Here is a 67,825-nt window from a genome sequence, read left to right on the forward strand (position 1 = left end):
ATGTGGTGTATGGTCAAAGGAGAGTAATAAGTATTTTTAGTTAGAATTTCAGGTATAATATAGGTCCAAAGTAAAATTGGGTCATTTAAGGACCAAAAGTTAGAGAAAAACAAGCTAAAAAGTCTCTGTGCCATATGCTGTGGTACACAGGGCCTTCAGGTGAGAACCACCTTCTCTGTGCCATATGCCTCAGTGTTGCTTACCGCAAGTGTATGGATCGTAGCAAGTAATATAATGAAAGTAAAGTATTGTTCTCTCGAGGATTTGTTCGAAAACAATGATCAAGCAAAAGATTAAGTAAATTTGATCAAATTGAGTTACAAAAAGTTAGGTGAAAATGATTTTGCAAATGAAATTAACTCTAGAAAATAAAGAAAAGTGAGCGATTCACAAACTTCCAACACAATTTAAGACCTAGGATTAATTGTCCCCCTTGCATTTCATAACACCAAAATTACCTCTTTTCATAAATGCTTTTAATGAAAATAAGTGCTAACTTAGGGTTTTAAAAATACTTGAACAAGCTCTCTCAAGTCATGAACAAGTGTTTAGTTAAGTTGATTACACAATCTCTTGTTACAATTAATAAAACTCAATTTTAAACACCAACCCTAATGTGGCTATGCAAGGCTAGCAAGTATATCTCTATCTTACTAGCAAAACCATCCATTCAACATGCAAATATCAAGTTCTTACATAATTTTACCCAAGTTCTACACTCAACTTAGCCTTCTCAAGCTTCAATTAAGTGAACCCAACATCTAAATGGTGGCCAATCAAGTAGAAGCATTAAGGAAAGAGTAAAATAAACACATATATATTATTAATCATAAAAAGAGAGGAGAAATATAGTGTTGATCCATATAAGGGTTCCAAATAATCTTAGAATAAAGGTTTAGCTACTTATAATCATCCACAAGCTACAAATATACAAAATAAGTGGATCCATTTCAGATTATAAGAGAGGAAAGGGAAGAGGAATAGAAAAACTGAAGAAAATGAGCTCTAAATGTCTTCAAAGCTTCAATCTCTTGATCTTAACTCTTCCAATGCCTAAACCCTAGCACAACTATGCTCTAAAAGTGTCTAAAAGTCTGAAGCATGCATTCTGGGTCGAGCTCTCAGCTTATATGTATCATAGCTAACTAATTTCTGATAAATGAAATGCAGCATTTTTCTAATAGCGGTGAAAGTCGCGAATGAAAGTCACGACTTTGGCAGTTTTGCACTGTTTTTACAGCTAACGAAAATCATTCATTTTGCTCTTGATTTCTTCATCCAAAAGCCTTCCATAAAGATCCACAAAGCTCGAGAAATGCTTCTAATCAAAACTTCAATCAAAATAACATGAAATTAAGCTAAAAATATCAAATTAAAGCCAAGAACACAAGCCGAAAACAAAATGCACATTTTTCTAATTTGAGCAATAAAAACATATACAATTGAACCAAAATGGATTAGAATCTAAGAAAAATTTCATGAAATAACATGAACTTCTAGAGGTTAACACTCAGCGTGTGGGGACATGCGCCGTAGCACACTTTGCAAATTTTACAGAAATAATACCCAAATTGATGTGACAAATAGAGAAGAAAGGAAAGGAGAATGGAGGAGCTCACATTTGCTCTGCTAGGGCATGACCTAGAGGGGAATTTAAGAAGGTTTAAAAATCCAAATCATCCAAGGTAAGATCTTTAAACCATTCTTCTCCTTTTCTCTTTAATTTTCTCGAGGATTTGAGTTAGGGTTTGATTGTGGAAGATGATTTTTGGTCCATATAGGTTATGGGTCTAAATTTATTGACTCAAATAGAGTTAATTAAAGTAGATTAGAATATTTAAACTTAAGTATAATGAATGTTTGGTGTCTTAGGTTGTTGGGCACCATTAATATATGAAATTTCATTTTTATAGGTGGTTGGAAGATTGTGATGTCATTAATGAGAATTTAATGGTTTATTAATGTTATTGGAGACTAAAGGTAACTAATAAACCTAAAGAATAGGCTTAAATTCTTATAGAGTGAATATTAGGCAATTTAGAAGTGGAGATTGAGGGTTTAATGCTTGAGTTGGTAATGTTGATAAAATTCAACTTGGTTGATTATAGTTTTGGCTCTTGGTTACCTATTTGATTGGGAATTCAAGCTTGAAAGCTCTTATATTGAGGGGTAAATCTTTAACATTTTAAAGGTTTAAGGTAACTGGGGGAACCCTACTTTGGGTAGTTATATGTTAATTGTAATGTAGATATTGATTATGTGTTTAAAATGAAAATGTTGACTTGTGAATGAGTGCATCATGCAATGAACACCTCATATTTATCAAATCACTTTAATATGTGTAAGCATGCTAAAGAGATTTCAAAAGGAGCTTTAAATTGTGAAAGTAAAAATTGATATGAGTTACATGTTTATGATGTACTCTAAATGAATAGTTAATAATGAAAATAAGTATTGTGATTAAAAAGGTGCCTTAATGTGTTATAATTGAAAATGAGAATTTATACTTACTTGGGTAGTGTATGATCGTGAACCTAATATGAGAATGTGATAAACAATAAATGAAATGTGGAAATAAGTGAGTATCGTTTATGCCATGATCAGTGGGCGGGAGTTTACCTAGAGATTAGGAGTAGAAAAAAATTCATATGGTATTTAGGCTATCCTTCGGTGTACGGGGATATAGCCTTGTCTCATGATTTGTCGAGGGACTATCCTATAATTTGTCAGGAGACTAAAACCTAGTTTTCTCCACCAGTTCAATGAGAAAAATAGTTTGGGGTATGAGACACCTCAGAGATTTGAGAATGGGAAAAGTCGTGATATGAGATTGAGTCATGTGATCTTTGGCCGGGTCACATCTTACGATTGGTAAGCTTGAATAGTTCAGTCACACGGATAAAGCCCTATTTAGTGTTATAACCCACAATTTCAGTTTGAGCAAATAAGGAGGATATAGGGTTGGTTGATCATTGCCTAAATAAATATATGATATGTCACACATGTTAAGCTGTGGCAAGTCATGTGAATAAGGGGTCATGGTCACATATATGAGAATATAGTGACAATGTACCTAGTATATGCGAGACAAAGATGTATTAATGAGAAAGGATGAGTTATGATGTGTGTGTGTGAATATGTTTTAAGTATTTAGTTTTATATGCATGTGCTTGATATATAATTGTGTATGATAAGTTTTTACTTTGATTATTGAGTAGCTAGACTCACCTTTTTTATTTATTTCAGGTTCTAACTCTGGTGCTGAGAGGGAGAAGACTCAGGAGGCTAGAATTAGCATATTCCTACTGTATGCCTTTAGTTTAGATTCATTTTTTGTAATAGTATATGATGCCAATTCTAGGTTGTATGCCATCACATTTACACTATTTTGTTATTGCAAATGTCTAATTTATATTTTAAGCCCTGAGTATTTGAGTATGTTGAGATATATATGTTTATAGGGCTAAAATACTAGTGCAAGTATAGAAATAAAGATTTGAACATGTTTTGATTTATTTAGGTGCAATGCAATAGAAAATTGCCTACCCCATTGTTTTTAGTAAGAAGGGGTTGAGGAGTAAGAATTTATTTTACTATTGTTTGAATGTATGTGAGATATTGTACTAGTAATTCTAAATCTAATGTACATGGTTTAGGTGTGTTTAGAAAGGCTTTTAAAATTTGTTGAGGGTTTTGGACATTCTTTTTGTGTGAAAGTTGTGAAAAGTAGTTAAAAATATTTTTGGGTGTCTAATTTCTTGGTGTGACTTATTTTGAAAGTGAAACTCATGCTATTAGCTAGTTTATGTAAAAAACTTTCTATAGACACCTAGATTAAATCATTTAGACATTAGATGAAGAATCAAAATGCATTAGAAGTTTTTCAATTTTGCTGTCAAATGACAGCAAAAATTATTGATTTTTATGTGCAACATGCTGCGGCCCATGGTGCTTGAGCCACGGTGCATAGCATGGAGAGCAACATGTCGTAATACAGCGTGCACGAGCTGTGGCATGTTGCCTTGTCACACTTTTAAAGAGTTATTTTTTACTTGTTTTCAATTTATTTCACTCCTTTGTGGTATCCCATACTTTCGTAATTTATTTTTACTCTAACATAAGAGATCTTGATCATTTTAAACTCTTTGTGATTATGAAAAACTTGGGATTCTTTACTTTTGAATTAAACCTTAGTAATCACTCTTTAAGTTAATCCTTTGATTACCATAAATTACATTGGTTAATTGTGTTTAGTGGAATGAGATATTATAAGCTTTATGTTGGCAGAGAACTAAGCATATCGAGCTAGAGAGTTCATCGATAGTACAGAGCAGTCTGTCATCCAAATCAAGAGGCTGAGAAGTAAGCACCATGAAAGAGGAAAGGTCGGTAATCTGAGATTATGAGATGACGAACGAGACCACCATAGGTCCCTTAGCAAGATCGAGAGATTGAGATTTGAGAGGGAGGAGAGGCCAAGTCATTGAGAGGAAAAGGAGAATGAGGAGATTTGAGAGGGAGGAATGGCTAAGACTGAGTTTGAAAGCGAGGAGAGCGACGAGATGAAGAGGATGATGAGCAACTGAGACTGAGTCTGAGAGGTGAGAGAAAGGAGAGTGAGGTCCTCAAAGAGGAATGAATGAAGAGTCTATAGAGTTGTGTCTCTAGTGTGAAGCTTAGGGTTTCTTTACCAAAGCTAGATGATGCATTTTAGACATAAAGAAGGGAAAAATGAGCTTAGAGGGCCGCCCTAGCCCAAGCTCGAGCCCATTTTTTAGGGCTTAATAGGGTCGGGCTTAAACGAGCATAAATAGGTAGCCTTTAGGCTTGACCCTTATTCCCGACTCTATGTTTTCATCATCTTCCTCCTCTCTTCACCTTCATATTATATTGCTGTCATCCTCCTCTTCCTCCTTATCTCTTCTCCCTAAACTAAATACCCAAAAACCTATTCCTCAAATCCTCCTCCTCCTTTCACCAAATTTATTTTTGCATATTCACATGACAATTTCAATTTATCAATGTTTGTAAATTTGTTAACTGTTAGATTATGCTAAAATTCAATCATCTAGTTTGGAACATCCAATGTGTCATTTTTAACAGTTGGATCATTGATTTGTTTTGTTGTGAGAATTATTTTATTCACATTACAACCTTTGGTTTGGGTGCTTCCGCTGTCCCTTTCCTTCTTCTCTCTCTTATTCTACATCTCACCAGCATCAATCTTATCAGATTCTATCTCAGGCTTAAGCTCTTATTCCCCTTGACATATTTGTAAGCTTTCCTCCTCCATACTTCTTAATCTCCTAGCTGGCTGGTGCTCTTTTGATAGTACTTCTATGCTCTATTTTTATTTTTAAGTACTTTCTTTCAATTTTTTTTAAGATGAATAAGTAAGCTTCAATTTTCATGTTTTTTCCATCCCTGATTATTATTTCTTCAAGCTTTATATATATATATATATAACTTAATCAATGTTCTGTGGAGATATCCATATTCAATTAAAATACAATGTTGTTGAATTCTTGTAATACCAGTTGATGGAGCAAACTTAGCAAAGTAAGATTATTTTATACATTTTACAAAACATCCTCAAAATTTTCTATATTTTTGAGAGTTTCCACATTATTATCAGTTAAGATTTTGGAACATGTAGGGGTTTCATGGCTTCCTTGTTTTACTATATTACTTTCTCTATTAGTAATTTACAAATACTTATAATTTCTTTTTTCTTTTATGGTTTTGATGTAATTGAATCATCATTTGCAAAACTAGTTAGTGTCTCAATTCATTTTGAGAGTTGGGATGGGGAACAATCACCCTTCCTTTAATTATTTTCATTTTGATTATTGTTAAATATCTATGAATTGAGCAAAAATAGGGATTCCTAACAACAATAACACAAAGTAGATCTAACACAAGGAGTTGAGGTAATGATTTTCTTTCTAAGTCTATATCTCATTCTTAAATTTAACTTCAAGTAGGAATATAAAAATTCTTATTGGTCACTAGATTTGAAAATTATGTGAAGATAGAGGGCTAAAGAAAGGAAAGGGAATAGAGGAATTGTAGCTACTTTTCATCATAGCTAGTTTTCTTTTTGGTTTGAAGCTTTTCATCAAGATTTTCACTTAGGTACACATAGATGATTCTTGTAATGCTATTATAGATAATACCAAAAATGTCTAAACTTGTTAAATTTTATGAATTTAAGTAATCTATTGTTCTATGTTAAGGGAATCCCTAAAGCGAAAGAGGTTGCCATACTAATTCCTCATTACCTAGGTAGTTACAAACAATATGTGATATATGTGACCAACCCTTGTAAACATTAATTCATGCATTATTTATCCTCAACACTTTTTTAAATATAATTTTTGGTGATATTATCTATATCACTTTTGTCAAGTTCAATGAATAGAGTAATGTATTTTTTATGAAATACATGTATGTACCTATAATGTTTTCAGTAGTTAATATTAGTTTCATTTTCTTCTACAAGTGTATGGAATGGGAATCAAGGGACAAGTCAGAATCTAACACTTAATACCTTTGATTCATTATAGGGCACTGGAGGATGAACTAAGCAGGCGCACACTTAACAATTTAAATTGGATTAATCAACTATATAGTATAATGGCAACCTAGGTCATCTCTTAAAAAGGTATTTAAAGATTAAATTCAAAGATTTTTAATGCAATTAAATTAAAATAAAAGTCTCAAAAGTTGATTGATTTTAATTGATTAAAATTTAAAACACTAATTAACCTAATTAAAGCCTAAAGACCTAAGTTAATGAGTTTGTGAAAATAAGATGGAATAGGGTACTTGAAGTTAGATTAATGCTCAAATTCTAACCACTTATAAAATGTAAGTTAGCCACCCTTAATTCTTCTCTTCCTAACCAAATTATGAAGTCACTAAGATAATTCTCTCTAGTAATTTAACTTCACTAGGGACCCTAATTAAGCTTAGGATTCTAGAGCTCAATTCAACTCTCTAATTTAGTTTTAGGCCTAAGTTAGGTGATTATTGGCAAATTCTAGTAAGTATCTTCAACCTTTTACAACCTAAATGACCCCTAAAATTATGGTGGATCATAGCCAAGTCCAGCAAACACTCCTCAAGATTATGATGAAGCATAAACTAGGTTAAAACACTTAAGAACATTCAAAATCATGACACATTCAAGAGTGGCTGAAATATATAGCTCAACATATCAAATGAAATTTGAAAATAATCAAATCAATCTCCATAGAAAAATATCAACCAAGATTATGGTTGTAAAGCCAAGACATAGCAATCCAATATTATAGCCTTACAAGTCTACTAATGGAGAAAAATTAAGAGAAAAATAAAAGGATTACAAAAATTGAAGATCCCAATGGTTCATTGAGCTTTCATCGTCCTTTAAGCACTCAAAAAGATTTAGCCTTTAAAGTTCTTAAAGTTCTCTATGAAAAGCTCAAGTTGGCCAAACCCTCCATGGAACCAAGTAGAGAATGAAGCATGAAATGAATGATCAAGTAATAGGGATGTGTAGGGGGGAGTGAGAGGACAAGAATGGGAGTGATTTGGTGATAATTCAATAGTTAGATGAAGAAAAATGGAGGAGAGAAGGGGGCTGCCGTGGCTGAAAAAATGAGAGAAAATAAAGAACAATGAATAATAAGAGAGAGAATGTGAAATAAAAATGAAGGAGGTGGTGAAAGATTATGTGTGGAAGCTAGGCTATTTTTTTAGGTAAAAAAGCAGCTGATGGGGGTGTGCATTTCCAGCTGCAAATGAGGAGAAAAATAAAAGAAAAAGGAAAAGAAAAAGTTAGGGGGTAAGATACACACTTTTCACATACTTAAATAGGTAGTTTCTTTTCATTAGTTCAAAGGAAACATTTTAAGTAAGAATATTCTCACCAATTTTATCAAATGATCTAATTATTATCTCCCTTTTCAGCCCATAAATGATGCCACATTTTCCCTTTTTAACCCTCTTCCATGATCTTTGACTAATTACAAAATGTCCAAGTTAACATGTTCTACATAAGTTACAAAATGTATATAAAATCAAAATTAAATATTCATATGACATAATAAATAAATAAATCCTTGCTAATTCATCATGAAAGAATATTAATAAAGTAAAATTCAAGAGTTATGACAAGTGAAAGTTTAAGTGTGCACATAAAACCTTAATTTGGTCAACAAAGTCAACAACTCCTGAAATGTATTTTTATTTTATAACTTCAAAACTAAAATTGAATTTTGAAAAAATAATTTCATATTCATTCTTCTAGGCATTAAAAATATGGAACACATCATTAACCCAATTTTTCATAAAAAGTTCAATTTTGAATCAAAATACCCATAGTGTACAATTTTACCTCTTAGGTGATTTTCTTACTTTTGATACCATGAATGCACCAAAATGAGAAATAAAACATGTAAAATAGGTCCTAAATGATGGATCAAGTGTGTAAAATATGAGTCTTATCAGAAGACCAATGACTAGATTTAGAGTCAACAGGATGAAAGAAGTCATGAATTCATTAGTTAGGGATGTTCTAAATAATCAAAAGTTTTGAAGGCAAGTGAAGTTTTAGAAGACCCAAGAAAGACTTTTAACACATTAGGCCTAACCTAAGACACTCAAACCCATGAGTTCAATTAGTTTAGTTAATATTCTTTCTTAAATTTATTAAATTAGTTTATTTTATTTTAATTTCAAATTTAAATTCAAAAAATTAGTTTATTTTGTTTAAAATTCAAATAAGGATGAATATATCCATTAAGGATATGATTGATCCATTTGGAATCTTAAATTAACTAGGATTACGTTATTTATATTTTTAGAAGTTTATTTAAATAATTCAGCCTTTTGTGTTTTAAAGGAGATTTATTGAATTTATGAATTGATTTTTTTTTAATTATGAGGCTATTTCTATTAGTGTGGTTTTTTGTGAGATAACACATAGTAGGATTTCAAATTTTTATGAGCTATCATTTAGTTGCCCCGCATCAGTATGGAATCCACAAGATAAAAAAGCTAAGGCCTTACTAGATTTTAAGAATGAAGACTATTAACCCCCATTGCGTGTGCTCAACTTGCTCATGTAGGCAAAGGAGGCATTGTTATCAAGAACTTGATTCCTTGCTCTTGTCTTCTTTTGTGCAGTTCTATTTTTCTAAAGAATTTTATGTTTTTTATCATACGAAAACTTCATTTATATTATTTAATTATAATTTCAATTCTTTTGTACATAAATGAAAGTTATATATGAATTGTTATATATTTGAATAAATTAAATATTTATTTTTTATTTTATAGCTATTAAATTTTATTTCTTTTAATTATTTTATTTATTTTAGGGGTGTTTTTTTGGGTTATTGGATGTTTTTCTAGGTTATAAATCTTACAACCTAGAAAAACACCCTTATTTTTTCTAATACCACTTTCACATGGTTTGTAATTAGAATTGATGTAGAATATCCACTTTCTAAATTGGTTATAGCTACAACCACTTTAAAAAATTCATTTTCTATATGGGTTGCAATTAGAATTGATGCAGAAAGTAAGAGATTTTTTATATCGGTTGTATAATTAATGTAGAAAACACCCTTTGGAATAACATTGCTTTGTGAATTGATGTAATTTTTTTAATCATTATAAAAAACTCTTTCTATTATAGTTTGATAGGCCATACTTGTAATTTTTGTCAAGTAAAGGCAATTCTAGAAAAGCATGGCCATATTTAAGTCCACTCTCAAGCATAGCAGAAGTGGAGTTCCATCTAGTAGGAATATTTAATTGCAAGCCCATTAAAATGTTTACCCCACCAACTTGTTCAACAATTTCTTGAAAATCATACTTGCTTCTAATGCTTTCAAATGTTTAATGCCCTCCCCACTCTTATACAAAACTGATCTTGTAACTTTAGCCCTTGAACAATTAGGTTAATAATGTGGATATAACACCTCATATGAAAAATTTTTCCATTGCAAGCCAAACAATTTTGCAAAGATAGTCTTTGCATATTATCATTAGTGGATCCATTTGTCTATAGTAAAACTTCTATATGTCCAAAAACTATTTAGAAGATATGACTTAATTATATAAATGAGAGAATCATATCTAAGAATATTGTAAAAAATAATTTACAAATAAGGATCAATATTAAATTGTTTGTTATTAAAATAGTAAAAGGAGCTTGTTTTTCTTTTTCCCGAATAGTACTTTATTTTTGGTCTTTGTTTGTGTATAATTTTTTTAAGAGGTCTTTGCATCCAATTCTCCTTATATAAATTTTGAGTTATAAAAATTATGTAATTAATTATAAAGCTATATAATCTCTTAATAAAAATTTAAAAATTCTTAATTTTATTTTTTTCAAAAGAAAAAAAAATTCAAGAATTTTAATCTTTGGATATTTATAAATTTAAAGGATCAAATTATAAGAGAATGATTAAAATAAAATAAATTATATAAATCTAATTTAAAATCGAGTTTGGCCAAAAAAATTAAAATTAAAAAAATTATAAATACATGTAAATTAATTTTTCTAACAATTAAGTAGTTATGTCCAATGTTAGAAAATTTAAAAATTATGTAATTAATTATAAAGCTATATAATCTCTTAATAAAAATTTAAAAATTCTTAATTTTATTTTTTTCAAAAGAAAAAAATTCAAGAATTTTAATCTTTGGATATTTATAAATTTAAAGGATCAAATTATAGGAGACTGATTAAAATAAAATAAATTATATAAATCTAATTTAAAATCGAGTTTGGCCAAAAAAATTAAAATTAAAAAAAAATTATAAATATATGTAAATTAATTTTTCTAACAATTAAGTAGTTATGTCCAATGTTATGCAATTAAAACTGGCATATTTACATGTCTAAAATCTTGTAATGCCAAAAGCAAAAAAAAAAAAAAAAATGTGCTTGTAAATTTTTTTTGGGATAATAAAAAAAATTTAACTCGTTCTGTTAAGAAGAACTATTCTCGTAACATGAGAGAGAGAGAGAGAGAGAGAGAGGCGCTTCACCCTGAAATATCATGGCAAAGTGTGATAAGCTAAGAAACTGGATGCGACAACCGGACTCCCACATTCTTCTTCAGTTCCGCGCGCGAAGCAGGCAAAGAACTCACATCTCACTCATGCCTGCCATGATCTTCCTTTCTCTTCTTCCTCAGCTATCTGGTAATCCTAACATCGCATTTCACTCCATCTCATTCCCTTATTCTTTCTCTAATACTTCATCCTTCTCTCCCCAGAATCCTCCCAAAAATCCCATCCAAAATCACCCCTTCAATCTTTTTCCAATTGCCTCCACAACGAACCCAAACTCCCCTATCTCCTCTGAGTCTAAGTCCCATCCTGATGCTCCCGTCAAGGCCCCCACACCTCCGTGGATGAAGGGTCCTCTTCTTATCCAACCTCATGAAGTTCTTAACCTTTCTAAGCCCAATGCCAATAAGAGATTCAATAAGAGTGAGGTGGAACAATCTGATAAGGCGTTGACTGCGAAGGAAAGCGGCGTCAGAGGGAAGAAGGCTATGAAGAAAATTGTCCAAAGCATTGAGAAGCTTCGGAAGGGTCAGAATTACTCAACTGACGAGCAGATGGATTCTGCAGAAGCTGGAATTGGGGATACTTTAGAACGATTAGAAAAAGACGGGGATTCCAGAACTTGGAGTAGGATGCCATGGGAGAAGGATGAGAGGATTGAGTTTCGGAGGACGAAAAAGGAAAAGGCGGTGACTACGGCGGATTTGACGCTTGATAAGACATTGCTTCGGAGGTTAAGAAGTGAGGCTGCGAGGATGCGAACTTGGGTGAAGGTTAAGAAAGCTGGGGTTACTCAAGCTGTTGTCGATGAAATTAAGCGCATTTGGACTAGAAGTGAGCTTGCCATGGTCAAATTTTGTGTCCCTTTATGCCGGAATATGGATAGAGCTCAAGAAATTGTCGAGGTTAGGCTTGTCAGTAATTTTGCTATTGTATTTTCAAAGCGATATATTTTAAAAGTTGGTTTTTTTAAATTTTTTTTCAGTTCCATATGTGTAAGCTGCCATATTGAACTGAATTTAAGAATTTGTCTGTGCTGCGTACCTTGAATGAACTGTGGATATGGGAATCTTCCGGCAGGAAATTTACTGTTCCCTAATGCTTGTTTGGCTAGTTAAATGTTTTGTTTAGTTCAATGCAATTTCGCATGTTTAAAAGCTAACAATAGTAACCTGATTCTAACAGCGTTTCACAGATGTGAGACAAAATTTGACTAATTTGAGGTGTCTAATAGTGAGAAATATTATAATAATTATCATATCATATCTTTCTTTGACATAAAATTCATTACTTCTGTTCCTTAATAAGTTTGTTTCTAGTTAACTAATCCAATGCGTTTGTCTTTATTTCCTATGCGAATAGTTGAAGACTGGAGGCTTGGTTGTCTGGAGTAAGAAAGATATTCTTGTCATCTATCGAGGGCACAATCATCAGATCACTCCTAAACTTTCTGAAAAGATTTATACAAGATACTTTGACTGTCAAAACAACCTTCATGGAATCAATTTTTTGCAGTCAGAAACCAAGGACAAAGTATACCAGTTTCGCTTCCATCAAAGTAGTGCTCATGACATGTTGAGCTGGAAAGCTGATAGTGGAGACTCTACGGCAGTCGATATTCATAGCGAAGATGTGAATGGCCAACTTGTGACTGGATCATTGTTTGAGAGGGAAACTGACAGGTTACTGGATGGCTTAGGACCTCGTTTCATTGATTGGTGGATGCATAAGCCACTCCCTGTAGATGGTGACTTACTTCCAGAAGTGGTTCCTGGATTTGAGCCTCCATTTAGGCTTTCTCCACCTTGTGCTAATTCAAAAATGACCGATAATGAACTTACGTACTTGAGGAACCTTGCTCACCCTTTGCCAGTCCATTTTGTTCTTGGTACTCTCCTGCTTTATGTAATCCATCAGATTACTTCTATTGTCTTCTTCCTCTTCTTCTTCTTCTTTTGCATTGTATTTTTTTGTTTAAGCCGAGAAATGGTAATATGTAATTGTTTTTTCTTTCTTTCTGGATTTGATAAGTTTAGCAAGAAACATATATGGGGTGCCTTTTATACTTATCATTGCATATACAAGGTTAATTGATACATTTTCTCTCTTTTACGAAGGTAGGAACAAAGGACTACAGGGCTTGGCTTCTGCTATTTTAAAGTTGTGGGAGAAGAGCCTTGTAGCAAAAATTGCTGTGAAGTATGGAGTTCCTAATACTGACAATGAAAAAATGGCCAATGAACTGAAGGTAAGTTTCGTAGAAGCTTACATTATGGTCTAAATCTTAGACCAAGACATTGTAAGTTGTAGGAGCTTTGTCCGGTATGTAAAAGGTTGACTCATCGAGTTGGATTGAATTAAATGACTTTTACTCACCAACCTTCAAGGTAGAACTTGTCACTTTGGTTGTCCTCATTTGCAAATTTATCCTTCTCACGTGACGTTGAGCAATTTTATGAAACAGGAATGAAAACATCAATGCTAATAATGGTTGGTCATATATTGGTTTCATTTTAAATCTTATACCTGAAAGCCAAGCTAGAATTTCTTGTTGTTCTGCTGTAAAATTTTCCTTCCTAGCATGTATGCACTTTCAATGTGATGATTCTGGTTCACGCATGTTGTGACTAGTGTGCTTAACATTGTTATCTGCAATGCAGTTTCTCACAGGAGGAACTCTGTTGCTGCGTAATAAGTTTTATATAATACTCTATAGGGGCAAGGACTTCCTTCCTAGAAATGTCGCAGCTTTGGTGGAAAAGAGAGAAGAGGAGCTTAAAGGCTGTCAACTTCACGAAGAAGTTTCACGGCTGAAAGCAGTTGAAGCTTTTTCTCCAATTGATGAACCACAACAGCACATTAGTACAAGTGGGACTTTATTAGAATTCAAGAAAATCCAAAGAACGATTTGGGATGCCAAAAACATCCATGTAGACTCAAATGTTCAACTGGAAGCTGAAATAGTCAGATTGGAGAGGGAACTGAAAAAGGGAGAGCGCCAACTGTCCATTGTATGACATGATTTATCATCTTTTTCTTGTAAGTTGGAATTATACTAATATTTTGTGAATTATCTTGGCGGACTCTGCAGCTTAACAAGAAACTAGAGATCTCAACGAAGGAACTATCAAAGTTAAATGCTGCTTGGACACCTTCGGATAAGGATGCAGACCTGGAAATAATGACAGAAGAAGAGAGACAATGCTTCCAGAAGATAGGACTGCAGATGCGTAGTTGCTTAGTGCTTGGTAAAGAAATTGTACTTCTCAAATGTTGTTTCCTTTATAGGCTACTCTCACCCTTTCGGTGCTGTTTTATCTAATCTGGAATCTTGATTATATATATGTATGTATATATATGTGTGTGTGTGAGAGTTTGCTTTGAGTCAAATGGACAAATATATGGACAAATATATATTATTTCGAATTTTCAATTGCTTGTGAGCCAGATGACCCAGATTGAAACATCCGAAGAAGCATATTCTGATGTGGCTACAATTGTCAATTACAGTTACAGATGCAGTTATTATTACAACTTCTCAATGAAGTCGTTTATTGTTGGAAATACCTTTGTTTCTTTTCTGGCTCTCAGAAGTTCTATTAAATGGTGAGTGCAGGTAGGCGTGGGATCTTTGATGGTGTAGTGGAGGGCATACATCAGCACTGGAAGCACAGAGAAGTAGTAAAGATCATTACAAAGCAGAGAGTGTTCGGGCAGGTCATGAACACAGCAACATCCCTTGAGGCAGGGAGTGGTGGGGTTCTAGTTTCTGTTGATAAATTAAAGGAAGGCCATGCAATAATTATTTACCGTGGAAAAAACTATAGACGGCCTCTAGAAGGGTTGACAAAAAATCTTCTAACGAAAAGAGAAGCATTGCGTAGATCTACTGAAATGCAGAGAATAGGAGTAAGTGATTGCTTTCTTTTTGTTCTGGCATTCTCGTAGTTGTCTAGAGACAATTATAAACATTTCTGACTATAGATTTACTTTTACATGTATTCCCTTCTTCATGTGGGTCTGATTTGCTTATTATTGTCCCAGTCACTGAAGTTTTTTGCACATCAAAGACAGCGGAGAATTGCAGATTTGAAGCTCAAAATGGTAATACAAGATTTTATTTTTTGCTTGAAATTAGACCATGTTAACAAAATTAATAAATCATAAATCTGTTTGGTTCTTTCTATTTGACAAGAAAACTTAGACTTTTCAACTTGGATTTTGCAGGCAGATCTCCAGCAGAGAAAGGAAGTTGAGCAGAGGGATAGGGAAAGTTAATATATGAATGCACACGTCCCACTGGTTTCCTCATAAGTTTTCTGCAAAATGGGGGGAGACGAGATAGGAAAATTTCTACACGCATCAGTGCAGAACATATTTTTGCAAGTGATTAATCACTGTTTGAGTTGAGTCCTGCAAAAAGTAGAAAAAAATTCAGTATCTGGAATTCAACTGCCATTGATGATTTGCCCTAAAGTATGGCTAGTACATTTTTTAGCAGATTTCTTCTATAAAACATTTTTTAATACATTCATAGGTATGAGGGAATGAATGGGATTATAAAAATAAAGGGATCTGAGGGATCTCACTGCATTCATGACAACATTTTAAAAGTGAGGAAAGTGAGTGTTTATAAATGCTGCAATCCCTAATGTTTATAAATTAGTTGTGAATAGTATTTATTAGCCATCAGTGATTTAGTAATTATGAGGGAATATTTGGATAATTTTGTGAGTGATTTTAGGGATTTTTTTTCTGCCCTTGCTCTTGCATGTATGTGAGTAAAGGACATGTTTTTGAGAGATATATTAAACTAAGAACTTATTTTTTACTCAAACCAAATATTAGAATGATAAACTATTTGTTATTGATTCTACTCTTTTTAGAAACATCAAAATGAGGGCGAGCTTAACCAGCTCTTATAATCTAATTTCTTCTGTTCTCTTCTCTCCTGGCACATGCTTCTCTTTTCTTTCTTGCCCCCTTCCCCTTTCCTTTTCAGACAATCAAATATTGATGTCATTGGGAATAGAGCTTCACACTTGAGCACAATTTTGAGGAACTTTTCCCCTACTTTTTTGGCCAGTCAATTTTAAGGAACCACCATTTATATATATATATATATATTGAAATGATACGGAAGACTCCACCACACCTTGAGCATCCCATGCCTATCTTAGTTATTATCATGAAGTTTCTCGTTTTTATTGCAGTATTTGTCGATTTTATCAATAGAGGCAATTAAATCTTTCAATTTTTATTTTATTCCTTAAATTGTTTCATTTTGCCAGATTCACTATATTTGGAAACCATGCAAAATGCTTTATTTTTTAAATTATTCAGTTTTGTGATGACAAAATTTATGTTGACCAGCAGGAACTATAGGCAAATCAGCGCCTTCCTTCATCTCTAACACATTCTAAGTCAAATGTGGGATTGGAACGTGTGGAAATATCTTTGCTTTTATTACTTTGTAAATATTTTCTAAGATAGGATTATGACTGGGCATTGATTATATAGCATTTATTAGCTTTTATTTTTTATCTTTTTTTTTTTTTAACTCTCTTAAGTGATTGTTTTCTTTTCTTGTGCTTCTGGTATTCTCCTAGTTGTCTAGAGACATTTATGCACATTTCTTTCTATCTATTTTCCTTTAATTGTATTCCTTTTTCCATGTGGGTCTGATTTGCTTAACTTCAACAGCAGAGAACCACAGATTTGAAGCTCAAACTGGTAAATACAAGAAACTTTTTGCTTGAAAATAGACCCTGTTACCAAAATTAATAAATCATAAATCTGTCTAATTGTCGTTTCTATTTGACAAGAACAGGGTTTTTTAGGCAGACCTCCTGCAGAGAAAGGAAGTTGAGCAAAGGGATAAAGAAAGTTAATATTCGATACATGCATCTTAATAGAAGGATTGCTCTTAAATTGTCTGCAAATTGGAGCGAGACAAGAGATAGGAAAATTTCTACTAGCATCTTTGCAAGTAAGTATCTCAAATTTCTTAATCACTGTTTGAGCTGAGTCCTACAAAGAGTAAAAAAATTCAATATATGGAATTCAACTGTCATTGATGATTTGCCCTAACTTATGGGTAGTTCTTTTTTTAGCAGATTTCTTTTTTAGAACATCTTTTTATATACATTCATGAGAGTGAGGAAGCAAATGAGATAATAAAAATGAGACGACAGGGATATGACCAGTGACCACGTTCATGACCCCATTTCTTAATGTGTCTGTAAATCCTTTTGTAGTCCGTCAGAACCAAAGGATACACTGACCATAAAGACCTACCTTCCATTTCTAACCCCCCCCAATAAAGGACATTTTTGAGAGAGATATTAAACTAAACGCTTCTTTACTCACCAATTATTAGAATTCTATTTGTTATCGTCTCTACTCTTTTTAGAACATCAAAATGAGGGAGAGCATAACCACCTCTTGTAATCTAGTTTCCACTCTTCTCTTCTCTACCAGCACTTCCATATCTTTTCTTTTCTTCCTTGCCACAAATATTGGACTTGGTTGTCATTGGAACTACTGTATATAAGTATATATATATTTGAATGATATAGAAGTCTTCACCATACCTTGAGCTTGCAGAAGTCTTCCCTGCACCTTAGATACGGGCACTCTGTTGTATGTCCTTTAACTCCTCTGGTCAAGAAGAAGATGGTCATGAAGTTTCTCATTTTTATTTATATTTGGTGATATATCAATTGAAACTATGATATTTCGTTTTTTTTATTCCTTAAAATATATCATTTTGTCAAAGTCTCTATATTTGGAAACTATATCCAAATAACTTGACGCTTCATTTTTTAGAATGATTCACTTTTGTTGTATCAAAATTTATATTGAGCAACAAAAACTATAGGTAAATGAGAGTCCTCCTTCATCTCTATTTCTTTCTCAGTCTTATGTGAGTTTCAAATGGCATTTGAAATTTCTGTTAATGGTCTTGTGACCTAGTAGCACTAAGATCCCCTGCTTGTGGTTGATCAAGGATTCGATCTTGGTTGCATTTAAGCTGTTCCAGCTTGTCCCTGTGCGCTCAAAATTTCTTTCCACACACTCCGTCATGTCTGGGAAATTTAAGCCTGATCAAAAAAATTGAATAGGACGCAAGCTTAATTAGTTTAGTCTGCATAGTACATAAATAACATTGGGAAGTCAGATTTAGAATATTTTCTTTAATATACAGGAAATATTATCAATAGATATTGTGGTTGACTGATCCAATAATTAGGGCTCAATATGCGTAAAATTTTGACATGATTGTATATTGACCGTCATTCGTTGATCATTGGCCCTCATATTTATATGACAATTCTTAGCATCCATACTAATCCTTAACTGCATGATGGTACTTAAAAGTGTCTAGATTTTGATAGAAAATATCTAAATTCAATAAATACTTGCACGTGTAATTCTTTTTTACTGTGACTAGCTAGATACTCTAATATAATAATGTAGTATCTTTAGAAAAAAAATGATTTATATTTGAATGCATCCTAAATACGAAGGCAAATATAGGAATCATGATTGCGGAAGGACATAATTTAGAAAATACAACTGGAATGATTAATCGGCTTCATAAAGGAACACATATCAACTACTTAGCTGCAAAAGGTTTGAAAACGAAAAAATAGATCTGTTGGTTGGATAATGCTTCTTTTATTCATGAACGAACTGGAAGGGAAGCAATAGCTGGAAGTTATTCATGAATTTAGGAAAACAATTCAAAGTTGAATTGTCCTCAGCAGCAGGTAGAGTATATCAGTTAACTGCGTAATGAATTTGTCTGGATAATTTCTTCGGAAGATCCATTTGACAATCCGACAGGTGATTTTGTAGGAGATTCAAGGGATGGTTTGGGAGGAATTGATAAAGATTGCAGGGGTCCTTCTAACATTTCTACCACTTTACTCATAGCTGGTCTATCCAATGGATTTGTTTGAATGCACCATAGACTCACTAAAGTCATCTTCCTTACCACCTCATCGTCTTCCATTGTGATTACTATAGAACTAGCTGGATGATGACCGCGTTCAAGATCCTTATAAATCCAATCTGGAAAATACATTTCTTCAGTATGTGATCCTCTGCTGTCATAATTCTTCCTTCCTCCAACCATTTCAAGGACTAACATACCATAACTATAAACATCAGCTTTATGAGAAACTCCACCAAATGCTCTATTGAATATTTCTGGTGCAATGAACCCTACTGTTCCTCTAGTGCCCAAGATTGATACAATACTCTCCTTACAAATCTTAGCTAATCCAAAATCGGATATTTTTGGGCAAAATGTTTCATCCAAAAGAATGTTTTGGGGTTTGATATCAAGGTGCAAAATCCTAGTGTTACAACCTCGATGCAAGTACTCAAGACCACGAGCAATGCCAATAGCAACTTGGTACAACACATTCCACTCCAAAATACAAAAAGCATTTGGAGATCCTCTTTTATAGATGAAATTATCTAAGGAACCATTTGACATGTATTCATAGATTAGTACTCTTTTGTTCCTTTCACAACAAAATCCCAGGAGAGTGACTATGTTGACATGGGAGGTTCTGCTGATCCTTGCAACTTCATTTATAAATTCTTCTCCATTTCCTTTAGATTCCCTTACTACTTTTACTGCCACAAGACGGCCATCAGGGAGGCTTGCTTTGTACACGACGCCATAACCTCCCTCACCTAATTTGTTTGAAAATGATCTAGTCATTCTTTTCACCTCTGAATAACTGTATTTCCTTGGTGCCAAAGAGCTATAATTATTTATGAAGGATCGAAGATTGTTATCATGATATGCTCTGCTCTTTTTGAAGATTTTCCCATTTTCTATTCTGAAATGCTTCTTGCAAATATAAATAATCAAGATCAAGATTAGAGCAAGCCCACCAACTCCAGCTGAAATGGCTGCATTTACATAACATAACTTAAAATCTTTATGAAAATGCTGAAGCAAATAAAACTAAAGCTTTACTGTATTTATCACCTATGGCAAGTTGCCGACCTCGCTTCTTTGTTGACCCTGCAACTAGAACATTAATTTGGAACAGATTATGACTATTATCTTTATTTGCAGAAAAGTATACTTAATATCGTAATATATCACAATAAATTTATCCATGTTGCATGCGGGGCTTTTTTGAGAAGTTAAAAATGAAAGCCTTTGAAATAGTCAAGTTTCCTTTGAATTTTAATCAACACGCTAATTTGGTTAAATGATATAAGTTATGTGGACAGATAATATAAGTTATGTGCGTGCGCACCCAGTTTGCATGCATCATGCACATAAACAAACTGGAGTGATCTTTTCTCTAATTTCGGGGGAAAAAGAAGATGCTTGCTGTTCCACAATTTTTAAGGACTTTGGGGACGAAAATTACGCTTCAGCCATTGTTGTGACAAAAGGATTCTAAGAAGTTTCCAGTATTAGTATATGATTCGTGAAGCCATACGGGGCTAATCCCCATCGGTGACTTGGTAAGACTTGAAAGAAGGATAATTGTGAGCAGCACTGATTCCTTGATAGCATTGCAACACACAAACACACATAAAAATAAGAATTTGACGCGTACGAGGAAAAAGGCAGTATAAAACTGTTGATAGAATGAATACAAGTATAAAAATAAAAAAAAAATAGAAAATTATATCTAAAGATTTGTGAAAAAAATTATTCAAAAAATTAATAACAAGTCACAATTTTAAAAAAAAAATAAGTTTATATTTTCATTTTAATAACAATTTATTTTATATTAGTTCTTGTTGTGGAGAATTTTTTTTATAAGTCTTAAGCTGTGATTTTTTCAAAAAGAAAAAAAAAATTGATGTCGCCAACTTAACAGCTACAAATTTTAAAAGTTCGTTGACCCTGCTTAGTTGTCAAAAGAAAGGAACAGACAGCAAATAAAATACTCCCAGTCCCTCCCTTAAAATTATGAGGTTAGATATTTAAATATATGTAAAACATTTTTTTTACTTTTTAATGTATAATTAATAAATTTTTAAATATTATTAATAAATAAATCACTTAATTATACATTTGTCTGAAATTATTCATGTATTTAATAAAAATGTCAAATTGACGATAAGTATATACTCTCCTAATTCTAAATATAAGATGCACTTCTCTAATTTTATTTATAGAATATTTTATTATTTTTTACGTGAGGTTTACCTCCCACGGGCGGGATCGCCCTGTGAGTGCCACACCGGCTGACGCAGAACCCGTCGACGGAAACGTCCTTGGCGGTGAGGACGACGGTGATGGAGTCGAGGTCATGGAACTTGGACGCCAACGCTTGCAAGTGTCTGGACCTGAGGAACTTCCCGAGAGAATAGGTCTCGTGAAGATACTGCTTCCCTACGACGAGCGCAGAGGATCCGCCCTTGTACTTCCCGGTGGTGCCCCACCACGTGGCCGCCGAGGGAAGCGGCGCCTTCGGGGAGTTTAAGGATTCGATAAAGTCCACGATGATGGACCGTTGGATGGGAGTAAACGAACCGTACCAGACCAAATTAACGGTGATCCTCCCCTTCAGAAGCTCGCCGTTGTGGTACTTGAGCACCAAGGGTTGTTGCTGAACCAGAGCCCCCTCAGCCACAAGCCACAGCCAAAACACAGTGAAGCAGACGATGGCATTATGGTAAATGAGAGACATTTTTAAAGAGAAACTCAGAGGAAATAGAAATGCATGGGAAAAATTTATCTAAAGAGCACAATGGAGCCGAACGAAGAGGATGGGCTATTTATATAACGAGGAAGTGAGGACTGAGGATAGTAGCCATCCACGTGGCGGATCGTGATTGGGTGTAAAAATTCGTTAACTGTGCCAAACTGTGAGGTTCTTCGAAAGTGTCGTGACGTGGCGGTCTCAACGATAGCGACGTCGAAGTCCAGAACTATGCATCCGCAGAGGAAGTGAAATGACCGATTTGACCTCACTCTGGATATATATCATCCACAGTCCCTATGGAACCATGCATTTGAGAGCAAGTTCGAATAAAACCACGTGGGTCCCTATCAGGAACATTTCAGGAAATCATGGCCGTTGGATGAGAATGGACGGACGTGATTGGGAAGAAGTGAGTGAAAATGATGACTTCATGTTTGTATTTAATAAATTTTGTTGGTCGACATAATTTTATTTTAAAGTATCACACAAAGAAATATAAAAATCTCATTAATTTTGAATATGATTAATATATAATTTAAACTTTAAATTATAGGTATATTTAAATTTTAAATTTTTAAAAAATATATTTTAAATCTTAAATAATTAAAGTCACAGCAATTTTGTGCTCACCATTAAATTTTAACAAAAGTTCATTAAAATATGGCCTAATGTGTAATTTTTATTAAATTACTCTCCTTCTCTCTCCTATCCTCATTTGATGAAAATCGCACATTAAGCATTAGATTTTAAAAAATTGACAAACATTCATTGAAGTTTAACAATGAAGGGTAAAATTGCTCCAACTTTAATTGTTTATGATTCAAAATATACTTTTTAAAAGTTTAGTATTTAAATTGCTCTTGAATTTATAGTTCAGAATTTAAATTACATATTATTCCTTTTGAATATTTTTCAAAAGTTTTTAAAAAAATTCATTAATTAAACAATGAAAATAATTTATATTTTTAAGTATAATATCTGTAAATTTTTTATTTGGAAATCCTAACTTTTTAATCCACTCTAATTTTGCCAATGGCTTGCAAGCAGTATATCACTAGAGACATAACTCCCACTCAAAATTAATCAGTGTTGCATGTTCATGGCCCCATCCGCTAATTAAGATAAACCAACTCTTAGACAGTTAATCAAATTGTTATTAGAAAAAATATTATTTTTAAATCAGAGCGATATACACTAATAATTTGGAGTTACAAACTGGATTAACCCGCCATCTTCTAAAACTGAACTACAAAGCCATTCAGACTTGGAAAAAAATTCTTATGAAGGGAGTACCCCCCAGGCCCCCACCACCATCATGCTTCGCTATATTTTATCTTATTAAGGATAAAGGTAAAATTTTATTAATTTTTTATTAATTTTAAAAAACATATTAAAAGTGAGTTATAAATAAGATTAGAAGATTATTATATCTTAAAAAATTTGTTAATTTTATCAACTAAAAGAACATAGACATGATTATTGATTATTGTGTCATTTTACAAGAGCACTTATTAAGAGACTTAGTGAATCATTAAATAATATTACGTGATACTTTATATTACATGGATTATATAATTCTGGCAAAAAAGAGTTAAAAATAGAAAATAAAAGACACCTTATAATTAGTAGCAATGGGTCGATGAAAACAAAAATACTTCCTTCATTAAAAAATATAATGTATTTTTTTAAGAGTTGAATGTTAAAATATATAAGACATTTTTAATGTTTTAATGTGTAATTATTACCTTTTTAAAAATATTTTTATTAATAATGACTTTATATTTATTGTAAAATATTTAATAGATATAAATATAAAAAAATAAAATTAGTTTAAAAATAAGAAATTTAGTTAAAAATATTGTATATTTTTAAAAGTAAGAATTATATGTATACAAGAAAAGAAAAATTTATTAGCGACGAAAACTGCCATAATGCTATCGGCATGATGTAATAATTTAGATGTACCTGGAATCGTTGAGTCATCTCTTATGGAATTGTCTCTTATGGAGTAGCAGGTAGGCTGATTTGAACCCAAATTATAGCCACAGACTGCGCCGGTTCTCTGACACTTTTCACACTCAGCAATACCAGCTATCCATTTTACTCTAAACCCTTTGTTAAGTATCCCTTGCACTATGCTCGAAGCAAAAGAATCGATTTCTGACGGAGAAACTTCAACTGGAACAACCACGCTTGCAGAACATAACGCAGAAATTTCAGGCATATGATCCAACAGTACATAGCCAAATGGGTTATCAAACCCATTTTTACGACAAGGAAGTTGTAGAGAGCTTATTGAAGAGATTGAAGGACAACCATATAAAAAGGTAAGATATTTTGTCTCAGGCACGTTTTCAAACACCAGAGGGTCAAGGCTTGTGCTGACAAGCTGATTTGGGCACAGATTTTGCGAGTAGTAGTCGAATCTAGCAATTCTCAGAATATGTTGGTCTGGATGGGCTTCCAAAACCAGGTATCTGACCCTTTGGATTGTTATGAAGGTTGAACCTTCAGAACAATTGAGATACAAATCAGGGTAGCCGCAACCTTCTGGACGGCCCTGTCCCCAGAAAGGAAACCCAACGTTGCTAATCTTCCCACAATCGTACCGAGCACTGCAAGCTTTATGATAATCGTTGGCGATCGAATACGAAGAAATCTGGTGCAATAATGAAAGTGTTATGCATGAAAGAATAAGCCTTGGGGTGAAGAAAGAAGCCATAGTGAAAAGAGGAAGACGACACGGATGAAGAAGAAAGAAATGAATTCCCATGTGAGAAGAACTTTCATTTGGGTAAAAATATGTTGACATGATCAACGATAATGATTTTTTTTTTTGGGAAAATTAATCTCCTGATCCTTATAGTTTCATCTAAATTAAATTGGGTCCTTATAATTTATTTCCTTTTTTTTTTTTTCCTGGGGACGTGACGGAGCTTCAAATGCTGTTTGCAATATGCTGAGGTGGCTAACGGATGACTATGTGAGCGGTGAGTGAGTGTCCAACTGGATTAGTTTTGACAGATGGTTTTGTAGTAATCGTCCCTAGCAACTGTAAGTCTGTGAAGTCCAATTAAGATGAAGAACTCGATATGTAAGGGACTCTGATTATCTTTGGGATATTGGCTTCGCATGTGAGCTGGAAATAGACCACAATACTCAGCTCTGTTGCCTCACCAGAAGGGATATTTGAGATTTGAAATGCTTTCAAGTATCATCCACACCTGGAGATGTTGGAATATTGATTGAGATGAAGAAAGGGTCCTTAATAAATCAAATGATGGAGGATGGATCCAGAAAAGGTTTCATGAGAAAGAAACTAGTCCCTCTAGTCCTAGATGTAGAAGTTAGATAACTAATTTATGAATCAAGACTCTTTCCTGGTCCTCCTCTCTTGAGCTACCTCCTGCCCTCACATGGTAGCGGGTGGGGCTTAGGAGGGGAGAACCAGGAGGGAGTTTTGCCCCCTAATTCACATGGATAGAAAATTAGTTATTTGTTGCTGGAAATGGGTAGTGATCATTTGAAAAGGGAGAGATGACAAATAGGTGAAGAGTGATAGAAAAATAATACATCTTTAATTCAAAATTTCAAGTCTCAAATTTATGAATAATAATTCTCCTTTATTATATATTAATCGTTTAGATCAACTTTATTAAATGGGAGACTTATTGCATTAAGTATGCTCATACTTAAACCACCTACCAAATTTGTTGGTTTTTTCTTAAGATACCCCTGTTGATTGGACATACTAGAAGTTGTTTGGGAAAAAAATAAATGTGGGAGACGAAAGACAATTTGGAGCAAAACAAACCCTTCAATTAGTTCATGTTTTGGCTTTCACATCTTGTATGCAGAATGCAGTCATGGATAGTTCAGAAAATGAATGCCTTTGGAAAAGTCCAGGTTTTGTTGGAATCCTTCCTCATGATATTAGTTGGCTCATGTACCTTTTCAAGTGTATCCTGTTAGAACTCTTACCTAGGCCATTTTTACATGTCTGGAAGAATTTATTTCCGTGAGCTAGTTCTCTTCCTGTTATCTCTGATTAAGATGTACTTTGTCCTATAATTTAAAAAAAGAAAAGAAAAGAAAAAGTCCAGGTTGTCAAGTTTCTGTAAATTTTATCCAACTGGACAATTGCGACAGGTAATATAAATTACATAATACATATCGCATCATGCACATAAAGTCATGAACAAACTAGATTGACTTTAATTTAAACTTTTTTAAATGGAAAAAAATTCTAATTTGACTAATTAAATACACAAAAGCTGAGGGAACCGAAGATTAGCATAGGTATTCAGCATTTCCAGTTAGCGGTATACAACATTAACATTTTGGTATAAGCCAAGGCTTTCTTCTTATATTTTTGGTGTAAACTCTCTTCTGGTCTTTATTGTTAAACATGATTCGAAAGTCTCAAACATTTGATTCATGGACCAGTTCCACTGGGTTTCACTTTTGCCAGAAAGTCCAGAAATGTTGAGAAAGTAGATTAATTTAATGAAACTTCAAAGAAGGATAACTGTGAACAAGCTAGGACGTAAGCAAAGAAAACCAAAGCTTTGTTTGCACTCTATATATTCTATTGAATAGCAAAGAGGGCTACTTCACTGATAGCTGCGCATAAATAATAATATATACTCCATTCAGTCCACAATATAGTGCATTGGCGACTACTTTATCATTTTAAGAAAAATTAGTTGAAAATTTAATCTTTTAAAAATTATATATTTTTTTAATTATACTCTCATTAAATGTCCTATATAAATGTCTTTAATAATTATAATTGAAATATTTATAGATATTTTCTCAAAAGAAATAACAAATGAGGTATCGATATAGCTGAAAAATAATTATTAGAACTACCAATGTCCTATTTAACCGGTGGAAATATAAGAAATGAACGATCTGTTTGCAATTATTAATGGATTTAATGGAAAGTCAAATATGGGAAAGGAAAGATTTATGGGTAACAAAAAATGCTATTGGCATCATGTTATTAATCATAGCCACAGACTCCCCCCGTTTTCTGACACTCGTCACACTTCACAATTCCAGCAATCCATTTTTAAGTGTCCCTTGCACTACACTCAATACCTGAAGATCAACCAATGATGCAGAAGCTTCAAGTGGAACAACCATACTTGTAGAGCATGACACAGAACTGTCAGAAATATTATCTGATATTACATAGCCAAATGGATTATCAGCCCCATTTTTGGGACAAGAAAATTGTACACATTTTGCTGAAGGGATTGAAGGACAACCATATAAAAGTGTAAGATATTTTGTTTCAGGCACGATTTCAAACACTTGAGGGTCAAGACTTGTGTTGACAAGCTGATTTGGACATAGATTTTGCATGTAGTCATGTCTAGCAATTCTGAGAATATGTTGGTCTAGATTTGCAGCCAAAACCTGGTATCTGATGCTTTTGATAGTTATGAAGGCGAAACCTTCAGAACAAATGAGATACAATTCAGGGCAGCCACAACCTTCTGGATGTCCATGTCCCCAGAAAGGAAAGCTGATGTTCCTTATTTTCCCACATACATATTACTGCAAGCTGTATAATAATCGTTGGTGATCGAATATGAAGGAGTAATGAAAGTGCTATGCACCAAAGAAGAAATGGAAGGGTGAAGAAAGAAGCCAAGGTGAGAGAGGAAGATGATACTGGTGAAGAAATGAATGAATGAATTTCCATGAGAGAAGAATTTAAGTTTGGATAAACATGTGTTGACATGATCAACTATAATGCTGTCTTTTTATTTTTGTTTATAATATGGCAAGTGCATTGAAATTAAAAACTATAATTTTCATATTGACTTGGCAAAGAATAGATGCGTTTTTCAAGAGTGATCATTTGGTGTTCACTTGCCAAGACCTTTTAAGGTTGGCTTTGACTAAACATGATGATTGTCTTACAGCTATCTATGGCTTTACGAATACAGTTCAAAGTTGCATCGTCTTCAGCAGTAGATAGATTATATCGGCTGCAAGTCACACACAGATCACAAGTCTTTAAGCAAAACCAGTTCCAAGCAGTTAAACGTTGAATTGTTTTTATACAAGTTTTAATGAACTTGCATGAGTAATTTCATCAGATGATTCATTTGGGAAATGTAATGATGACCTCGTCGGAGATTGCAAGGATGTTTTTGGAGGAATTGATAATGAAAAAAGTGGTCGTTTTAACATTTCTACAACTTCATTCATAACTGGTCTATCCAATGGATTTATTTGAATGCACTATAAACTCACCAAACTCATTTTCCTTGCCACTTCATTTGCAAGCCAAAGAACTAGGTGGATGATTATCTGTGTTCAAGATCTTTGTAAATCCAATATGGAAAATACATTTCTTTAGCATGCAATCCTCCAATGTCATAGCTATAAACACAAGCTTGGTAACAAACGCTTCCAAGTTCTCTACTAAATATTTTTGGTGCAATGAACCCTACCATTCCTCCAGTGTTTATGATTGACACAATACTATCTTTCTTCTGACATAATTTAGCTAAGCTGAAGTTAGATATTTCTAGAAAAGATTGTTCATCGAAAATAATGTAGTGGGCTTTGATATTAAGATGCAAAGTTCTCGTGTCATGATATACCTATAATTTACGTTAACTTTTGAGCCATTTATACTTAAATATGCTCATTTAACTATGGTAAATTGTGGCAAAAATCATATATGTAACCTCAGTCATCATCTGTCAAAATGTAGGAAGGAAAAGAAAAAGGATCCAAACGTGTGGTTACAACAAAATATTTCATATCAAGGACCTCAAATAGGCCCAAAAGCTTTCAACCAAGGCAGATGAATTATCAAAGAACTCAAACACGAGTGGATGAATGGAAAATTAAGGAAACTCTTCTTTTCAAGTACATTTGCATGCAGACACACCACCTACAAAGATGTCCACGCACGGACGAAACAAACAATGGAAGTGCTCTCTCCTCATCCCTTGTCCACGAGCAAAAAAGAGTGCACTAAGCACAAACGCGCACGGATGCAATGTTTTGACACGTGGAGTGTTTGATTTTTTATGAAATAATACGAACTGCCTGATATAATTCAAAAGGGACACAAATCACTTGGTTTTAGGACTCTTTGAGGTGCAAAAAGCTATAAATAAGCCCTATTAACTTATAAGAAAGACACATTTTAATAGAGAAGCGATTCGGAAGGTTGAGTACGATGCAGGGGGGCTGATCTTTTTGATCTGGGAGTGATTTTTTATGCTCATCTCTTGTTCTTTTCTTAATAGTTTAATGGATTTGGGAATTATTAAGACTGAATTTATATTTCATTTCTGAATTCCCAATTAGAGTAGGGAGTAGCCGAATGTGTCTACTCTTTTCTTGTTTTGATTTTATTTCCTGTTGTTTTGGATTTATCATTTTATGACTTTTCCTTATTCAATTTTGACGGTAATTATTCAATTTTGTTTACTTTTCCTTATTCTTCAATTTTCAATTTATATCTAGCCAATATATTTTTTATTTGTGAGCTTACTTGATGAACTGAAAGGAAAAAAGCGAGCTTAAACTTAGAAAAGTAATTATAAATGACTACATTAGAAACAATTAAGAGTTTATGTCAACATTAATCGTAACTTAATGGTTTAATTAAAGGGTTAGAATTAAGAAACAACTAATTTAACTTTAATTGAATACATCTTAATCTACTAAAAGGTAATTAAGTCACTTTCATAATGATTGTTGCTTTAATTGAACATAAATAATTTCTGATAAGTAAAAGCAGAGTATCTCGATAAATGAATTAGATCCCTGGCGTTTCATTATTGAGTAAATCTCTAATTATTTATTTGTTGTTTTATTATTTCAATTCATAATTCAGTTTTCTAAATTGATTATTTTTTGTTGCATTCTAATGACAAAGATCATTGTTCTTTCTTGGATTCAACTTGAAATACTCCAGATTTATTACTCTGTCGATCTCGTGTACTTGTAAGACTGACCATGTTACAACCCTGACACAAGTACTCAAGTTCTTAAGCAATGCCAAAGGCCACTTGGCATAATACCTTCTACTCCAATGTACATAAAGCATTCGGTGGTTCTCTTTTATAGATGAAGTTGTCCCAAGAACCATTTGGCAATTCATAGATTAGTACTCTTTGTTCCTTTCATAACTGATTCCCAGGAGACGAAAAAACGCTTGTCTATCTTGACATGGGAGGTTTCACCATTTTCCACATCTTTTGTTTAGTGATTGAATAAATCAAGAGTCACTAGTATAAAAAAAAATTTTAATGACACACTTTTAATTATAGTTATAGAAGTAATTGTGATTATAACATACTCAATGACAATTTTAATAATTAAAGCTAGAAACTATGCGATTATAACCATAGTTAAAAGAAATAAAATGTCGTTATAATTATAAAAAAATTAATTAATAATTATTTCAAATTCAAGTTATATATATAATAAATTAATAAACTTTTTAAATAAATTAAATGACATTAATAGAATTAAAAAATAAAGAATATCATGACAGGCTATTTAATGGCCTGTCATAATATACCAAGCAAATTAAAAAAAATAATTTTTTAAAAAAATTATTGGATACTACGACAGATCATAAATAGCTTATCATGATATCATAGTTGATGATTTGATAATCATGACAGACATTAATGTTCCTATTGTAATATCTATAGCATATAATTAAAAAAATTAAAAATTAATTGGCATCACGACATGCTATTTATTGTTTGTCGTGATGCCCATTTACTTCGTTGAAAAATATATCTTTACATTATTATTGGAGGATGTGTATATAGTTGACAAGAAAAAAATAAAATTAAATGGGTGCTTATACAAGTAAGTATTTTAAATTCTTTTCCAAATTAAAATAAAGATTATAATATTAATTTGATTAATTGAATTGGTTTTAATTTTTTTAACAGTGTGCTCAACAATTAGGAAGCATCACTCAAGACATTACCCACTCATTTGAGAAGGTAATAATTTGTTAAAAATAATTTATATTTTACACTTTATCCTACACTTGAATTAATATGCATGCACATATTTTTATTGATATGCAGCATTTTAATAGTTTAAAGCTATTTTCCAAACAAGAGCTGAGATATATATAGAATATGTGGTCTACTTAATTTTTAAAATTGATAAGTTAGAGTAGATAATTAAATAAATATTTGTATTGAATATATAGAAATTTCAATGGATATGTTTGTAATTATCCTTGGAGTTGCTGTTTGTGTATAAATGTAAGCTTTTGTAAGTAAAAGATTGAAAGAATACCAAATATGCATTCTTTTAAAAAAAATTACACATATTGCAACAGTTGTATGTTGAACGTGGTAAAATATATCTTTTCACAACAGTTGCTACTAAAACTGTCGTGAAAAGTGATACTTTTCGCGACAATTTTGGTTATAACTATTGCAAAAAGCATCATAAAAGATTGATTTGCAGGCTATTTTCACAACAGATATTATTATAATTGTTGTGAAAAGTTATTAGTACAACGACAGTTAATAACTGTCGTGGATAAATTAATACTTTTTTCTATAGTTGTTATAAGACTGTTGTGAAAAGTGTCAATTTACAACTACAACTGTTTTCACTACACCGACTCTTATGTCGTGAAAGATGGTTTTTAATTGTTGTGAAATATGCTTTTTGCACTAGTAAGTAGCAGAAAAATTGAAGGTGATATTAAAATATACTGAAACTAAAACCAAAAAAAAAAAAAAATCAAAGGAAAGGAAGAGGGGCGCGAAAAATAACCCTTGGCTATTTAAGATATAAACACAAAGTCATGTACTGCTATTCAGGTATGTCTACAACATGATGCCAAAAACTTTACCCTTGTGTCACATTTGGGAGTTTAATTATTAAAGGTATGTTTAAAATAATAACGTAAAGTACTCACCAAATAATTTTTCACAAGTTTTATTCAGGTAAGTTGAGTATCTAACTTTTTTGTAACTTACCATTAAACCAAAAAAAACAAGGGGAAAAAATTTTGGTAGGGTACAGCTTCTCTCGTAAGACTGGGAGCGCCTGAAAACTCCATAAAAGGTAATGATTTAGAATTTCATTTTAATCTACAATCTAAAAATGAAGGCCTTTGAAAAATTCCTGGAAATTGGCTAATTCAGATGGGTAACATCAGTTTGATTTAGAGACACACTTACCTTATTCTCTAACAAGGAGGTTAATAAATAAAAAGAAAACCTTGCCAGCAGTGTTCTACTAAATTGTAAAGAACTAATTCATTAATAGATTTGTATTGGCAAAAAAAAAAAAAAAATTCATTAATAGATTTGTCAGATTTTGAAAAGTCAAATACAAGAAAAGGAAAATAGCTACTAAGGAGTGGTCTAAAGAGAGAACCATTGATGGATTGTGAACAATATTCTATTTAACTGTCAATGATATAAAATTAGTTAAGAATGTGATACAACCAATTACAAATTAAATTACTCGCAAAATCTTCATCCAAAAAAAAAAATAATAATAATTACTCACACAATTTGTTCGGTGAACATCGCATGAAAATGTAACAGGAGTTAGAATATACAAAAAAGAAGAGAAGCTAGAAATTTCAATGCATGCTAAATAGGAAAGCAGACATACTAAGCATGAATGAGATCAAGGGACAGAAACTTGCAAAATACAACTTGAATAATTAATTAATTGACTTCTCTAAGCTCTAATTAATATCAACTAGTTGACTGCAAAGGATCAAAAGGGAACAATAAAACTGATAGAAACCATTTAGGTATTGCTTCTCATATAAACAGGCAAGGAAGCAACAATTGGAAATTTTCCATGGATTAGAGATACATGCAGTTAAATTGATCTTAGCAGCAGGCTGATTATATCAGCTAAGAGCTTATACTTATAACTCTTTGTACAAGTCGCACAGAAGTCACCTGTCTTTTAAGCATAACAAGGTCAACCAATTTAGAAAATGAATTGGCCTCCCCAGCACAACATCAAGTAGATTTATGTAAGTTAAGTGCTTATTGAATTTGTCTGAATGATTTCATCGGATGAACCCTTTGATGAGAATCGTAATGGTGATCTTGTAGGGGATTGCAAGGATGGCTTAGGAGGAATGGATAATGATTCAAGGGGTCCTTCTAACATTTCTACCACTTTACTCATAACTGGTCTGTCTGAAGGATTTAATTGAATGCACCATAAACTCACCAATGTCATTTTCCTTACCAACTCATTCTCTTCGTCTGTGATTGCCAAAGAACTAGCTGGGTGCTTACCTTTTTCAAGACCCCTATAAATCCAATCTGGAAAATACATTTCTTCAGTATGTGATCCTCCGCTGTCATAATTCTTCCTTCCTCCAACCATTTCAATGACCAACATGCCATAGCTATAAACATCAGCTTTGTGAGAAACTCCACCAAATGCTCTATTGAATACTTCCGGTGCAATAAATCCTATTGTACCTCTTGGGCCCAAGATTGACACAATACTCTCCTTCTTTTGGCATAATTTAGCTAACCCAAAATCAGATATTTTTGGGCAAAACTCTTCATCTAGAAGAATGTTTTGGGGTTTGATATCAAGGTGTAAAATTCTTGTGTTACAGCCCCTATGCAAGTACTCAAGCCCTTGAGCAATGCCAATAGTAATTTGGAACAATACTTTCCACTCTAAAGAACAAAAAGCATTCAGAGATCCTCTGTTATAGATGAAGCTATCCAACGAACCATTTGACATGTACTCATAGATTAGTACTCTTTTCCTCCTTTCATAACAAAATCCAAGAAGAGTGACTATGTTGACATGAGAAGTTTTGCTAATACTTGCAACTTCATTCATGAATTCTTCTCCACTTCCTTTAGATTCCTTTATTACTTTCACTGCGACAGGACGACCATTAGGTAGGCTTGCTTTATATACAACACCATATCCTCCCTCACCTAATTTGTCTGAAAATGACTTTGTCATTCTTTTCACTTCTGAATAACTATATTGCCTTAGTGCCAAAGGGCCATAGTTTCTCACTCCCATCTCTTTCAAGATTTTATGTTTTTCAACTGTCAAGTACTTCTTGTAAATGTAAATAATCACACCAGAGATTAGAGCAGTTCCACCAATTCCAACTGATATTCCTGCATTTATTGAAACTAATGATCTAAAATCTTTGTAAAAATGCAGAAGTACATTGAAAATGCAACCAAATTTCTTACCTATTGTAGCCTTGACTCGCAAATCCTGCTTCTTAGTTGATTCTGAAATTAGGACATTTTTCAATGAAAAAAGAAAACAAAAGAAAAGAAATTAGGACATTATTTAAGAAGATCACTAATACCCGATATTAAATTTACTCTGAAAAATCTAAGCTTCAAGATGTTGAACTTAATACTGCTAATTGAAGAAGTAAGATGAAAATCTCAATGAGTGCATGGCAAGCTTCGAAATAACACCAACACAACACAAAACTATTTCATTCTCACATTTGCATCTACGTAATTGCCCTATTTATAATGTTGACGATTATATTTCTAGTTCCAAAATGCCCTTTTCTATTTCCCTGACTATTTCTGTTTTCTTTTTTGAAATTATTACTCTTAATTTCCGGGTAATCATACCATAATTTTCTAATAGAGCGTTTCCTATGAATGTGGGAATGGGAAGGAATGGGAGAAGTTTTGACTTTCCCTTTATTTAGTTTGGTTAGTGGACAGGAGGTAAATAATCATAAATTATTATTATGATATTATGCCCCCTATATGATTTAAATTTTTTATTTTTATAAAATTGAAAAGAAAATAGTCACATTGTAATTTATCATTTTCTTGTTCTAGAACTGTTAAAATTCTCATCTTATTATTTATTGACTACACAAATGTCATATATTATGCATCATACTTTTTATTAATATACTAGTCAAAATTTATTTCATTAAGATAAAGGACGAAAATAAATAATAAAAATTACTAACAAACATAGATACCAGAGAAAGGGATTATAATTATGTTTAAGTAGGAGACATCAAGTACATATTTGTATAGATAAAAAACATTCGATAATACTTAAATCTAACCAAGATATTATATATTTGTTTAAAAGAAGAAGAAGAAATAATTAAAACTCCCCAGCAAAACCTCTCGATTTTAGAGAGGATTGATGAGGAAATGTCCATTAAAATCCCCCTACCAATCTCAGTTTCCCTAAGCCAAACCAAATGATCCCTTCTCCTCCAGCCTCCTCTGCTCGGCAATTCCCAAATAAACATTGGATTTGGACTAAATAATTATACATAGTAGAGGCACTAAATACTTGTATAATCTAAATTGTTAAAATTTAGATCAATGGCTTTAAATTTATACTTCACTTGAGATTGATGAATGTGAGAGTTTATCTGAATCGTTGATTTATATTTCAACAATTTAAATAATACAAGCATTGGGTGTCATTGAATCCAAATCCAACAAACACTACCTACTACTCATAACTTTCCATATGTCCATGCATATTTATTACACTTTCTAGTCCTAAATGCAAGAGCTAATTAATTAAATTGATAAGTTTGTGAATTATTTGTAAATAATATATGTTGAATTTTTTTTAAAAAAATACTTCTTTTAATCATTTACATTAGTCTCTTATATTCATCATCCATATTATAAGACATCTCTAATCATATAATTGAAATTAAAGAGAGATGATTAAGTTATTAACTTTGTTTAAAAAATAATAAATTTATAGTTTTACTCATATTTAAATAAAAAAAGTTAAATTTGTATTATATTCTCTCTCATTATTAATGAGTTTGAATAGCAAAAATATAAGTAATATCCTCATCTAGTACTTTTATCGGAAAAGTTGTAGATAAAATTAAAAAATATGAAAAACAAAAGAAATTAAGATCTTATGTATACTACCAAAATAAACTTTGCAATTTAGAAGCGAAGTAGTAAAATAAAATAAAAAAAGAGTGAATCATGCATAAGAATATGCAACATACCAAAAACATTTGGCCCCTCCAAGCAGGAAGCAATTTGAGGTCCCTGCTTGCAGAAACAGAGGAATTGTTTATCATAGCCGCACTGTCCACCAGATTTAGAGCAAGTCTCGCACTTCTCCTTATTATTCACCATCCATTGCAACCCAAAACCCTCATGCAACGCAGCACGTATTGATTCATTCATAACAGCTCCAATTTGTGTTGCTTGTATCGGCATGATTACACTGTTGCAACCACCCACATACACGTCCAACACAACGTAGTGCACTTTTATGAACGCGCTCGCATCTGATCTATAGCAGTCTTGAACAGAAACATTTGACGGAAGTGTAGTATTAAAGCAATCATACAGAAAGGTCACGTTAGAAAGTTCACCTACGTATTTGAATGATGTTGGATCAAAGGTGTTGTTTTTGTAACGGCTTGGACAGATAGTGTCATAGTAATCGTCCCTAGCAACCCTAAGAGTCTGTGAAGTTGAGTTCAGATCAAGGATTCGATATGTGAGGGACTGTGTGATTATCTTTGGGATATTGGCTTCGCATTTGAGTTGAAAATCAGGAAGTCCACAGTACTCGGCTCTGTTTTCTCCCCAGAAGGGATATGCGAGCTTGGAAATGAATCCACAGCTAAAGGAGTTATTTGTGCAGTTTGTGAAGCGAACATCATTATCAGCACCCCGAGATGTGGGAAGATTGATAGAGATGAAGAGAGAGATCAAAAGAAAGAACATGAGGGATGCGTTAAAGGGAGGTTCCGATTCCATTGTACAGCAGCCAAGGAAGATCATGTTCGTGTAATATGGGCCTTTGAAACTGTCAAACAACGAAATTTCTGAGGGCAGATTCTATCAGGCCAAGAAAAGCTAGTATAGTTAGTCACGATAACTCTGATTTCAGTATTCTGATGACTAGTCAAACTGGTATGATTTTATAGCAATTTTAATTGTCAAACTCAAATGAAAAAAGCAGTATAAAAGGGGGCCTACAAGTAGAAAAAATAGATAAGATAGAATGCCCCGTAAACAACGCACTGAATTATGACTCTGGTGCCAACATCACTTCACCGACTACAAATTCAAGAGTCTTGACTCTGTCTAGTGATTGTCCAACGGAGTAGAAGTATTCATTGATAGCTTTGTCACATTTTGAATAGAGTCATAATACATGGAAAAGTAACATTGCCTGTAAAGATGGCCTTCAGATAAAACCATTGATCGATTGTTCCCTGCTATGAGATTCTCAAACTTTTGGCCTTTTTGGCCGTGCCTTTCAGTCAGTGGATTTTACGTAATCTGAATTCTCGCGGGAAAGGCACAAACTGGATTTTGTTTTTTGGGCTTCTATGTTAGTAGCTTTGGGAAACTACGAATAGGTGAATTTTTGTGGGGAAGCTTTTTGATTCAAATTGAGCTTTTCCATTATGTTCATATTTTAGTTACTTGCACTACTAAAACTACAAGGACCTGATTTGCACACTCGTGGTCCTTGATTTTAGTGTCTTTTTTTTTTTTTTCTGTATTTGATACTTTTATTATTGGCCTTTTGGCTCTTCAGGCAGCGCTAGTCCCTTGTTATAAATGCTGGTTCTTTTGAATGAAATTCACTTCACATTCAAAAAAAAAAAAAGATTGATGGATTGTGATTAGTATTCTATTTAACTATTAAAAATATGGAATTAGTTAAGAATCCGATGCAATCATGCAACCAACTATGAATTAAATTACTCGCAAAATCTTCACCCACAAAAATAATTATTCACACAATATGTTCAGTGAATATCGCAAGAAAATGCAACAGAAGTTAGAATGTACAAGAGAACAGGAGCTAGATTTCAATGCATACTAAATAGGAAAGCAGACATATTAAGTACGAATGAGATCAAGGGGACATTAATTTATAAAAATACAACTTGATAATTACTTCCTCTAGTTTTATTTATAAGTTTTCTAGCATATTTCATCAAAATTAAAGAAAACCTTAAACCTCATTAATTTTGTCTTAAAATTTAATAAGTTTATACTTTTATCCCTAATAAATATTCTTAAATTTTATTGTTGATATTTTTATTTAAAGCATTTAATAAAGATAAAAATATAAAGAGGAGTATTAAAAATTGACAAATGCCCTATAAATATAATTAAATTTTTTCTTTTTTCTCTGCTCTACAAATAGGACCAGAGGAGTAATTGACTTCTCAAAGCTCTTATAACTTAATTATATCAACTAAGTGCTTATACTTTGTAACTCTTTGTAGAAGTCGCATAGAAGTCACAACATATCTGTTAAGCATGACAAAATTTACCAATTTAGAAGTTGAATCGGCGCTAGCACAGCATTAAGTAGATTTATACAAGTCAAGTGGTTATTGAATTTGTCCGAATGATTTCATCGAATGAACCATTTGAGGATTGTAATGGTGATCTTGTAGGGGGTTGCAAGAATGGCTCTTGAGGAATGGATAATGATCCAAGGAGTCCTAGTAAAATTTCTACCACTTTATTTATAGCTGGTTTATCTGAAGGATTTATTTGAGTGCACCATATACTCACCAAAGTTATCTTCTTTACCAACTCTTTCTCTTCCTCTATGATTGCCAAAGAACTAGCTGGACGATTCTTGTTCAATATCCATATAAATCCAATCTAGAAAATACATTTCTTCAGTTTATGATGATCCACTATCATAATTCTTCCTTTCTCTGATCATTTCAATGACCAACATGTCATAGCTATAAACATCTGCTTTGTGAGATACTCCATCAAATGCTCTACTGAACACCTCTGGTGCAATAAACCCTATTGTTCTTCTCTGCCAAGCATTGACACTACACTCTCCTTCTTGTCACATAATTTAGCCAACCCAAAATTGGATTTTTTTGGCAAAAGTCTTCATCCAAAAGAATGTTTTGGGGTTTGATGTCAAGATGCAAAATTCTGGTATTACAACCTTGATCCAAGTACTCAAGCCCTCTAGTAATGCCAACAGTAACTTGCAACAATATTTTTCACTCCAATGTGCAAAATGCATTTGGAGATCCTCTTTTATAAATAAAGTGATACAATGAACCATTTGACATGTACTCATAGATTAGTACTCTTTTGTTCCTTTCATAACAAAATCTTAAGAGTGACTATGTTGACATGGGAAGTTATGCTAATGCTTGCAACTTCATTTATTAATTCTTCTCCACTTCCTTTTGATTATGTTATTACTTTAACTGCTACAAGACGACCATCAAGAAAGCTTGTTTTGTATACAACACCATATCCTCCTTGTCCTAATTTGTCTGAAAATGACTTCATCATTGTTTTCACTTCTAAATAACTATATTATCTTGGTGCAAAACAACCACAATTATTCATGAAGAACTGAATTTTATTGTCAAATTACGCTCCTCCTTCTTTGAAGATTTTCCTTTTTACAATTCCTAAGCGCTTCTTGGAACTATAAATTAGAAAAATACATATTAAAGTTACTCCAACTACTCCTGCTAGAATGCCCGCATTGTGGAACATAAATTGAAGTCTGTAAAATTTGCCGGGATACATAAAAAGTAAGCATGTATCAATATTTCTTTTATTATAAACTGTTAACAAGGCAGGAGAAATTTTTTTTATCATGTCAAATAAATTTAGTTGTTTCATTTGTGGAAATATTTTGCAATTTAACCAATGTAATTCATAGCCAGTCCCAAGCCCAAATTAAAGATGAGAGTTGTATTAGGTCATCAACTTTTAACATAAAATTTTGTTGAATCTCATGGACAATATGTGAAAATATTTTATAGAAATGTTCACGCTTTAAATTAGAAGCTTCAAGATATTGAACAATTCACTAAATTTCGAACTTTTTATTGGGGACAATTAAACTCACACACCTTACCATAAATTTCGAACTTTTTATTGGGGACAATTAAACTCACACACCTTACCATAAATTTCTAACTTTTTATTGGGGACAACTAAACTCACACACCTTACCATAAATTTCTAACTTTTTATTGGGGACAACTAGCCCACCACAGGTTTAGAATCTATCATCTTCCTCTTAGAAAGTAATTTTTAAAGTGATAAATTTATTTTTCTTTTTTGAGAAATGACAACTACAAAAATATCTCCATAAATTTTATATTTTGTATCTATTAAAATAAATTATTATTTAAATTATACAAATAAAAATAAATTAAATATGAACATAATTGCGGATGAGCATTCCATGCTCATTGGAACGTGTGCTCCCCACAAGATACACATCCATCATAAGTTTCATCATAACATACACAGGTTTGGTTTTAATGTTCATTACAATTATAAGCACCATTATGCTCATTGCTTTAGTAAAATCTTGAACATTCATATCTAGTTTGAATGATCTAGATTTAAACTCTTTAACTTACCAATTTTAAGTAAAAGTTCATTTTTTAATGGAGTGACAATTGAGAGATTGTTTTTATTTTTTATTCTACATATATTAAAAAATTATTAAAATATAAAATAATAGTTAATATTAAATCTGAATTGTCTAAATTTAATCTAAAAAAGTCAAGATTAGTGCTCGTGATAAAAGTGAGGAACCGGAACCATATCCTAACATATAGAGTTGGGAAATGGGCGGGCTCGATCTTTAAGGGCCCGGCCCATAATGGCTTGCCCTTAAGCTTGGTGTCTCATTTTTCATCCATTTTTTTTTTGAGGCACATCTTTTATTTGAAGGGCTCAGGGCTAAGCACGTAAGCCCTGTTCTGAAAAATTTAAAAAATTAAAATAAAATTAAACATTATAAATTAATTAAAATATTTTAAAATTAAAAAAATTAAAATCTTCATAATCTTTTAAAAATTAAACAACATACATTTAAAAGTTTAGTAAGAAAATTCAAATCTTGGTTAAAAAAATTTTATTTTTTATAAATATACAAACATAATAATTACAGAAAAATAAAAAATATCACAAATTTTATATTGTACATTGATATTTATTAAATTATATTCAATCAATTTTAGAATAAATTAAAATTAATAATAATGTAACGTGTGTAGGATCAAGGTTTCAAGTGAGCAGGTCTTTCTTAGCTTCAAATGCATGTTTTAAAAAAGAGAAAAAATTAATAATAATATAGCAAGGTTTGAAGGGCAGCCCGAGCCTGAGCCCTTTTTTACAGGGCTTATTAGGGTCAGGCCCTCAAGCTCGATTATTTAAAAAAAAATTAATTTTTAAAGCTCAAACTTTTATTTAAACAAGGTCTCCAAACCCGGCCTTTCAGGTTCAACTCTTATTCTCGACTCTATTAACATACACACTTGCATATGATAAACTTTTAAAAATTTGTGAATCCCTGTTGTTAAACCAGAGCTGAAGCAAGTTGTTCCTGATCATCAGACCTATATTAATGCTTGTGAACCTTATATTAATGCTTTTTAGTCATGAATCAAGAGAGAGTGATAACATACCCATTGAAGAGCTTTGCCAAAATGGAGTAGTTTGACGTCCATTTTTGCAGAAACAGAAGAATCTTCCCTCATAGCTCCACTCTCCACCAGATCCAGTACACGCCTCGCACTGCTTATTGTTCATTGTCCATCTCAACCTTAAACCTTCCTCAACGTTTCCATTATCTCTCCCCTCACAACCACTTGAACTTGCTCTACTTGAATCGCCATGATCACGCTCCCCCTGCAATTTTCTACACGCACTTTTCCCAGAACGTAGTGGACAGTATATGTACTTGTCACTTTAAATTATTTTAATTTCTCATCTTTTCAATTGTTCCTTCTTTTTTGTTGGATGCATATGTCATTATTATTACACTCTTCTGCCCAAGATGATCATGAAGTTTCTCATTTTTAACCCAATATTTAATGATTGTCCATAAAAGGAACAAGATATTTCAATTTTTTTTATTTTTTATTCCTTATGTATATATGTTTAGAATTAGATTATGGACACGGATACTTAAGTTTAATTAGATTTTACTTTTTAATGCATTAAAAACATTAGATATTTTGGGTTACACACTTGCATGTGTAAAATTAGTAATTAAGGGTCAATAGCAAGCATTAATTTTGAAGTATTTGTAGCCCTTCCATTCGTGGATTGTATACCTCATATTTATGCCACAATTCTTATCACCCACACTAATTGATCATAAAGGTACTTAAATTGTTTAGATTTTTTTTTTAACGTATCTAAATTCTACAAATAGTACTCCTACATGTAACTCTTTAGTTACTCTAACTAGATATACACGAGAATAATAATGATGTAGTAGCTTTAGAAAGAAAGATTTATTTATATTTCAGTGCATGCTAATACTAATTAGCATGTTCCTCTAATTGAGCTTATGGCGGGTAGAGAAGGTCTGATTGATAAAAATGAAAGAGTGTCGGACTACGTTGACTGTAGGGGTAATTGGAATGTGCAGAAACTCCTTCTTAGGCTCCAACCTCATATAGTCTCTTACTTGACTCGTGCCCCTCCACCCTATGAGGAGAGAGGAGAGGATATACACATATGGAAACCATCCACTGACGATTGTTTTTATGTTAAATCTGCATATTCTTTTCTTTCTGCAGGTAAATGGAGGGATATGGATAGCATATGGAAGAAAATATGGAGACGACTGGTGGTAGGAAAGATAAAATCATTTATGTGGCTGTTTGTACATGGGCGGATTCACACATTTGACCTGAGGTGTTGAAGAGGACTTCTAATAGAGACTAATTACCCCTTTAATTGTGATGAAATCGAAGACACGATGCATCTTATTCGTGACTGTCCAAATGCCTTAGAGAGGCAAAAAATCTTTGTACAAGACAATATTAGCAGAAATTTTCTACTTTAACAAGAGCTGAGTGGGTTATGTGGGACCTTAGCCATACAATTGGCAAGGGTTTTGCTAGGAAGGTTGACTAGGCTGTTTTGTTTGGATACATTTGCTGGGACATTTGGGTGGATGGGTGCAGAAAAGTTTTTGATGCAGGACAACCTTACTCTTCCAACACGGCAATGTATAGCTACTTTTGAGACTGTTCAAATACGAATTTTATGAACACTGCTCCATTCCTATCCCGCGAGAGTAAGCGAACTCTATCTCAAGTGGTTAGGAGAGTGGGAGCAATGAGGGTTGAGGTGGATGGATCAATTTTTTCAAATGGTAGTAGTGGCTGTGGAGAGGCTTTATGGGATGCAAATAATTTATGATTAAGTGGATTCAGTAGTAAATTGATTAATGTTGCTTCCTTTGATTGCGGAACTCCTTGTTATTAACATGAGGCGCTAGTGGTGCTGGGACAAAGGTTTGTGCATGTTGTATATACATTGTGATTGTTTGGAAGCTATTTGGCTGATTTCCAAGGGATGTAACAAGTTGCATCCCTTTAAGGATCATTGATGTTAGGCTTTTATATAATAGGAATTGGAGCTTATCTATTAATCTCATACAGAGAGAATCCAATTTATATGAAGACTTTCCCATAGGTTAGAAGTCAATTTTTGTGTCTTTAATCATCCATCACTTCTAACCCAAGAAGTGGTAAATGATGAAAGCAACCATTCATGTAGCACTTATCGATTATAATCTCCTTTTGATTTGTATCCTCCTTTTTAATGAAAAAAAATAGAAATTTATAAAATACAACTCGAATGATTAATCGATATCATAAAGGAATTTATATTAGGAGAATATAATAAAATTTTAAAGAAAGAATTAATGACAATTAAGTTTCTAAAAAAATTTTAAAAAATAAATTATAAATATTAATTTAAACAGCTTGTAAATAAGAATTCAAATTGCGAACTGATTGTTGTGTTTAAAATTTAAATATTTTATTTACAATAAAAACTCTTAAATTGTTAACTATTTAAATGAATGAAATTTTTTTTTAGAAAATTTGGTCAAAGGCCTAATTAATAATTATGATTAATTCCCTCTTTTAAAATGTAACTGACATTCTCTCTATATATTAACAAGTTAGCTGCAAAGGTCTGATGCAAATCATTTAAATAATACTTCTCACATTAATGAACAAACAAGAAAGGAATAAATACTTGGCAACAATCATCAATATGAATTTATCAATACAATGCAAAGTTGACTAGTCCTCAACAATATGTAGATTATATTCAGTCATGTGCTTATTGAATTTGTTTGAGTCATTTCTTTAGAAGATGCATTTGAGAATTGCACCTGAGATTTTGTAGGAGATTCAAGGGATGGCTTTGGAGGAATCGATAATGATTGAGGGGATCCTTCTAACATTTCTACCACTTTATTCATGGCTGGTCTATCCAATGGATTTGTTTGAATGCACCATAGACTGACTAAGGTCATCTTCCTTACCACCTCTTCATCTTCCATTGTGATCATTAGAGAACTAGCTGGATGATGACCACATTCGAGATCCTTATAAATCCAATCTGGAAAATACATTTCTTCAGTATGTGATCTTCCACTATCATAATTTTTCCTTCCTCCAACCATTTCAAGGACCAACATGCCATAACTATAGACATCAGCTTTGTGAGAGACACCACCAAATGCTCTATTGAATATTTCTGGTGCAATGAACCCTATTGTTCCTCTTGTACCAAGTATTGACACAATACTCTCTTTCTTTTGACATACTTTAGCTAATCCAAAATCAGATATTTTAGGACAAAATTCTTCATCCAAGAGAATGTTTTGAGGTTTGATGTCAAGGTGCAAAATTCTCGTGCTACAGCCCCGATGCAAGTACTCAAGCCCACGAGCAATGCCAATGGCAACTTGGTACAATACCTTCCATTCCAAAGTACAAATAGCATTTGGAGATCCCCTTTTATAGATGAAATTATCCAATGAACCATTTGACATATATTCATAGATTAGTACTCTTTTGTCCCTTTCATAACAAAATCCGACGAGAGTGACTATGTTGACATGAGAGGTTCTGCTAATGCTTGCAACTTCATTTATGAATTCCTCTCCACTTCCTTTAGATTCCCTTATCACTTTAACTGCCACAAGACGACCATCAGGTAGGCTTGCTTTGTAGACAACACCATATCCTCCCTCGCCCAATTTGTTTGAAAATGATTTTGTCATTCTCTTCACTTTTGAATAACTATATTTCCTTGGTACCAAAGAGCCATAGTTACTCATGAAGGATTGAAGATTGTTATCACGATATGCTCTTCTCTCTTTGAAGATTTTCCCGTTTCCTGTTCTGAAACGCTTCTTCCAAATATAAATAATCAAAATCGAGATCAAAGCAAGTCCACCAACTCCTGCTGAAATGGCTGCATTTATCGAACATTTACTCAAAATCTTTGTAAGATTTTGAAGGAAAATAAAATAAAAGCATTACTGATGATCTATTTTTATTTATCACCTATAGCAGGTAGCGGACCCAGCTTCATAGTTGACCCTGCAATTAGAACATTAATTTGGAAATGATTATTATTATTCACTTTATCATCAAATAAGCAAAATAAATTTCGGAATATATCACAATAAATTTATATATGCTTATGGCATACGAGACTTTTCTTTCTATATTTATTTGTGGAAGTATTTTATAAAGACGTACACTTTTCAGAGATTAAGCCTTCACACTAAAATATAAGCTTTATGATTTTGAGCAATATTTATTGATCAATTTCTGATTAACAATCAAGATGAGAATCTCAATGTGCATTTATTTTAGTGAGCAGAGAGAGTCGATGATTGCAATTTGAGAATCATCTCAGATTTTGACGGATATTACAAGGAGAGAGCACGCCAAATAGAAGGCTTTGGAATCAGAAATGGAAGAAAAAGATTGTGGAGAGGGAGTGAGTGCATCATCAATGGGTTTAAAATAGAGCACTGAAATTGACTCCAATACCCTTAAGTATGGTTCAAGATTCACATTTAAATTTGTAGATATAGAAAGCAGGTTGAGAGAGTTATACCCTATTTGAGTTTGATGATGTTGACTTGCAAATTATAGCTGATTGTATTTAATATCATACAGTTATAACTTGGGGGCGTTAGTGTGCTTGCATCCGGAGTAGACCAACCAACTCTCAAATTAAAATTTAAACCTGGTGACGCATTTAAGGGTTTTAACTAATGTCAAGAAAACTGGATTGATAAATAACCAATTGAGATTCTAGCTTATGATTCAATAGTCAGATTGCGGTTTTTTAAAAAGAAAAGATATAATTATAATTGTATATAATAATGACAGTGTATTTTAAAATTTCAACCAAAATAATATAAAATAAAAAAATAGTATCAATCAATATTCCACCATTTTAATCCAAAATATATATACTTATTGTGTGTGTATATATATACATATTTTTTTGCATATATTTTCTTTTTTTCATTATCAATGTTTATTAGTATAAATATATATAAATTATAGTTTATAAATATGAATTAAATTTAAAAGAAAAGTAAAAAAAAAAAAGACCAGTCCCGGTTTACTAATTGATTTTACCAGTTTTGAGCAGTTCAAGATTGGGTTAACTAGTTCTTAATTGGTTCATTGGTGAGCAATTTTCTAGTAAAACTAAACTGAATTTAGGATCAATTTCCAGTATAATTGGTTGGACCACACAGTTTTAACTTTCATGATAAGGTCTAACCTAGTCATGTTCAGAGCTAGAGGCGCCAAATGGAAAAATTTCACTATTCGTGACTTTCAGCGACCATTAGCTTGTGGATAAGTGGGGAGGAAAAGGTAGACTTTGTACTGAAAAGTGTGGAAAATATGTGGGAAAATGATAAATACATTTTATTGAAATAGACAAATGATTATACAATAGTATCACAAAATAAGATAATTATTTTGAAGTACTTATGGACTTGTATATTTTCTTTTGTGAAGTTATGTTTTTGACTCTTATCAAGATAATAAAAAATGTACTTGTTAAAATTTAAACTAAAATTATTAATAATAAAGATAAAATTTTTAATATAAAAAATATAGTTGAAAAATCTTATACGGTGTTTGGTAAGTGAAAAAATATATTTCTAAAAAAAAAGAAAAAATATAACTATCTCATTTTCTAAGTACATTTCTCACACCTTTTCTTAAAAATATTTTTTGGTGTATCAAATATGCACTTAAAGGAGGTTTGACTTTGACCCTAGAATAGCCAAACATTTATTTATGAGAAAATAATAAAAAAAATCTCTCTAAAATATAAAAATGATAATTTGATCTCTCAAAATGTCATAATTTTTTTGAAATTTTTAAGAACTTTTCTGTCATTAATAAATTTATATAAATTATCAAATTGCTCTTATTGGAAATAAATGACTCGTAACTTTCCTTCTTATATTCACAATTTTTTATCTTATATTTGTAACAATATAATAACAATAAGTAATTTAATATGCGAAGTAGTAATTTATTATTGCATTATTGCAAATATAAGAAAGAAAGTTATGAATATAAGAAGAAAAATTGTGAATCGTTTATTTTCAATAAGGATAATTTGATAATCTATATAAATCATTAATGACAAAAAAGTCTTTAAAAACTTCAAGGAAATTATAACATTTCCTGAAATTAAATTGTTATTTATATAGTTTAAAAAAATTTTATTATTATTTTTCCTTTATTTATTTATAATAAGAAACAATTATTATTTATTAAATAATACTCAACCACTCATCCAAATATTCTTTTTTAATAGGAATGGAAAATGGCACACCCTTCAAAAGTTGCCACTCTAGGCTCTCGAACGCGCGTCGTTCTTGGTACAAGAGGAGTGCGCACGCCACTGGGCCACTAAGGCCAAAGGCACGAGATATTTATTAAATGGGAAATTGCCAGGAAGCTGAAATATTCTATATATATATATATATATCCCCTAAAAGTCAGAGGTCATCAAAATTTTCGTTCTCTTGCAAAGCAATTGCAGACTGACCTTATTTGGCTGCTTTAGTGTTAAGCCAAGGAAAGAAGAATCAACAACCATTAATGAACAGGGTTAATATACTTGATAACAGTAAACGCCATGACAAGCCAGAAATCTGCACTGAAAGATCTGCTGCACCATTCATGCATTTTCTTTAAAACACAGGATTCTGATAAAGTAATAAGATACCTGACGGCAGTCCTTCTGAACATGTAGTTTTATGGGGTCCATCTTTGCAGAAGCAGGAGAATTGTTGTCCCTCATAGCCGCACTCTCCACCAGATTGAGAGCATGTGTTGCACACTTCATTATTTACCATCCATTGCAACCCAAAACCCTTTTCTACGACACCCTGCATTAGATCGGGTGTAGCTGATGAAGCAGCTTGATTAAGGTATTCTTCATATACCGGCACAACAACACTCTTGCACCCACTTACATACACTGGTCCGGGAACATAGTAGACTGTTGTCGATGTATCATTATCTCTCTGGCAGTTTCTAACAGTATGTGATTCAGATATAGGAGGACAATCATAGAGAAAGGTCATATTAATTAGACCATCTACATACTTGAACGTCGTTGGATCAATCGTATTGTTCATGTAATCACGTGGACAGATAGTGTCAGAATAATCATCCCTAGCCACTACAAGAACATTTGAAGTCGAGACCCATTGAAGAAGCCGATATTCGAGGCGCCCTATGGTTATCTTTGCGATATTGCCCTCGCATTTGAGCTGGAAATCAGGAAACCCACAATAATCTGCTCTCTCTCCTCCCCAAAAGGGATATGTGAGGTTTTGGAGGTCTCCACAGCTAAAAGAGCTAGTTGAGCAGTTGGTATACTGGCCATCATCGGCGGCAAGAGATGTTGGAAGAATACTGAAAGAGATCAGCAAAGGTACCAAAAGAAAGAACATGGAGGATGATGGGTTTAAGAGAGGTTTCTTGTGGTATCCTAAAATCTGCAGAGTGAAAAGAAGATGAGATGAAATTGATGATGAAACTGAAAAGTGAAGATGATGATTATATGAGCTCATGAGCATTTCGTCTTTGATCTACTTAGCAGATTCAAGAGTGCAGAAAATGAAGGCTTTTGAAAAAGTCCAGAGTCTGAAGTTTCCTGGAAATTTTAGTCATCAAATGGCCAACCCTGATTGATGACAGGAGCATATTCAAATTAGCACATGTATTGATTGCATCACGCACACAATAATTTTGAATTTTTCGACTTGAAGGTAAAGGAAAATAAATGGTTAAATGGAAGCCTCACTTGTTTATGTCCTAGTTGACTTTTTAAAAGAAATTATTGAAAGGGCAAATGGAACCTTGTTTATCCATCATGTTAAAAATGACATTGAAACTTGACTGAAATGGTTTAACAAAAGACTCCCTTCTAGTTCACAATATACGACATTAACAGCTACTTTAGAGTTCTCAAGAAAAAGTAATTAAAAACTTAATATTTTGAAAAATTAAATATTTTTCAATTATATTCTCATGAAATATTCTATATAAATACTTTAATAATAATTAAAATTATAATAAATTACTTTTTGAAAAAGAATAATAAATAAAATAGGTGTATATTTGAAAAAAATTATAAAAACTAGGTAATGTCTTTTATTTTAGACTAATCATGACTCCTAAAAAAATATCTTATATTATAGATATATAAGAAAAAGCAAACTATGAATGAAAGAAGAGTTGTGGGTAATTTTTTTTTTTCTTAATTAAAAGTCTCTATGTCGATTGTTATGTGGTCACACATAAAATTTAAAAGAAAAAGGGAGAAAAAGTAGTAAAAAGGGCATACCCAAAAATAAAATCTAAGATGAAAAACATACAAACAGAGGAAAAAAAAAATAGGATAACTGCATTTTCTCGGTGTCCAAGAGCCATAGTTTTTCATGTAAAATTGAAGATTGTGATCATGATAAACTCTTCTCTCTCTATGAAGATATTCATATTTTCATCATGACATGCTTTGCTCTCTCTAAAAATTTTCCTGTTTTCAATACTCAAATGCTTGTTGCACTTATAAAAAGGAAAGGAAGCAATAGTTAGAAATTTTGCATGGATTTTCCATTAGAGTTAGAAAATGAATTTTCCTCAGCATCAACAGGCAGATTATATATATCAGTTAAGTTCCTCAAAAGGGATATAAAAATTTGCAACTCTTTGGTTAATGGTTACTAAACAACAAAGAAGACACGGTACCTATGAACGAAAATGGAAATTCATAGTATACAGCCTCTAAATGTTGCTATGTTTAAATGATTTCATGTTCATGAACAACAAAGAAACTTGGTTCGTGAAATTAGAGATTTGATCTACAAGGACTGGTCGATTGTCATGACCCGTATGCCTCGAGAACTGAATAGATGTGCAGATACCATTGCAAGACAAGCTCATGGACATAGCAGCGACTTTCAGATTCTCCACTCGTGCCCAGACTTTTGTGCTGAGCTTTAGATTTCTAACAGACTTGGTCTTACTTAGGCCTTTTTGTAACTTTTTTTTTTTTTCCTTTTGAGAAAACATACATTTTAATTCCTGCACTTTACTCGTATTTCATTATAAGTCTTTGTATTTTTTTTTGATATTTGGACTCCTATGCTTTTATTTTCCAATGTACTAAGTCCTTAAATGAATAAAGTGTAAGGACTTTTGATAAACGTAAAATATCAAAAAAAGAAAGTATAAGGACTTAAGACATCGAGAAAAAAAGTACAAGAACTTATAACAAAATACAAGCAAAGTGCAAGGACCAAAAAATATGTTTTTTTTTTTCAAGCTTTAGCTTGCCGTTTGTACTCCAAAAAAAAAAAAAAGAAGAAGCTTTAGCAACATGTCTAATTTACATTATAATAATTTAACAGCAAACTAAATTAAAATTATATTAAATAAAAGGGTAAAATATGTTAATATTGCATTTAAATTTTAAATTATTCAAATATATTAAAAATAATTAAAATTATATTAAAATAATTTGATATAATTGGATCGGACTAAGTAGTTTGAGAGTTTGGTCTCATATCTAGTCCAATTAAAGTTAATTTAGTCTTTTTAATCTCTTTGGTCCTTCGAATCAATTTTTTTATTGAACCAAGTTAGACAGGATAATTAACTTTTACACAGTCCTTGGCCTAGCAGCCTAGGATGTAAACAAAAGCTTGTTAAAAATATTCTATTGAATAGTAACCAAAAGCTTGTCAAAAAATAATGGAAGTGTTATGCATGAAAGAAGAAACCATGGGGTGAAGAAGGAAGCCATAGTGAAAGAGGAAGACAACGGGGATGAAGAAGAAAGAAATGGATTCCCATGTGAGAAAAACTGACATTTGGGTAAAAATATGTTGACATGATCAACAATAATGAATGGTTTCTTTATAAGTTTTTATAATACGACAAATGCATGAAAATTTAAAAAACTAGCACATCAAAGGGAGGAAATTCCTTTTGATGGTCACGACAAAGCTAAACTCTTCATACTGATTGTAACATCTCACATATCTGAGATTAGATTTAAAGACTAAAAAATCATTATTGACCTTTAAATTGGAGTGTTTTGGTGTTTTGGAAACACGTTTGTTGAAGTCAAAACCATGGTTTTGACTTTTGATAGAAGTTATCAAATGCTTCGCTTTTGCCAAAACTATGGTTTTGGTTTTGGTAAATGTGTTTCCAAGAACGTGCTCAAGGGAAGGGAAGGAAAGTCACTCCATTCACCTCTCCTTTCTTTTCTCTTCCATTTTCATGGTTTAATAATGAGATTTGGAGTATGGGAATTCTAACAACGAGATTCAAAATTTCTAGCATCATGCTCTGGGCATAATCTTGTGTTTTGATGAATCTACAAGTTATGGGCGTTTCTATGTTGAAAGATTTTGAAATCGAGTGAACTCTGAAACTTCCTCAAAGTTAGAAGCTTATTAATAAGAGCTGGCAGTCATCACTCATCAGTATATTTTCAGATGGATTATAATCAAATCTTCCATCAAAATTGTCCTTGTTCCCACTGTGTGAAAATGGATATACTCTTGGGATCTAAGCCCTCTTGTATCATTCTCTCTCTCACACAAACACCTGCAAAGATAATATGCTACAATATTTACTTGATTTGATAGATGGAGGATCAAGAACCTCTTTGGAAATACTCATGGGTTGACTTGTGGTCTCTTGATGCTCCATAATGGCCCTTGCTGATGTAGCTGCAATAGTCACTTGGATGCAATTGTTATTGCAGTTTCTCAATGAAGTGTTTTATTGCTGGAAATGCCTTTGTTATTATTTTTTTCTGGCGCTTGGAAATTCTATTAAATGTCGAGGATCTTCGATGGTGCAGTGGAGGAGGGCATGCATCAGTATTGGAAGCACAGAGAAGTAGTAAAGATCACTACAATGCAGAGAATGTTCAGAGACTGGTGGGGTTCTAGTTTCTATTCATAAGCTAAAAGAAGGCTATGCAATGGTATTATTTAAAGCGGAAAAATCTATAGAAGGCCTTTAAAAAAAAAAAGTTACAAACAATCTTTAAAAAGTTACCTTTTTAAATCTATTGAAATGCAGAGTTGGAGTAAGTAATTGCTTTCTTTTCTTGTGCTTCCGGCATTCTCCTAGTTGTCTAGAGACATTAATGTACATTTCTTTCTATGTATTTGCTTTTAGGTGGGTCTGATATGCTTACTGTCTCAGTCACTTAAGTTTTTTGCACATCAAGGACAATAAAAAATTACAAATTTGAAGCTCAAAGTGGTAAAGACCAGATTTCTTTTTTTGGGTTTGAAATCAGTCTGTGTTAACAAAATTAATCAATCATAAATCTGTTTAGTTGTTCTTTCCATTTGACTAGAAAATTTAGGCTTCAACTTGGATCTTGGAGGAAGATCTTCAGCAGAGAGAACTAGAGAAGAATAGAGAAAGTTAAGATATGAATACACAGTACACACGTCCCCATGGATTGCTCTGAAGTTGGTTGCAAATTGGAGGGAGACAAGAGATGGGAAAATTTCTACAAGCATTAGTAAGTTACAAATCTTTGCAAGTATGTATCTCAAAATTCTTAATCACAGCTTGATTTGAGTCCTAAAAAATATAAAAAAAAAATCAAAATCTGAAATTCAACTGCCATTAATGATTTGCTCTAATTTATGGGTAGTTCATTTTTTTTAGCAGATTTCTTTTATAGAATATTTTCTTCTCAATGCATTCATCGGAAATGAGGAAACAAAAGGGTAATCAAGTATTTACATTCAATAAGTACTTGTAATTCTTTAGTTACTTACTCTAACTCGATACTTCAATATAATAGTGATGTAGTGTCCTTAGAAAAAAAAGGGGTTTGTCTTTGAATGCATCCTAAATACAGGCAGATAGAGGACGCATAAGTGCAAGGACACAATTTAGAAAATACAACTGGAATGAGTAATTGACTTCAAAAAGGAATATATATAAACTAGTTAGCCTCAAAATGTTTGGGAATGAAAGATAGATCCGTTTATTTAGATAATGCTTCTTATATTCATGAACAAACTGGGAGAGAAGCACTAGTTGGAAGTTATCCATGAATTTACCAAAACAACTCAAAGATGAATTGTCCTCAACAGTAGGTAGAGTATATCAGCTAACTGCTTATTGAATTTGTCTGAATAATTTCTTCGAAAGATCCATTAGACAATCCTACTAGTGATTTTGCAGGGGATTCAAGGAAAGGTTTTGGAGGAACTGATAATGATTGAAGGGGTCCTTCTAACATTTCTACCACTTTACTCATAGCTGGTCTATCCAATGGATTTGTTTGAATGCACCACAAACTCACTAAAGTCATCTTCCTTGCTATCGCATCATCTTCTACTGTGGTTACTAGAGAACTGGCTGGATGAATACCTTGCTCAGGATCCTCATAAATCAAATCTGGAAAATACATTTCTTCGGTGTGCAATCCTCCACTGTTATAATTCTTCCTTCCTCCAATCATTTCAAGGACCAACATTCCATAACTATAAACATCAGCTTTATGAGAAACTCCACCAAATGCTCTATTGAATATATATTTCTGGTGCAATGAATCCTATTGTTCCTCTTGTGCCTAGGATTGATACAATACTCTTCTTCTTTTGACATACCCTAGCTAATCCAAAATCAGATATTTTCAGGCAAAATTCTTCATCCAAGAGAATGTTTTAGGGTTTGAAGGTGCAAAATTCTCATGTTACAACCCTGGTGCAAGTATTCAAGAACACGAGCTATGCCAATACCAACTTGGTATAACACATTCCACTCCAAAGTGAAAAAGGCATTTGGAAATCCTCTTTTATAGATGAAATTATCCAAGGAACCGTTTGGCATGCATTCATATATTAGCACTCTTTTGTTCCTTTCATAACAAAATCCCAAGAGAGTGACTATGTTGACATGAGATGTTATGCTAATACTTGCAACTTCATTTATAAATTTTTCTCCACTTCTTTTTGATTTCCTTATTACTTTTACTGCCACCAGATGACCTTTAAGTAAGCTTGCTTTGTAGACAACACCATACCCTCCCTCACCTAATTTGTTTGAAAATGATTGTCATTCTTTTCACCTCTGAATAACTATATTTCCTTGGTGTCAAAGAGCCATAGTTATTTATGAAGAATTGAAGATTGTTATCATGACAAGCTCTTGTCTTTCTTAAGATTTTCCCATTTTCGATTCTGAAATATTTATTGCAAATATAAATAATCAAGGTCAAGATTAGAGCAAGTCCACCAACTGCTGCTGAAATGGCTGCATGTATAGAACATGACAACTTGAAATCTTCATGAAAATGCTGAAGCAAATAAAATTAAAGCTTTACTGTATTAATCACCTATGGCAAGTTGCAGAACCCGCTTCTTAGTTGACCCAACAATTAGAACATTAGAGTACTTAGGCACATGTATGCTACAAATGTATGAAGCATCTTTACTTAAAAACATCGACAAATTCTATTCTTTTCGTGTCTAGTAATCGTATGAAACATGATATGATACTTCAAATCATAATTTAACACTACTTATTATAGTGCCTGTCCCATATCAGGCTACAAACAAACATTGGACTCTGAGAAAGTAACAACATACCTGAAGCTGAAGCTGTAGATTCATGTGGTTGCGGTTGTGGACATGAAGTATTTTGAGGTCCCTGTTTGCAGAAGCAGAGGAATTGTTTGTCATAACCACACTCTCCCCCAGATTTAGTGCACGCGTCGTACTGTTCCTTATTTATTAACCATCTCAACCCAAAACCATCATCTAACTCATCCTGTATTTGCTTAAGCGTTGTAATTTGGTCTGGTAGCATTGGCATGATAACACTCGTGCAATTGACTCTATATAATATTCCTTCGCCGTAGTGGACAACGTATTTATCACCACCTCCATTGCAATCTTTAGCATAAATATTCGATTCAGATGGTGAAGAAATGCAGTCGTAGAGCAAGGTCACATAATCAGTCTCATCAACATACTTGAAGGTTGTTGGATCAAAGGTACTGTTTTTGTAATTACTTTTATGACAGATAGTGTCATAATAATCATCCCTAACTAGTCGAAGAACCTGTGAATTCCATTCCAAATCAAGAACTCGATATCTGATGTTCTTTATGATCATGTTTGGGACATTATTGCGTTCACATGTGAGCTGGAAATCAGGAAGACGACAATAATCAGCTCTGTTATCACCCCAGAGGGGATATGCGAGGTTTGAAATGTTTCCGCAGATAAAAGAGTTACTTTTACAGCTTGTATACCGACCATCATCGGCACCAAGAGATGTTGGAATGTCGATAGAGATGAAGGGAGAGATCAAAAGAAAGAACATGGAGGATGATGATGATGTGTTTAAGAGAGGTTTCATGCGGGAAAGAAGCTATCAGAAAATCTGAAGAGTGAAAAGATGAGATGAGACTGATGATACGGCGTAGTCAAATATTATGAGGTAATGAATTATCGTTTCGTCTTTGGTCTACTTAGAAGACATGGAAAGTTCTGAAAATGAAGGCTCTTGAAGAAGTCCAGATTCTGAAGTTTCCTGGAAAATTTAGTCATGAAAACAGAAGCATATTCTAATTAGCAAAGAAAATATATGGTTGAATAGAAGCCTCACTTGTTCAAGTCCTAGTTGACTTTCAAAGGAATTATTCAAAGAGCGAGAGGAGCCAGCAACTACAGGTGCAAAATCCTAGCCTAGAGGATTTAATTTTAAAACATTTTTATGGTCATCCATCATGGTAAAATTGGCATTGAAACTTGATTGATATCGACTTTTAAACGGGGAAAAAAAAAATTAAATTGGACCGACTGTGGCTGTTGAAACAACTGCAGATCAACAGTGACAGATATTATACTCTGCAATATATATGATATGATATGATCGGAGTACATTCTATACTTATTTAAGGTGATGTTTTAAAATAATCTTGACTGTTCAAATTTAATTTAAATGATTTAAATTTAATATATATAATATGATATAATATTTTTTTTTTACTTAAACCAAATATTAGAATAATATATTATTTATCATTGATTCTACTCTTTTTAGAAACATCGAAATGAGGGAGAGCATAGCCAGCTCTTATAATCTAATTCCTTCTGTCTTCAATTTTCTAACGATGAAATATTGATCTTACTGTCACTGGAGATTACAGCTTCGGCACAGTTTTGAGGAACCTTTCCCCTGCTTTGTTGGCCCACCTAGAAGATATATAAAGGTGGAAGAATCACATCAAATGACTATTTAAAAACACATTAATACAGAATAGATTATTGCTAAAATGAAAACGTGATTTAGTTGTTTTTAAGTGGGACTTATTGTTAGTCTTTGTCTGTGAATAATTTTTTAAAGTAATTCTTGGATATGATTTTTTTTATAAAAATCTTTAATTACAAAAATAAATCCAAACATTCTGAAATTACTTTAAAATCCCTGACGTGATATTTGACAAAAAGAGTGAATGAGAAAGGGCAAAAATAAATCTACTCGTCATCATTTCACACGCTAGTGCTTGGTAAACTGTTATTATTACTTGTAGTAACCATAACATTTTAATAAGTATGAATTAAAAAATAATAAATATAGTATTCTAACAAACATTAAGGTGAAAAATGACAAATGAGAGTATTGTTTTGATAAGTATGCATATGAAAAATGATAAGTAACAATAGTAGTTTAACTTGACAAATTTTGTCAATGTGTATGTATTTATTACCCTGTTGTCTGTCACACTAGGATTGGGAAAACAAGGCTAACAATATTGTGTGAAGACTAATTCATTGACTGTAACCATTTGAATCTACATGCATGATTAGAGTCAAATCACATGGGAGGGGGAAAAAAAAAAGAGCCGTTACAGTAGCCAGCAAGAGTTAAAAAATTAACAGATTCAAGATGGAAAACATTAACAGTATAATAAATTAAAAAAATCTGATGCAAACATCTCAAATTTTATGAAAATATTTTTAAAGGACCAAATTCGATGTTCAAACCTTTAGAATTTTTCAATGCATGATAGGGATTACTTATTCAATGTATTAACCTTTAGAACTTTGCAAGTAATTAATGATGACTTATTTAAAACTCTAACCTTTCGAAATCTACGTTATCTATTAATGAGTTTCTTAACTAGAATCAAGGTTTAAGTGCTTAAAAACTCTAAAGGTTTTAATGTTAATGTTTAATAGTGCCCAACATTCATGTACATCTATTGCCTATATAAGGCATGCTTGTGGAGTGCTCAGAACAGATTGTTCCTGAGCTTTCGAGCATCCCTCTTCCATCTCTTGAGTTTTTCTTTCCTATATGTGTACTTCTGTTGTTCTGGCACCCCTATTGTATACAAGAAAGGTTTGTTTAATTCTAAAGAGTTGCCGCATTCAATTTGCGTGACGAAATAACTCTTAAGGAAAGTGTCTTCGAACACGACTTAAATCAGATTATCCAACATAATTCCCAAAACAAAGAGTGGTTCTTGTATCTAAATATGTTACAAATGTAATCTTGTGAAGATTATTGGATCCATTGGGCATCCCATTCAACATACAGAATTCAAGGTTGTAGATTCTGAGATTGGTGAAGTTCTTCCACTTGGTTCAAAGGGCAAATTAAAAGTTAATGATTTTGTTCTATATAAGTATCTATATTATTTGTGTGTGAAATAGAGATAGAGGGATAGAGGGAGTGTGCGTCTGTTATGAGTTTATAATTGGATGTGACCCTGGAGCAGTTTCCCTCCACAATAGGAATAAGAGGATAAAATTGTTGGATAAACTGGCACTCAAGAGAGGGGTTAATTGGGTAACACTTAAAAATTTTCAAAAACACAAAGAATGAAAAACTTGAGTGAGAAGGAAAGAGATGAAACATAAGATTTATCCTAATTCAGCCTAAACTTAGCTTATGTTCAGTCCTCAAGATCACATTTGAGATTTTCAACTAAAATCACATGCTTCAATGGGTGCTTACTACTACAATACAACTCATAAGACTTTAACTTGTCTTGATTCAACCAATAATCCTTGCTACAATTCAGCAAGTTGTTACAAACACTTGAAAAATACATTTTCAAGATAGATTACAAATAAAAGCTTATAAACTTATGAGAGCTTTTTCATAATTCTTTGCAAGAATGATGAATGAATGTTAAATGTTTAAGCACAATTTAAAAGCTTTTTGAATGCTCAGGTAAAGAAAAGTTCACTCAAGGATCAGAAGTTATATGCAAGACTTGAATTGTATCACATATATAGTTTTGGCAGTTGAAAGACCATTAGAATAGTGTTACTAGCTGCTAGTGACAAATCTTATATCCAGACATCACACATGAAATGGCTCATATCAAAGTTTCAAATATGCATATTTGACAAATCAAGCGTGAACCTCAGGGTGTCTCATACGTGTTTTGGAATAAATGAATATGCAAACTATTCTATGTGTAAAAACTCATGTGCAACCCTCTGTTGAATAATATCGGCGGCGAACGTGTGTAACAGCAAACTCCTGACTGGTTGCTTGAGTCGTGCCCAGAAGGACACTGTCCTTAAGAACTATTCCGGCACACCCTCGAACGGCCGGAAGTTCCCCAGGATTAAACAAGCACTTCCTCGGTGGAACGAGGGAACAGAACAACGGAGACCAAACGTAATTACAGACGCACACAGATAGATTGGCAGAGGGAAGAAGAGAGAACCGCGAGAACTCAAGAGGCTTCTGTTCTGTCTTGCTCTGTCTGAACCCATGGCTATATATAGCCCGAAGGTGGACATGAACGTTGGGAGGTTACCACCGGTTTAAAAGCTCGGTTACAGTCTCATAAAAATTATTTAAAAACTTGTCTGGAAACGTTGGAGTTACACAAAACGCATTCAACTCTAGAAACGTTGGGAACGTTTGGGAAGACAACCGTTTAGAAAAAATTAATTTGTTTTAATGAAAAAAACGTTCTTGGTTTGACTTCAAACTCCAGACAGCCAAAATTTGAGTTTCTCCGGCAAGCCAAAATAATTATTTATTTGTAAAATAATCCGGTAAAAGGAACCCACTACCTCTTGAACTCGCGCGCAGGGGGGCGAATCGGCTGATTTCAACTGCGATTGCCCTGAGTTGGCCTGTCTCATGTGCGCGATGCCACTTCTCTTCCAAGCCCATTTTACTAGCCCACTTCATTCCTTAGTATATATACACTAGGAGAGTCTTTCTTTTAATCAATGTGGGACTTTGACACACACACACTTTTGACACACATACAACAATCCCCCACATGTGTCAAAAGATCTATATTCGTCTGTGTTATTCACACGGAGGATAATCACTTTGAATTTGGTGTCTGTCGACTTGAACCAAACCTAGACTAATAAAACTTAGCACATAGAAAAGTCAGTGTAACTTCGTTATTGAACCAACAGATCTTGAGCATGTGCTAGAGGTCTTATTAATCGGATTATACCCCCACAGTCTCTGCTGTTAACGACGATTTTGCACGTTATCGGCCATGCGCTCGCCTGGTTTTAACAAATGCTCTAGAGATTTTGCCACGATCTCATAGGAGCGGCCTCACTCCACATTTGTATAGGTGTTTTCATCAAGTGTATCTGCAATGAATACACCATCCGTAAGGACTATGAAAACATTAAGAGCTATCGCTCAGCCTCCTTTCAATGCATTCTAGCACTTTCTCAAGCCATAGGAAGGGACAAAATTCAGTGCTAGTAGAACTAACAAGTGACTTGTTTTTACCCATTGAACCTTCTTCATGGGATCTCCAATCACAAAGGTTGGGTTGCCATCACCGTTAATTTCAAACAGGCTTAAGTCCCATTCCCCTCGACGTTTCAATAATAAATTTCTTCCCTAGGGGTTTAGTTAACGGATCCGCCAGATTTAACTCTGATCTCACATAATCGATTGAGATTACCCCATCTTTAAGCAGCTGCCTTATAATATTATGTCTCAATCGAATATGTCTACTTTTGCCATTGAAGGTCTTATTTTTAGCCGTTGCTATTGCAGACTGGCTATCACAATGTAAAGACACTGATGGTGTGGGCTTTTCACCTATTGGAATACTTGCTAAGAAGTTTTTCAACCACTCAGCTTCAGTCCCAGCCAGTTCCATTGCAATGAACTCAGAATCCCTTGAGGATTTTGTGTTGATTGTTTGTTTTGCAGACTTCCAGGTTATTGCACCACCACCAAGAGTGAATATATAACCACTAGTGGATTTTGTCTCTTCTGAATCTGAAATCTAGTTAGCATCACTGTATCCTTCCAATACAGCGGGAAATCCACTATACAATATACTATAATTCATGGTACCTCTCAAATATCTCAAGACTCTCACCAGAGCCTCCCAATGTTTACTGCCTGGACAGTGAGTATATCTACTCAATCTGCCTATAGCATAAGCTATATCAGGCCTAGTAAAGTTCATCAAATGCAACAGACTCCCAATAACCTGTGCATACTCAGATTGAGCAACTGGGTCACCCTTGTGCTTTTTTAATTGCACACTCGAATCATAAGGAGTACTCAAAGGAGCATCTTCAAGATGTCCAAACTTTCTGAGTATTTTCTCAACATAATGTTCTTGGGAAAGCAGGATTCCATTTTCATTCCTTATGATTTTTACACCCAAGATTACCTTGGCTTCACCCATATCTTTCATGTCAAAATTTGAAGAAAGAAAATTTTTTGTTTCATTAATCATACACATACTAGAGCCAAAAATTAGCATATCATCCACATACAAGCATATAATCACACAATCATTATTTACAAACTTTGTATAAACACATCTTTCTACTTCAACAGTAAAAAATCCACCAGTTGTCAAAACTTGATCAAGTTTCTCATGCCATTGCTTAGGCGCTTGTTTTAAGCCATACAAAGACTTTACAAGTTTACAAACTTTATTTTCTTGCCCAGGAATCACACATCCCTCAGGCTGTGCCATGTAAATTTCTTCTTCTAAATCACCATTTAAAAAAGCTGTTTTAACATCCATTTGGTGAACAAAAAGTTTGTAAATTGAAGCCAAAGCAATAAGAACTCTTATAGAAGAGATTCTAGTCACAGGAGAAAAAGTGTCAAAATAATCTATATTTTCTTTTTGAGTAAAACCCTTGGCCACAAGCCTTGCTTTATACTTATCGATTAAACCGTCTGGAAAATATTTTTTCTTAAAAATTCATTTACACCTAATAGCCTTAGCTCCTTGGGGCAAATCTGATAAAACCCAAGTTTTATTTTTCCTTAAAGAATCAATTTCAATTTCAATTGCTTCTTTCTAATATTTGGCATCAGGAGAAGAAATAGCTTCATAAAAATTTAACGGTTCATCTTGTACTAGATAAGTGTAAAAGTCATCTCCAAAACTTGTTTCTTTCCTTTGCCTTTTACTTCTCCTTAAAACCAAATCCTCGTTAAAATTTTGTTCAAACTCTAAATTCTCAACAGGTTTAGAAACATGCTTAATTTTCAAAGGAAAAATATGTTCAAAGAATTCAGCATCCTTAGTTTCTATAATTGTATTTTGGTCTAAAACATCACTTTTTAAAACTAAAAAGCGATACGCTGCACTTTGTTCAGCATACCCAATAAACATACAATCAGAAGTTTTAGAGCCAATTTTCCTCTTTTTAGGATCAGGCAATAAAACTTTTGCAAGACACCCCCACACTTTCAAATATTTTAAGTTTGGGGTAAACCCTTTCCATAACTCATAAGGTGTTTTCTTCGTTTTCTTATGAGGTATCCTATTTTGTAAAAAATATGCAGACAAAATAGCTTCACCCCACAAGTTATCAGGGGCAGAAGAACTCACAAGCAAAGCATTCATCATTTCTTTTAATGTTCTATTTTTTCTTTCTGCAACACCATTAGACTCGGGAGAATAAGGAGGTGTTATCTCATGTATAATTCCTTCTTTTTCACAAAAATCATTTAACAAAATATATTCTCCTCCTCTATCCGATCTAACTCTTTTAATTCTTTTGTTTAACTGATTCTCAACCTCTGCTTTATATAACAGAAATTTTTCAAAAGCCTCATCTTTGTTTCTTAACAAGTATACTTTAGTATATCTTGAAAAATCATCAATAAAAGTGATATAATATTTTTTACCACCTCTAGTTATGATTTGTTTTAAGTCACCTAAATCTGTATGAATTAAAGATAGTAATTCAGATTCTCTTTGACTAGAAAAATGAAGTTTTTTACTTTGTTTAGTTTCTGCACATACTTCACATTTTTCAAAATCTCTATTTTTAATTTCAGAAAGTAGTCCAAGTTGTCGCATCCTATTTATATAACCTTTACTAGCGTGACCTAGTCTAGCATGCCACAGATCAAAGGAATCAACCATATAAACAGGCATATACTCAGAAGATTCAGTTTTATTCATTTCATCAACATTTAGAACAAACAGTCCCTGATTACAATACCCTTTGCCTACAAACACATTATTTTTTGTCATTACAATCTTGTCAGATTCAAATGACACTTTAACCCCAGCTTTCCCTAAAAGAGCAACTGACACTAAGTTAGCTCTAACTTCAGGCACATGCAGAACATCATTCAGAGCCAGAGTCTTTCCTGACGTGAGCTTTAAGACCACTTTCCCTTTTCCTTGAACTTTAGCAGTTTGGGAATCAGCAAGGTAAACATGGTCTTCCCCTTCCTTTACAGGATTATAGGTGGTAAACATTTCTTGGCTTGCACATATGTGCCTAGTAGCCCCGGAGTCTACCACCCATTTCTTCACATCAGAAATCAAGAGAGCTTGTGACACCACTGCAGCAATGATGTCATCATCACTGTCACCATCTCGTTGTACCAAATTTACATTTGGCTTTCGAGGCTTATCACGGGTTGCTCTCTTTCTACACTGTGCTGCATAGTGTCCTGGTTTGCCACAGACAAAACAGTCTCCTTTCTTTTTGAAAGAGGGGTTAGAAGCATTGGGTTTGTAATCAGATTTTCTATTCCTCTTGTCTTTAGTTTTAGAATCATACCTCTTGCTGTGAGGCTTTGTCTCCACTAAGTTGGCTTTGGATGTCATTTCTCTGGTTCGAGTTGCACGTATTGCCTTGCGGTTGGTGTCTTCGATGATGATGTGAGTAATCAAGTCAGTCAAGGATAGCTGCTTCTGTTTGTGTTTCAACTGCTGTTTGTAGTCAGACCATGATTCTGGCAGCTTCTCAATTAGTATCCCAGCAATAAACTCGTCTGGAAGGTTGATGTTTTCAGCACGAAGCTCCTCCAGCAGCTTATGATATTCGTTGATTTGCTCCTTCACATCCTTGTTCTCGGTCATCTCCCATTTATAGTAGTTGCCCACAACGAACTTTTGTTTACTGGCATCCTCAGCTGTGTACTTTATAACCAGGGACTCCCATATCTTACAAGCTTCCTTGTAGACACAGTAGACATCGAACAAATCATTAGATAAAGTGCTAATGATAGTATGTCGGTATACCTTGTTTGCATGAGTCCATGCAACTCGTTGGGCTTGATCAGTATCAGCAGGAGGCTCGGATTGAGCAAGAGCAGCAGCCACACCATGCATGTCAAGGACGGTGAAGACACGTTCTTGCCAGCGTTTAAAGTTTCGGCCATCAAAGACTTCTATCTTTGATATGTCCGGGAACGGCCTTGGTAGGGGGACGGCAACAGCGGCAGGCACGTACTGACCTTCGGCCGAACCACCCGGCACACCTTCAAGAGTGACACCCTCAGCATTGTTGGTCGACATTGGGTTGAATAGTTCTTAAGATTGTTGAATAATATCGGCGGCGAACGTGTGTAACAGCAAACTCCTGACTGGTTGCTTGAGTCGTGCCCAGAAGGACACTGTCCTTAAGAACTATTCCGGCACACCCTCGGACGGCCGGAAGTTCCCCAGGATTAAACAAGCACTTCCTCGGTGGAACGAGGGAACAGAACAACAGAGACCAAACGTAATTACAGACGCACACAGATAGATTGGCAGAGGGAAGAAGAGAGAACCGCGAGGACTCAAGAGGCTTCTGTTCTGTCTTGCTCTGTCTGAACCCATGGCTATATATAGCCCGAAGGTGGACATGAACGTTGGGAGGTTACCACCGGTTTAAAAGCTCGGTTACAGTCTCATAAAAATTATTTAAAAACTTGTCTGGAAACGTTGGAGTTACACAAAACGCATTCAACTCTGGAAACGTTGGGAACGTTTGGGAAGACAACCGTTTAGAAAAAATTAATTTGTTTTAATGAAAAAAACGTTCTTGGTTTGACTTCAAACTCCAGACAGCCAAAATTTGAGTTTCTCCGGCAAGCCAAAATAATTATTTATTTGTAAAATAATCCGGTAAAAGGAACCCACTACCTCTTGAACTCGCGCGCAGGGGGGGCGAATCGGCTGATTTCAACTGCGATTGCCCTGAGTTGGCCTGTCTCATGTGCGCGATGCCACTTCTCTTCCAAGCCCATTTTACTAGCCCACTTCATTCCTTAGTATATATACACTAGGAGAGTCTTTCTTTTAATCAATGTGGGACTTTGACACACACACACTTTTGACACACATACAACACCCTCATGCTCTCGCACGTGGTTTGGCTGATAGAAAGTCAAAACTAGTTCTATATGATGAATCTCGCATGTGACCAACTTGTCCTCACGCATGATTTTGCTAGTAGAATGTAAAGCCCAAATCTGTGTAACAGAACTGGCGTGGAACCAACATGCTCTCACACGTAGTTTGGTTGGTAAAATGCCAAAGCCAATTCAGTGTAACAAATCTCGGGTGGAAGCAACAAACTATCACATGTGGAATGGCTTGTTTCAAACCTAAACCATTCGAGAAGACATATCATGCGTGAAATGCAACAATACTCGTGTAAAATGGCAAGTTGCAAAATTTAAACCATTTTGGAATACATATCACGAATGGAACCAATATGCATTCAAGCAAGTTTTATATGATCAAGAGATATGTAACTATGAATGATAGATTACACAAGTATACAAGTTGAATTAGCCTTGAAATGGCTTAAGACTCAATTTAGCAAGATGTGTTCAAAGGGACAAATGAAAAATCACGCATGGTTACCGTTTGCTTTCACACATGAAATGACTTATGACAAAATGCAATGAAACACAATCTTGACAAATATGGAGTGCAGACCAAAAGGTTGCTTGCATGATTTGGAACATAGAAGCAATGTCAAGGCATCACACAACCACAAGTGACAAATCACGCGTGAATCACTCTCTAATTTAGGTGTGAAACATTAGTTGGTGTGCCTAACATGACAAATCACACGTGTGACCATACTAAATCACGTGTGATTTTTTAGACAGTAAAAAGCTCAACTTCTATGAACTACTCCAAGCTAAAATGACATAACTTGCAAGCTTAAATATATCAAGATGAGTCTTAATGTGCATAATTGAAACTTATGGGTTATAGATCATGCATTCATTTTAATGATTATGATATATGATTAAGCGTTTAAAGTTTTCATATTGAATCTAAGAGAATTAAACAATTTATCCTATTACACTTTATCTTCTCTTGATTCTTCATGCTCTTGAGGTTTTGTTTTCATTTATGATTCTTTATTTCTCTGCACACATAACAAACACCTTTTCTTTTAGATTTGTAATCATAAAAACATATGATCTAACAAAAATTCTCTGCCCACTCATATTGTTGTAGTATATTGGGCTGGAGAGCATCTTGAAGGGCGCGTGCCCCTTTGATGTTTGTCTCATGCTATCTTCAAAGGGGGGTCTCTATCAGATCTGCTAAGAGATTGGATAGTTTTGCTGTTTCATGGATCCTTTCCTTTTGTCTTCTTTCTTTTCCTTCTTTAGACAGATATCATACCCTTCTCTCTTGCATTGTTCTTTCTTCTGTAGTGGCAATGAGCCACTGCTAGTATAAATATGTCAACATATGGCAGTGAAGGTATGTAGAGAGTGGTGTACCGAAAAGAATTGTTTTCCTCTTCTGTTTCTACAAGATATTATTCTGCTGTGGAGAAATTTCTTGCCTCGGTAGAGGCATCTGTGTGCAAAAATTTAGCTTCTATGACCAAGTTGACTTTGCATTATTATTGGCTGGATGATGGTGAGATGCTATTGAAGTTATTCTTCGTTTGATGTTTCAGAAAGTTCCTAACAGACTCTTTGTGCCTTGCAAAGAAAAAGAACAATTAAGGATAAACATTCCTTGCATTTGAATTTGGTCGTAGTGCTGGATTAACTCCCAAAATTCAAATTTAAAGCATTGGCCTGAAAAAGGATCCCAAGCATGTGATCTGATGTTTTTTTGAAGCAATACATCTAATATAAATAATATTAAAGCAACCCTTTCAATGGGCAGTCAGGAACACTACTTGAGAGCTTACATGCACATCATTTGGTTTTCTGGATCAAGTTATGACAGTTACATATCTTATTGTTGTGTTAGAATCCTTCAGCTAAAGATCAAGCCACAGATAAGGATGGCTGGTTGACCACTGATGACATCGGTTGGATTGGGAGGAGTCGTCACTCTGGAGATGTGATAGTTGTGGAAGGCCGTGCTAAAGACACCATTGTTCTATCAACAGGTATGACAGAAGTTTCATAACAACGCAGCCTATTCATCTGTGCATTCTAGAAACTCTCTCTCTCTCAGAGCACTGTCCAATTTTATTGGGTCAGTGGGTGTGAGATAATGCACGGTACGAAAATAGCTTATCATTTGTGACTATGTTCAAACCACTTACTTCTACTTGTTTGCACTAGTATATCCTATGTCCAGAGAGTAATTTGCTATTATAGCTGGACAATTTGATTTAGAAGTGTCACTGATTATAACCTATCCTATTTATTCCTCAAGTTATTTGAATTATCTCGGTACTTGTTTATGTGAGAAGTTCCTATGAAAAGGAAACATGTAAAGTGTCAGGGTCTTCTTCCCTTGTCTTCATTACTTTTCAAGCAGGACATCAAAATTTCCATTCCAAATTGGACCTGTCCTTATAGATTTGAAATTCATAGGAGTTTAAAGCGTAAAAGCGATATATTCGGCTAATCTTTTGGTTTTGCTGACAGATTGATGGTGGCCTTATGACTTCCACCATGAAAGTTCCAAGGGATAAAGTCGCAGATAGACGATATGTACAAGTAAACTAGATACTGTTAATGTATCATACTGGCACAGGAGGGCTATGACCGTATTCAATGTGAAGACAAGGAATTATTGTCCCTCTATGTTTTTTTTTTTTAGTGTATTTTCCTGGTTCCTACAAAATAAAAAGGCGGCTTAGCCTGATTTATGCAATTACTTTGAACCAACTATCAGGAACCTAGATAAAAAAAACATAGATGCTGGAAGGAATATTTGAACCAATAACAGGAAGACATGATTAACACTGCATCATTGTGCCTGTCAAAATCAGTTTACAAACACATGAATAAGTCACGTTCTACAGCTACCAGCGATTGGTCCATTCTCAAATGCAGTTTGCACGGAGAATGAAAATATTTGTTGCACAAATTAACGAATCAGTATAGATATGATCTTAGTTGACTTAAGGATAAGGATTTTCTAACATCCTAGTTGACTTAGGGTGCTACAAACTTGAAAAATCACTGCCTAAGA

The 67,825-nt window shown here is 33.4% G+C and overlaps 5 protein-coding genes and 2 pseudogenes across 23 annotated transcripts; 1 reads left to right on the plus strand and 6 right to left on the minus strand.

Annotated features, from left to right (window-relative positions):
• The first annotated feature begins 11,041 nt into the window (after positions 1-11,041).
• LOC129293927 (chloroplastic group IIA intron splicing facilitator CRS1, chloroplastic) lies at positions 11,042-19,909 on the plus strand. 15 transcript variants are annotated; one of them, XM_054932056.1, is made up of 11 exons: positions 11,042-11,975; positions 12,433-12,958; positions 13,188-13,318; positions 13,731-14,081; positions 14,162-14,318; positions 14,687-14,979; positions 15,115-15,174; positions 15,298-16,803; positions 16,901-17,059; positions 18,610-18,842; positions 18,919-19,909. In XM_054932056.1, the coding sequence occupies exons 1-8, from the start codon at positions 11,058-11,060 to the stop codon at positions 15,346-15,348; spliced, it is 2,487 nt and encodes an 828-aa protein (XP_054788031.1). In that variant the 5' UTR covers positions 11,042-11,057; the 3' UTR covers positions 15,349-16,803; positions 16,901-17,059; positions 18,610-18,842; positions 18,919-19,909. The 15 variants fall into 15 exon arrangements, with proteins under 15 accessions (XP_054788031.1, XP_054788029.1, XP_054788027.1 ...); XM_054932054.1 differs by having other exon boundaries at positions 15,298-15,546; positions 16,444-16,803; positions 16,901-18,842; XM_054932052.1 differs by having other exon boundaries at positions 15,298-15,546; positions 16,447-16,803; positions 16,901-18,842.
• Positions 18,836-24,511, minus strand: LOC129293929 (LEAF RUST 10 DISEASE-RESISTANCE LOCUS RECEPTOR-LIKE PROTEIN KINASE-like 2.4). 5 transcript variants are annotated; one of them, XM_054932070.1, is made up of 3 exons: positions 23,730-24,511; positions 20,081-20,116; positions 18,836-19,992 (listed from the first exon to the last, which is right to left on the minus strand). In XM_054932070.1, exons 1-3 carry the CDS (start codon positions 24,484-24,486, stop codon positions 18,857-18,859), a joined length of 1,929 nt encoding a protein of 642 aa, XP_054788045.1. In that variant the 5' UTR covers positions 24,487-24,511; the 3' UTR covers positions 18,836-18,856. The 5 variants fall into 5 exon arrangements, with proteins under 5 accessions (XP_054788045.1, XP_054788043.1, XP_054788044.1 ...); XM_054932068.1 differs by having other exon boundaries at positions 18,836-20,001; XM_054932069.1 differs by having other exon boundaries at positions 20,081-20,122.
• An 8,036-nt stretch (positions 24,512-32,547) lies between these two features.
• LOC129293930 (LEAF RUST 10 DISEASE-RESISTANCE LOCUS RECEPTOR-LIKE PROTEIN KINASE-like 2.4) lies at positions 32,548-36,522 on the minus strand. Its single transcript, XM_054932072.1, has 3 exons — positions 36,151-36,522; positions 33,995-34,036; positions 32,548-33,916 (listed from the first exon to the last, which is right to left on the minus strand). The coding sequence occupies exons 1-3, from the start codon at positions 36,506-36,508 to the stop codon at positions 32,793-32,795; spliced, it is 1,524 nt and encodes a 507-aa protein (XP_054788047.1). The 5' UTR covers positions 36,509-36,522; the 3' UTR covers positions 32,548-32,792.
• Positions 36,523-38,131: 1,609 nt separating this feature from the next.
• LOC129292292 (LEAF RUST 10 DISEASE-RESISTANCE LOCUS RECEPTOR-LIKE PROTEIN KINASE-like 2.5) lies at positions 38,132-39,082 on the minus strand (annotated as a pseudogene).
• Positions 39,083-43,854: 4,772 nt separating this feature from the next.
• LOC129293521 (LEAF RUST 10 DISEASE-RESISTANCE LOCUS RECEPTOR-LIKE PROTEIN KINASE-like 2.1) lies at positions 43,855-48,717 on the minus strand. The gene is made up of 3 exons (XM_054931527.1): positions 47,858-48,717; positions 45,145-45,180; positions 43,855-45,052 (listed from the first exon to the last, which is right to left on the minus strand). The coding sequence occupies exons 1-3, from the start codon at positions 48,714-48,716 to the stop codon at positions 43,902-43,904; spliced, it is 2,046 nt and encodes a 681-aa protein (XP_054787502.1). The 5' UTR covers position 48,717; the 3' UTR covers positions 43,855-43,901.
• A 4,495-nt stretch (positions 48,718-53,212) lies between these two features.
• Positions 53,213-54,228, minus strand: LOC129292020 (LEAF RUST 10 DISEASE-RESISTANCE LOCUS RECEPTOR-LIKE PROTEIN KINASE-like 2.5; annotated as a pseudogene).
• Positions 54,229-54,278: 50 nt separating this feature from the next.
• LOC129292019 (LEAF RUST 10 DISEASE-RESISTANCE LOCUS RECEPTOR-LIKE PROTEIN KINASE-like 2.7) lies at positions 54,279-55,764 on the minus strand. Its single transcript, XM_054929512.1, has one exon. The coding sequence runs from the start codon at positions 55,552-55,554 to the stop codon at positions 54,709-54,711; it is 846 nt and encodes a 281-aa protein (XP_054785487.1). The 5' UTR covers positions 55,555-55,764; the 3' UTR covers positions 54,279-54,708.
• Positions 55,765-67,825: the final 12,061 nt, after the last annotated feature.

This window comes from Prosopis cineraria, unplaced genomic scaffold (genome assembly GCF_029017545.1).
Source record: "Prosopis cineraria cultivar Desert tree isolate PC_DT_omini unplaced genomic scaffold, ASM2901754v1 PC14, whole genome shotgun sequence".
NCBI lineage: Eukaryota > Viridiplantae > Streptophyta > Magnoliopsida > Fabales > Fabaceae > Prosopis > Prosopis cineraria.

What these genes read in the sequence shown, in the direction of transcription:
- LOC129293927 (XM_054932051.1), top strand. Translation starts at nt 11,058, where the DNA reads ATGGCAAAGTGTGATAAGCTAAGAAACTGGATGCGACAACCGGACTCC. An exon ending in GCCAGTCCATTTTGTTCTTG is followed by an intron (nt 12,959 to 13,187) that starts GTACTCTCCTGC and finishes TCTTTTACGAAG; the next exon opens with GTAGGAACAAAGGACTACAG. An exon ending in GAGAGCGCCAACTGTCCATT is followed by an intron (nt 14,082 to 14,161) that starts GTATGACATGAT and finishes CGGACTCTGCAG; the next exon opens with CTTAACAAGAAACTAGAGAT.
- LOC129293929 (XM_054932067.1), bottom strand. Translation starts at nt 24,486, where the DNA reads ATGGCTTCTTTCTTCACCCCAAGGCTTATTCTTTCATGCATAACACTT. An exon ending in AGATGACTCAACGATTCCAG is followed by an intron (nt 20,123 to 23,729) that starts GTACATCTAAAT and finishes TTAATGTTCTAG; the next exon opens with TTGCAGGGTCAACAAAGAAG. An exon ending in AGGTCGGCAACTTGCCATAG is followed by an intron (nt 20,002 to 20,080) that starts GTGATAAATACA and finishes ATGTAAATGCAG; the next exon opens with CCATTTCAGCTGGAGTTGGT.
- LOC129293930 (XM_054932072.1), bottom strand. Translation starts at nt 36,508, where the DNA reads ATGTTCTTTCTTTTGATCTCTCTCTTCATCTCTATCAATCTTCCCACA. An exon ending in AACATCATTCAAATACGTAG is followed by an intron (nt 34,037 to 36,150) that starts GTGAACTTTCTA and finishes TCCTAATTTCAG; the next exon opens with AATCAACTAAGAAGCAGGAT. An exon ending in GCGAGTCAAGGCTACAATAG is followed by an intron (nt 33,917 to 33,994) that starts GTAAGAAATTTG and finishes CAATAAATGCAG; the next exon opens with GAATATCAGTTGGAATTGGT.
- LOC129293521 (XM_054931527.1), bottom strand. Translation starts at nt 48,716, where the DNA reads ATGCTCATGAGCTCATATAATCATCATCTTCACTTTTCAGTTTCATCA. An exon ending in TTCAGAAGGACTGCCGTCAG is followed by an intron (nt 45,181 to 47,857) that starts GTATCTTATTAC and finishes TTCTAATTGCAG; the next exon opens with GGTCAACTATGAAGCTGGGT. An exon ending in GGGTCCGCTACCTGCTATAG is followed by an intron (nt 45,053 to 45,144) that starts GTGATAAATAAA and finishes CGATAAATGCAG; the next exon opens with CCATTTCAGCAGGAGTTGGT.
- LOC129292019 (XM_054929512.1), bottom strand. Translation starts at nt 55,554, where the DNA reads ATGAAACCTCTCTTAAACACATCATCATCATCCTCCATGTTCTTTCTT.